This window comes from Protopterus annectens, chromosome 3.part0 (assembly GCF_019279795.1).
Source record: "Protopterus annectens isolate FY-2018-M chromosome 3.part0, PAN1.0, whole genome shotgun sequence".
NCBI classification, from domain to species: Eukaryota; Metazoa; Chordata; order Ceratodontiformes; family Protopteridae; genus Protopterus; species Protopterus annectens.
Window position 1 is genome coordinate 603,689,972 of NC_056731.1, and position 72,089 is coordinate 603,762,060.

Below are 72,089 nucleotides of genomic sequence, written 5' to 3' on the forward strand. Positions count from 1 at the left end.
GCATCATGCCACAACATGACAATGAGATGATCAAGTGCAATAATTGACTGAAGTATCGTAGTTAGTCAAAGGGGATCCAATGTGTGCCAGCCTGGGATGACATGCTGAGCATGACATGATGCTCCACCTGCTAGGACTGGCGTGCACCTATCAGTGCAGGCCATATGGATACTGGCAAAGGCTGTTGTTACCCACAGTGTGCCCTGAATAGGTAAGGCTCAAAACACAAACCTACCTCCATAGGTATCAGAAGGGATAAGAATAAGATAAGGGATAAGTCGAAACAGCAAGATGCATGCAGTCTAAACTCACCCAGTATGGATAATGTTGATATCTGTGCTGTGACAGAAAACTGGGTCAAGGCTCACAACAGCACCCTAATACTACCAGGTTGCACCTCATACTGTGCTGTACAGCCTCAAAACATGGAACAAGCTACAAAAGGAGGATGACTAGCAATAATTGTCAAGGATAACCACACCCCCATGTTGGTACCACAACAAGAAGCAACATGGACTAGCCATGGTCAAGTAACAGTGGCTAAAACTGCCCCCCAGTTGATAGCCTGCTACAGACTACTGTCCCAACACCAGGAACTGCACCTGGCCTATGCTGGAATACATGAATATATCAAGTCCTCCAAACCACATTATATTGGGTGACTGAAAATACCCAGACATAGACTGGGAGCATTATACTAGCTCCAACACTGTAGGACAAAAGTTCATAGAATCCATAAACCAAAATGCCCAGGAACAACGTACCACTCCCACAAGAGGGGTAAGCATACTGGATGTGATAATCAGCAACATGGGTACTGGATGGCAAGACGAGATGTGTATTGCTCACTGGTAAAACCAGACCATAGAGTAATCACACTGGATATACATATCCTGACCACAGTCCCTGGCCAGAAAACCACAGTGGAAAACATGTGTAAAGCAATATTTGCACTCCTCCAAACTGATGTGGAATCCATTAAAGGTCCTGTGCAGGTGCAAAATATGGGCCACACCTCAGAACCTGTAATACAGCCATTCCATGAACACTGCCAGGAATGCTTGGATTATGCAATCCTAAATTAAAACAAGACACAATGCCATACACGCAGGCATCTGGCATGGTGGACACCAGCCATAACCAAACCATGCAAGAGAATGAGGAAGCTACTACATGATAGAGCAAACATAAAAAATGAAGTAATCACTGATCAGTAGTATGGCAATAAAATATGTCCACACATACAATCCACTAAAGCCAGCCACAACAAGTTGAATCTGTGAATCTTGAGGCAATGTTACACCTCCCCCAAGTACACAGACAACCCCAACTCCCCCCAAGAAATACAAATATATGTGAGAGATGCAACCATCTATCCAAACTGGAGGCTGAGCTCCCTCAACTCAGTACTCCCAAAACTAGTCAGGAGGAGAAGGTAACCACACACACCACAAACCCAGTCCCACATAGACCTATCACAACTGCAAACCAAAGACATAAACACAGAAAAACATTCCCGGAGGCCCAAATTACAAATACACCACACCAACAGAGGCCTCCAAAGCAGACACCCAATCAAACAACCTCCAAGCATAGCACATGCAACACATAGTACACAAAGCTGGTGTGCCAAACAGTCACAGGCCAGAAGGAGAAACAACATGCCTGATACAGTTGTAATAGGTGACTCCATAGCGAGACACACTGCTGTCCCAAGACACCAGTCTGAACAAGGGAAAGGGTACAGTAAGCTGCCTGTAGGCTGCCACAATACGCCACATAACACAAGTATGCAGGTCACCCCAAAGCAAGTAGAAATATGATGCAGTCATAGTCCATGCTGGTGTGAATGACCTGAGATGTACCTCCCCAGACTACATGAAAAGAGACATAGATGAGCTCTCTGATTATGTAGTCCAGGCCGGTATGACACTCACCGTTTGCAGCATCCTACCCTCACCAAGAATGATGCCTCAGTACAAACACGGAATGATCAGTTATAACAAGTGGCACACTTACTGGTGTCATTCCAAGGGGATCCAATGTCTGTCTGCTTGGGATGTCATGCTTGACAAGCCACGCAGCTGTTCCAGGGATGGCCTGCACCTGTTACCCCTGGGCATTTGGATATTGGATAAGGCTTTTGCCACCACCATAGAGCCTTTCGTAGGCAAGGCTGAAAAGACTAATCCACCACCCTAGAAAACATAAGTGGAAAGAAACATAAGGGTAATGCTGACCAATGCCAGATGTGTAAACCCCAATATGCATGCTCCCGAGGCCATCCCCAGTATGGAGAACATCGATGTCTGTGCAGTGACAGAAACCTGCTGCAAGCCTCCTGACAGCACACCAGCACTACCAGGTTATACCACATATCATGTGTCATGGCCCCAAAACCTGGAACAAAACATAAAAGGAGGGTGAGTATCCATATTCAGCACAGACACCCATACGTCCAGGTAACTGACAACGCACAAGGCATTGGAGTCCACCCATGTGCAACTAACCATAGGCAAGACTGCTGTACAGTCTGTAGCATGCTACAGACCACACTCTCACACACAGGAACCCCACCCAGCTGTCCTGAAGACACTGGACAGTATGAATGTCCCACCAAATACCAAACAAGGTACTCACAAATTACCACATAGGTGGTAAACCATTATGTATGGAAGGAGTAATCAGGGACCTAGGGACACAAGTGGACAGTAACCTGTTATGTGACACTCACATTGCCAATGTGGCTAGGAAGACTGTCTACATTGGACACCGTATCATGAAAGGATTCACATCTACGTCAGCAGAGGTCATTGTGCCCCTATACTGTTCTCTTATCACACCCATAATCTAGTACAATGCCTCATATGGGATGTACCTTACCTGACACCTGCAGCAGTTAGAAAGACCTCAAAGGTACCTCACCAAGAGGATAAAGGGTCTCAAATATATGTCATATGCTGCCTGGCTGTAGACACCCCAGCTGAATGCAGTCACATACTGCCTACACAGAGGCATTGCATGCCTGTTGTACAAGGCCATGTCCAACACAGGAGTAATGGACATGCTCCACCCCAGAAAACTCAAAGCCATCAGAGCTGTGAGAGTGAGAGATGTCAACCTCAACACATAATGAAATAGGATGTGCTGTAGGGACAGATACATAATCCAGAAGCTCCCCACACCCTGGAACAGAATCCCACTCCATGTGAGGCAGAGCCCCTCACTGACACTCTTCAACAGGAATCTTGCCAAGTGGATGGATGATCGTAGAGTTACACTGGGGGTCTTCACTGTGTCACGTCCAGACAGAGGCACAGCAAAGCAAATCATAAATGGCCATAATATTCACATAACAAGGGGTGGCGAAAGCCACACACACTCTTGCTAGGCTAACAAATGCCCCTAGGGTGGATAGCCTAGTATGAACCTATGAACCTATGAAGATACAAATTGTACAGGACATTAAGGATAATCCCAAGGTTTCCACAACTGATGGTAGGAACTGTGTTGGGAATTCACAGATATGCTCTGAATCACACAAATATCACAAACAACATACCAAACACACGCACATATTGCCAACATACATCCTGACAGGTGCAGTGCAACCCCCCCCCCCACCAGAATGCAAAATATCTATCCCAGCAGACTGCTGGCCCCCTGACATTGCAGATGCTGAGGTAACAGCCAGCATCTACAAAGCAAAACACACAGCAGCAATGGTATGAGATGGTGTCCTGGGCTGAGTCCAACATGGACTCCAAGACGAATGGAATGCCAAATCACACTACTGCTCAATGTCAGCCTTACCAAAGGATATGTACCCAAAGAGCAGTGTACAACAGCAGTGGTCCTTCTCAACAAAGGTGTTGCCTGAATGGATACTGAAAACTACCACCCCAGAATCCTGAGAAGCTCGGTCTGCACAGCTATGGAAAGGATCAGCATGTACCGCAGACATAAAGATATTGGGGACCTACTGACACCGGACCCTACCCAGTGTGGCTTTCTTAAGTGCAGATCCTGTCCCTAAACATGTTTGACTCATTTGAAACAGTCATTAAGGTCATTGATGAGGGCAATGTGGTCCACACAGCATAGCTGGACCTTGCAAAGGCTTCTATACAATACCCTATGTGTTCATTATAGATATGCTCACCAGCTTAAATATAAACTCCTATGTCAGTAGAGGGGTTGTAAACCAGACCAAGGACAGAACAGACATGGTCAGACATGCTGCAGCCATGTCAGACTAAAAAACAGATATAACTGGCATCCCACAAGACTTGGTCCTGGGATCTCCCTTGTCTGGTATATATGTCCCATAGGTACAGGCCAACATGGAAGGACTGTGTCTGAACATGTTTGCAGAGGACTACAAACTACTCACCATATATGATCTTCAAGCTGACACAAGCATCCCACAAAAGGGCCACATAGAAACAGACAACTGGTGCCATAGCCATGTCAGCAAGCTAATTGCAGAAAAGTGTATAGTCAACCCCCATGGATATACAGTAAGTGCCCACCAATTACCACATAGATGTTAACCCATTACGTACTTAACATGTAATGAGAGACCTGGGGACACAATGTGATAGATATCCTGCATTGGAAAACATGTGCTGTAGTGTTTACAGAAACATACCATATACCCACCTAATCATGAAGGTTGTCAGATCTAGATAAGGGGAGGTCATTGTGGCTCTGCAGTCATCCTTCATCAGCGTTACAATTGACTACAATAGCCCCTGTGGGATGTACCTCAGCAGACACCTCCATCAACTGTAAAGTCCCCAACAGTACCTCACCAGGAGTATCAAAGAGCTTGCACAGATGCCATGTGTTGCCTGATTAAACAAACTTCAGCTACACACACTGCCATACTACCCACCCAGAGGCTAGCTGTGCCTGATGTATAAAGCCATGTCCAAGCTGGTATCAATAAACATGCCGCACCTTGTACAATCTGAATGGCAGTGAGCTATGCACATGAGAGACCTGAACCCCAGCACTGACTTACATAGGACAAGCTGTACTGCATGATCCATAACACAGAAGCCACCCCCACCCATGAGTAAACTCCCAGTACAGGCTATCCATAGAGTCACTCATCGATTCTCCTCAAGAGGAATCTTGATGAGTGGATGGGAGATGGTAGATTTACCCTGGGTATCACTGTCATGTCACAGGTAGACAGAGGCACAGTATACTAGCCATGACATATGTCATGGCAAACTCCACTTACAATGTGTGTCGAAGGACAAACACACTCTCTGACTAGCATTAGAAATGGCCTAGGGCACGTCACTAGTGTTTGCAAATGTACACCTATGTTGTGGAATACACTACCAATGTTGGACAAGCCTGGTTTAAGTAGTTCATATCTGAACATAATGCAACATGGTCAGATGTGCACAACTGGCCCCTAACCAGGCTGTTGTGCTCACTATGGAAATATAAAGCAGTGATAGGACTAAAGCCCAGGATACTGTCCACCACAGTCAAAGTACTGAACCAGTACACTATACAGTACTACAGTGTTAGGTCAGTGTGAAAAGATGTTGACAACTGTATGCAAAGTATCCCATGCAAACCCTGCAGGCACAGTATAATCCTGTTGTGTTCACACACAAAGCAGTTGGACAGTAACTACACAACATGACACACAACACACAACCATAAATGGGAGATATTTGTTGAAGTTCACACTCATCTACAAATGTGGTGGGCTGCAGAGTTCAACATATGGAAAGCTCACACTGGGCATGCTCACACACTTTGATAAATGAGACATATGTCAGACAACATGCCATAGGAAGGCTGAACTGGGCATGCTCACACACTTAGGCCAAATCTCAGTTTAGCAGTTGGCCACACATGTCTGGTATTTTTACGTGTTATTCCAGGAACCAACCACATTACAGCAATCTGCCCAGTGCACACAGTTAAATGAATACAGAGACATATGTGATATAGTGGATCCCTCCCATATGCAAACATCTTCCACAGATACACAAGTTCTTCATACAAACAGGGAATGCTATGGCAATAAAGACGTGCAAACAGTCTATCAGCAACAAATAATGTGCATTTGACAATTAAACATATGGGTGTAGAGGTCAATACTAGGCTGTTTGCCCTAGGGAATGACAGCTTAGCCAGAGTGTGCTTGGCATCTGCCTCCCCACAGGATGCACATTCCCCTTTCTAAACACTGATGATGTCAGCACCCTATAAGTACAGCAGGAAAAAGGAAACCTATCAGTAATGCAAATAGCGTGCTCCGCTAATGCGTCTGTCTCGAGTGTCATAACATAGTCAGGTAGGGGTTTGAATCCTGCAAGTGTGTGTGTTTGGATGAGGGGGGTTAGTGTGTGTGAGGGAATTGTCCCTTTTGGCAACTAGGAGAACAGACTACTAGATGCACATTCCTCTTTCTAAACACTGATGGTGTCAGCACCCTATAAGTACAGCAGGAGAAAGGAAACCTCCCAGTAATGCGAGCAGTGCGCTACGCTAATGCGTCCATCTCAAGTGTCATAACATAGTTAGGTAGGGGTTTGAATCCTGCAAATGGCAAGTATGTGTGTTTGAATGAGGGGTGTTAGTGTGTGTGCTATTGTGTGTGAGAGAAATGTCCCTTTTGGCAACTAGGAGAACAGACTACAGGATGCACATTCCCCTTTCTAAACACTGATGATGTCAGCACCCTATAAGTATAGCAGGAGAAGGGAACCTCCCAGTAAAGCGAATAGCGTGCTCTGCTAATGCGTCCATCTCAAGTGTCATAACATAGTTAGGTAGGGGTGTGAATCCTGCAAATGGCAAGTGTGTATGTTTGAATGAGGGGTGTTAGTGTGTGTGCAATTGTGTGTGATGGAAATGTCCCTTTTGGCAACTAGGAGAACAGACTACAGAATGCACATTCCCCTTTCTAAACACTGATGATGTCAGCACCCTATAAGTACAGCAGGAGAAGGGAAACCTCCCAGTAATGCGAATAGCATGCCCTGCTAATGCGTCCGTCTCAAGTGTCATAGCATAGTAAGGTAGGGGTGTGAATCCTGCAAATAGCAAAGTGTGTGTGTTTGAATGAGAGGGGTTAGTGTCTGTGCAATTGTGTGTGAGGGAAATATCTTTTTTGGCAACTAGGAGAACAGACTACAGGATGCACATTCCCCTTTCTAAACACTGATGCTGTCAGCACCCTATAAGTACAGCAGGAGAAGGGAAACCTCCCAGTAATGCAAATAGCGCGCTCTGCTAATGTGTCCATCTCGAGTGTCATAACATAGTTAGGTAGGGGTTTGAATCCTGCAAATGCTCAGTGTGTGTGTGAGTGGGGTTGGTGTGTGTGCAAATCTGTGTGAGAGAAATGTCCCTTTTGGCAACTGGGAAAACACAATACAGGATGCGCTTTCCTCTTTCTAAACACTGATGATGTCAGCACCCTACAAGTACAGCAGGAGAAGGTATGTGGCATGGACAATGACTGAGTCATATGTGTCCATGCCTCTGACTGACCTGTATGCTTGTGTTATGTGGTGGACCATAGTGCCCCACAGGCATATCACTGTGACCTTCACCTTGTCCAGCCTGGTGAGCGTGACCACACTGTACCGGACAATAAAGGTAGCTAACACAACTGTGGCAGGTGTGTTGTCTAGCTGTACAGGCTGTGACTGGCACACAGGATTTGTGTGCTATGTGTTATGTGTGATGTGTTCAGGCATAACGTATGCCTGTGTGCCAGCTGCAGAGGTGTGTGCCGCTCAGGCAGGATGCTATTCTAAGGCTCCACGAATGGCCCAGTGTGTTCATGTGCTTGTATTGCTGTCAGTGTAGGTCTACATCAGACTGGTATTGTAGTCACTGTAGTATTGCATGCCACATGACAGGTTATGCCAGTACTGGGTTCAGAGTGCTTAGTTCCCAGTTTGACTATGTGGTTCCATCTCATACATGTGTTGTACGTCCATGTGTAGGGGAGAGGGTTGACTGTGTACATGTGGCAGCTGTGACATTGCCACATGACCCACATATTCCACAACTGTATTATAGAGGTGACTGACAACTGACCTTTGCACATGCTACCATAGTATTGTGATTGCCATGATGATTAACAGCACATAGGGCCAATGGGGAACAAGGTACATAGGTTAATAGGTTCATAGCGTCATACTAGGCTATCTGCTCTAGGGCATTTAAGAACCTAGCCAGAATGTGTTTGGCTGTCGCCATCCATTGTAAATATATCTTGCCATGCCCTTTTCCAAGGTTAGTATACTGTGCCTCTGTCTATCAGTGATACAGAAGTGATACCCAGGGTAAACCTACAATGTCCCATCCACTCATCAAGATTCCTCTTGAAGAGAGTCAATGAGGGACTCTGCCTAACCTGGACTGGGATTTTATTCCAGAGTGAAGTGAGCCTCTGGGTTATGAATCTGTCCCTCCAGCATGTCTTATTTATTTCAGTGCTGAGGTTCAGGTCTCTCAAGCGTGTAGCCCAATGGGATTTGGATATTCTCAGGTGCAGCATGCCCATTAATTCTGGGTTTGACATGGTGTTATACATTAGGCACAGATCGCCTCTGAACAGGCGGTATGCCACTGAGTAGAGCTGGGGTTTCTTTAACCGGTCAGCATATGGCATCTGTTTGAGCCCTTTGATCCTCTTGGTGAGGTACTTGTGGGGTCTTTCCAGTTGCTGCAGGTGTCTGGTAAGGTACATCCCAACAGGGGGATTGTACTCAATTATGGGCCTGATGAGGGATGAGTAAAGAGGCACGATGACCTCCCCTGATGTAGATGTGAATCCCTTCATGATGGGGTGTCTTTCTAACCACTTTGGCCACGTGGTTGTCAAATGAGAGATTGCTATCAACTTGGGTCCACAGGTCCCTAATTACTTCTTCTGTACATAATGGTGTACCACCTATGTGGTACTTTGTGGGCACTTTGTTTTTGCCAAAGGGATGACTATACACACTTTTGCATTCAGCTGGAGGCCATGGCTCTGGCACAAGTTGTCTGTTTCTATGAGGCCCCTTTGGAAGATGCTTGTGTCGGCTGGAGAGTCGATTATGGTGGCCAGTTTGCAGTCATCTGCATATTTGCTCAGCCACAGTCCTTCCATGTTGGCCTGTACCTCCGATAAATATATACCAAACAAGAGAGGTCCCAGGACTGAGCCTTGTGGGACACCACTTGTAACTGGTTTGGAGTCTGGCATGGCTCCAACAATTCTAACTATTTGGGTTCTGTCCTTGAGCCAGTGTGCAATCCATCTAGTGACATAGGGGCTTATATTTAAGCTGGTGAGCTTCTCTAGAATGCCCGAGTGGGGTATTGTTTTGAAGGCTTTTGCAAAGTCCAGGTAGGCTGTGTGAACCACCTTCCCCTCGTCAATGGCCTTGGTGACTGTTTCAAAGAAATCAACCAGGTTTGAGAGGCAGGATCTGCCCTTAACAAAGCCAAACTGGGTATGAACCAGTGTCTGTAGGTCCCCAATATCTATATTTATGTGGTCCATGATGATCCTTTCCATAGCTCTGCAGACCAAGCTAGTGTGGCTTATGGGGCAATAGTGTCCAGGATCCGTTGAGGCACCACCTTTCTGTAGAGGGACCACTGTTGCTGTACGCCAAACTTTGGACACATATCCTGTAGTAAGGCTGGGATTGAACAGTAGGTTTATGTTTGGTTGTAGCACGTCTTGGTGGTCATGTAGGACACAGCCCGGGACACTGTCTGGTCCCATTGATGCAGTGTGTATTGCTTTGGAGAGGGCGGCTCTTACCTGAGCATCTGAGATGTCAGGGGGCAGCACTCTGCTGGGATACATATTTGCCCTTTCAGTGTGGAGGGGGGTAAGAAGTTTGCACTGAACCTGTCAGCTAGAATGTTGGCAATGTCTGTGGGTTTGGTGTTTCTATTGACATTTTGGACTACCTCTGAGCATATCTGGGAATTACCACCCAGGTTCCTAACATAACTAAAGAAAGCCTTGTGATTATCCTTAGTGTCCTGTGCAATTTCTCTCGAAGCTGGCCTTAGACAATCTTATGAGTGCCTGTAGTTATTTGCTAATACTGATCAGTGATGCCTTCCCTATTTGGGAATTTGCTGTATCATTTAGTAGCTTCCTCCTTCTATTGTGTAGTTTGTTTATGGCTGGGGTCCACCAGACAGGACGTCTGCCTTTGGAGTATTGGGTCTTGGTTTTATTCGGGATCACATGATCCATGCATTCCTGAAGGTGTCCATAGAATGCGTTTATAGAGGAATCTGCGGTCTGGTCTGTAGTTTCCACAGGCACGGGGGCTTTGAAGGTTTTCACCTCAGTTTTGAGGAGTGTGAATTTGCTTTAGAGAAGTTGTTCACTGTGGTGTTCTGGGCAGGGGGTGGGGTCGGGATGTGAATATCCAGTGAGATTAGTTTATGGTCCAATCTTACCAGTGAGGGATACACTTCTGGTCTGGAGCATAGAGTCCCCATGTTGGTGATGATCAGGTCCAGTATGTGTCCCCTTCTTGTGGGAGTGGTAACAAGTTGTTCCATAGCATTTGAGCTCATATATTCTAGAATCTTTGGCCTAGGGTGTTGGAGCTAGAGTCATGCTCCCAGTCCATGTTTGGGTAGTTGACGTCACCCAATATAATGGTGTTTGGAGAGACCTTCATATTTCCACTGTTCACAGGACGGCTGAGTGCAGTTCTTAGGTTTGGGAGGGTGGTCTGTAGCAGGCTATAACCTGGAAGGCAGTTTCACCCATTGTTAGTTGCACATGGATAGTCTCTGATGCTTGGTGCTTTGCCACCAACCTGGAGGTGTGGGTATCTTTGATTAATATCAATACTCCCCCTCCATTTGTGGTTCGTTCCAAGTTTTGGGGCTGAAAAGCATGGTATGAGGTATAACCTGGTAGTGCTGGGGTGCTCTCAGTAGCCCTGAAACAGGCATCTGTTACTGCACAGATATCAATGTTCTCCATGCCAAGGAGAGTTTCGGGTGCATGCATCTTGAGGTATAGACTTCTGGCGTTGGGTAGCATTACTCTTAGTTTCTTATCCCTTGTGATACCTATGAAGGTGGGTTTGTCATTTGAGCCTTGCCTAACATAGGCACTATGGGGGTAGCAAGAGCCTTTGCCAATATCTGAAAGCCCAGGGGTGACAGGTGCAAGCCGTCCCTAGTGAAGCAGGTGGTTCAAAAGAAGATGAATATGTGAGGGTGTAGTGCCTGTGATTAGTTAGCAGTAGCATATATGACTGCTCACGTAGACAAATGCCAGGTAAGTCATATGCAATGTGTCACAGGCAACGTACACGTGAACAGGGCAAACAGTGACATTCTGTCGTGAGACATGGACATACATATACTATGCAGATGTCACTAGGAGTCCACAGAAGCTCTGTAACTATGCATTGCAGGTGGGATCAGTATTCCAGGGTAATTGCAAGCAAACATGCATGCAAACAAAGCTACAGTAAGCAGGGCTGCATGTAGTTCATTGTACAACAAACAAGCTGTACCACTTCCAGTAGGTAACACTGCAAATATGCAGGCACTATGCACACATACATGGAAATACACAGGTCAGATGGCTAGGGTCCAGTCTCAGCACACACAAGTGTACAGACCATGTACTGTCAGGATGTACAATAACTAGATGGAAACCCAGGTGCTCATACCTGCAGTAATACACATGTCAAATAACAGACACTGAGCCTTCACTCAGTGGTTCCATACTTAGTAGGATGTATGCTACCTGGCCTGCCACCACAGTGTCCCTGACATGTATGGGGACTCTCCCTCCTGTGACAGTTAGTTTTGTGTGTTGGGGCTGTCTAGCATGGTATGAGATGTGAGCTTACAGTGCTAGGGTGCTCCTGTGTGTCCTGTACCAGTCGTGTAGTACTGCACACATATCAACATCCTCAAACATCTACTTTGCAGAGCCCAGTGTGGGCAACATGCCACTTGCAGTTTACATGTCCATCATTGCATATTACTACATTCATTACCTTATCCCCTGTGCTACCTATGTATGTAGCCTTCTGTTGACATCCTTACCACCAGTATGCCAACATGTGCAGATGATACACTATGGTACTTACCATGGGTGTAGACAACAGTACATGACAATCACACCCTTGCTGCATCAGGCATGCTGGGATATACCCACAATTATTTCAGCACACAGTACTGTTAACAACATGATACTATTACTACACGTCTATGTAGTCACCCTGTGCATCAGCAACATGTTAACCTGTACCTGCACAGATGTTACAGATTGCAGGAGGTGGCACAGTTTCATCATATGCACAGGGTGTGAACTTGGTATGCCTGAGTCAGCCATCGATACCACTGATTGACATGTATGTGTATGTGTGTTGGTAAGGGACAGCAGTACAAGGTGGGGCAATGTTGATGCAGTGTGTGCGTGTATGCAGTAGCCCTAGGTGTTGTCAGTTCGCATGTGTGTATGGATGCACACAGTTCCACCTCATGGCTGCCATATACTGGTGTTTGTGGACAGCCATGGACTGTACCTGCCAGGTCATACAGATCAGTGTCTCTGGCCACGGACACTGTACCTGTGCCTTGCAGGGGTGCTACGGACCGTATCCGGTACAAACCCAGACTGGGTACTGTCATCAGAAGCAGGTGTTCGTTGACTGGACACAGATCCCTGTCGGGCCTGGCCAGAGCCACGTGCACATGGTCTCCTGGGGTGGTCTGATGACAGCACAGACCCAGCATTGCTGGGGCTGCTGCTGGCACTATGGGGGCGGCTGCAGCCCTGTTGTCATCCAAGACGACTGCCAGCTGCTGCTGTTGCTGGCATACATTCACGTCGATGCCTCAATCGTCCACCATCGCCCTGGCTCATGGACATGTATTTGTGGAAACGGTCTAATATGTCCCCACAACATCTGTCTATGACATCGGTGAAATTACGGATGGCAGCTGCAATGTCACGCATACTATTAGTCATGGCTGTGTGACATGCTGTCAGCTCCCTCAGACCCTGTCTGGTGTACCGTTCCATACGTGACTGTTCCTGCATGACAGCCCGAAACATAGCTGAGGTTCTAAGACCTCTGTGGGCACGTCTGGCAGGGGCAGTATGCCCACGGATGCTCCCATGAGAACCCCTGGACATCTGTCTGTGTGGTACCATCTCTGGTCCATGCCCATGGCTGCTGTGTGGGGAGGCATGTGCCACAGATACCACATTACCCTGGTCAATGCCCACTGTATGCTGTCCATCACCTAGGGACATTGGTGACAAAGGGTGTATTGGCAGGATAACTGTGCGCATTGATGGGGTTGACAGCTGTGTACTGTCAATTGGCTGACCAATGACGGACCCTGGCATACCTTCCTGTGCCATTACACAGATGTCATCATTATCAGTACCCATAGCACCTGATTCAGGTTCCCTGCTGCATGACACCAGAGCAGCACCAGAACCTGTGGGAGGGAAACAGGAAACACAGTTTACAATGTCTACACATTACCAGTGATGCACACATCCACACATGCACAGGTCCAGACATGCACACATGCACAGATGCACACATACACAGGTGCACACATGCACACATGCACAGGTGCACACATGCACACATGCGCACATGCACACATACACACATGCACACATGCACACATGCGCATGTGCATACATGCACAGGTGCACACATGCACACATGCACACATGCACAGGTGCACACATGCACACATGCACAGGTGCACACATGCACACATACACATGCACACAGTTGCACACAATTGTACACTACTCAGTATGCATGATATCAACACACAGAGACACCTACATGCATACAAAGAGCACTACTAATTGAGCCTAATATTACTATTACTATCAAGACTATTACAGGTATTGTAAATACACACTCACCAGCATGGATAGGCTGCATTGCTGTTACACCAGAGGGACCTGCAGACATAAAGAAACTAATGTCAGTGGGCACAACTGTGCCATTGTTACTGAGTATGATACAGGTCAGTAGTACAACAGTCACCTTTCACAGGTCAGCTGCTAATATTGAGGATATCACACTTGCACATTAAATACTATGGTGACAGCTACAAACCAAGGACACACCTCACACATGCATTCACTACCAGTGTACACAACAGTCAACTATACATATGGCATATTACCTACACGCTCACTGTCTTGCTGCTGCGTGGCTCCAGCCTCCATCATAATGCATGTCTGCTGCTGTTGTTGTTGCTGGCGGACTGGAGCCACTACACTCCTGAGCAGTTCCTCCAGTCTGGTGAGTGGGGGATGTGTAGCCACCCCACCACCTGTGGCGACCTGTTGCCTGTGGATATCCGATGCATGCTGATGGATATTTCTGATTAAATCACTGCAGTGATGTCGTACCTGCTCATATGTCCTATTATGCGTGCCTATGTCGTTTACCCAATGGACCAGGTCTTGCCACAGTGCAGCCCTCTCCTGCTGATTCTGGCTGGTGCGGGAAAAGAGTATTGCATAATCCCGCACCAGGCTCTGGTGTATCTCCTCATCCTCAGCTGTGGAGTAAGTGGGATTTCGCGGGTGAGCTATGTACCTGAAAAAGAAAATAACCTGATATCAGCAATATATGTCAGCAGAATTTGGCACACATACTACACATGCTACTCGACTGTTATGATACAACATATCTCACATATATAGCATCTGTCTGTCTATTGGTGGATACACATGTAAATGGCCAGGTATCAGTGCTCAGCCAGCAACTGTGCAACAGTACCTGGCACACTCCATACGACATACTACCAAACCCCAGCAGTCAGAACACTGATTCAGGTCCAGAGCACCTCCTCACTCTGGGGGTTTGTATCTAGGTACTGTATGGCCTACATCATCAACTACTGTGAGCTGACCACACACTAATTGCCCTGGATATATATATCCCACCTCCACCACCTGCACAAACGACTATAGTGAATAACATTGCAGATGCAAACTTTACACTTTGTAACAGTGACATAGTATCCTTTCAGCCCACTGGGTCAGTGGCAGATACAACCCACAATGCTGACCCCTACACAAATGCTTTCTACAGACATCTCCGAGAATGCATGGATCATGCAATCCCATATATGAGCAAGACACTCTCCACAAAGGGACAGCATCCTGTCTGGTGGACCCCAGCCATAGACAGATTGTATTACAAAAGATGGAAGCTACTGCAAGACAGAGCATAATTCCATAAAGGGAAGGCATGTCTGAGCAGCACTAGTAAGGATCTATTCCATCATACAAACATCCACGGGCAATTTTGAGAGGGAAATCAAGAGGGACACTACAGATAACCAGAAGGCCTTCTTCAGTTATGTTAGCAACCTGGTCAGAATCCATCCCCTATGCCCATAGTTAGTACTCAACAACAAATATTTCACTGAAACCACAGATATTGACAACATTGTGGCAGACAGGTTCAGTGCAGGTGTCACCCCGCCCTCTCCCCCAGACTAAGACATAGTTATCTCAGCTGACTGTAACCTCCCTGTCATCACAGACGTCCAGGTGAGAGCCGCCCTCATGAAAGCAGAATACACAACATGACTGGGACCTGATGGCATCCCCAGTTGCATGCTACATAAACTCTGACAGGAGCTAAACACACATATAGAAGTGCTATGTAACACTAGCCTGACTACAGGATATGTACCTGTACACTGGCGCACAGCAGCAGTGATTCCACTCCACGAAGGAGGCACCTCAACATACCAATACAATACAACACAATACATTACATTACAATAAATACTATACAATATGCTATTGTCCCTGGGAGTACAGCAGCATACTGTTCTGCTACCCTGACCATTGTGACACATGTGGTGTGATGGTACCTGCTGCTGTCACACAGTTACACAGTGTGACTCATATGGCATATTACCTATCTGACTAACATTCAGCAGGGGTATGTGTGACATGTACTCATGGGGAGTCTTGCTTCTTAACACTGTGTGATTTATTGCAGGGTATGTCTTATCTGTGGGTAGGAACCTTTACCTACACATGTGCTCTCTATTGCAGTGGCATGGACGACACACAGCAGTCATTTAGGTTGTGGATGGTGTGAGGTGTTACTATGATTGTTGGACATCTGTCATGGGTGTGACTTACTTATGTAAATCCGGGAGTGGTAACCTCTATGTGGGTAGTATGTATGTACTCTGTGGTGTTGTCAGTCACTGTGCATTGGTAATGTGTTTGAGTGCATTGTCACAGTGTTGTACATGTCACTGTGTCCTTCTCCATATCTGTAGCTGTCATGTGAGGTCCATACCATGGCATCCATTATGTGGTGTGGAGAGGCACACCGACCTACATGTCCATAGCTGACACACCATGTCTGCTGACACATACCATGTACAGGTATTCCAGGAATAGCGTGCCACTGTGACTATCATTGGGGGCACTATTATACACATTTATGACCCTGTTCACCCCTGACACATGCAGTGGTGGGCAGCCAATAACATATCTGGTGGTTACTGGTGTAGGTGATTTGAAATGGGGTATGGTACTCTGGTTTTGACACTGGTGTTCACTCCATGCCTTTGTCACCAGGCACCTGTTGCAATACATCTGTACACATGTGCCTCACTCAGAATATATATACATCTCTCTCTCTCTCTCTCTCTATATATATATATATATATATATATATATGTATATAGATATATCTATATGTGTGTATATATATATATATATATATATATATATATATATATATATATATATATGTCTGTATACATATACACATATATATATTCATGTACATATATTGCTATAGATATGGAGAGGCGGGGACACAGAGGGGGTGAGAGTGACAAAGGGGGTGGGACAGGGGGTGCTGAGGTCATCATATACAGTCATACCTGTAGATAGTCAGATCAGTCTGTCTATGTATATGTATCTACATATATCTATATCTGTATGTGTGCATTACATATATATGTTTGTACATATTCTATCTATCTACATCTGTCTATGTATTCCTACATCTCTCTCTATGTATGTATACATATATGCATATCATATATGTATATATATATATATATATATATATATATATATATACATACATACATACATACATACATATTTTGACATACATACGTATCCATATGATAGACAGGTATATCAACATGTTTGTCTACACTAACATACTGCTAAACATACATAACTGTGAAACCTACTTTGTACATTGCACTACAACCTACAGTCAACCTACATCGATATGTGCACATAGATGCTCTCACATATAAATGTATGTACAGCCTTGACTGATAGTTGCTGTATGTCCCCTGCCCTTTACACATCTTCATATACATATGGATACAGACCAATGACACATATGGAGGGTTCACAGTATGTAGACCTTTATAGTATTACTTCACATTACCTGTGTTTGTCACAGCTGCTTGTGTTGCCGTCTGGTTTTCTGTCCTGCTGCTCCACTTGCCAGTTGTCAGCTTTCAGATGGCTGTTGCTGAACAGTTTTGTTTGTGTCTGCTTAATGTCAATTTTCTCTGTCTCTGTCTCTGTCTCTCTCTCTCTCTCTCTCTCTCTCTCTCTCTCTGTCTGTCTGTCTCTCACGTCCTCCTCAGGGTGCAATGAAAGTATTGCATGTGTGGACTGGGAGTGCAGCATACTTTTGTAGGTATCTGCATATGTCCATGTGATGGCCTCTGCACCAATTGTTAGCCAGCATTTGCTAATTGCATGCAGCCAGTTGTGTATTGATTGCAGTTCTCACTGTGATTTCAAAACAGTGCTATAAAAAGGTATGGGAGGTAGGCGTAGCCCTTTCAGATTTTAAGGGCAGGGACCATGCTGGTATGCTGTGGACAATGTTCTGTGAGTGTAAAGGTTGGTATCTCTCTCATATTTCCAGCTGTGTTGTAGATTAACATTCCTCCATTCATTTCTCCAGTTTCCTGTACTAACTGTGTATGTACACTGACACCTACAACTACTACTACTGTTAATGTGTGTGTGTGTGTGTGTGTGTGTGTGTGTGTGTGTGTGTGTGTGTGTGTGTGTGTGTGTGTGTGTGTGTGTGCGCTTTCCTTTCACTTTTGCTTGCACTTTGTTGCTAAGGCTTCAATATTTGCCCTTTACAGTCACTACTTGTATGCCTGCTAGGTGTCCTGACTGTAGTGGCTTTCCTATTTTTCATGTACATTCACACCTTGGAATGCTTGCTATATCTGCTAGGGTGTTACAGCATACAGTGTGGTCTGGCCATGGTGTGGGCCTTGACATCTATTAGGGTATTTGAGTATGCTGCTGAGCAGGCCCCAGAGACTCTCAGGTTCATCTGTTATCTGCCTCATGGAATGGTACATATCAGTGGGGTACACCCATTCAATTGTCTGGTATGCTGCAGTTGTGACTGTGGGTTAGCATGAGCATATGTATTACAACACGTATTCTGCCATGCAAGTGGTGAATACTTTCAGGACTCCAAAGTTACCATTGCATGTGTTGTTACACCTTTCTGCCTACTGTTTGTACATTTCACATGGAGTCTGTAGGGCATCCCTGTAACTCATTCACTGTTGCTATGTCTAGGCTCTTAACTATTCAAATATGGTGGTGTCAGACCTCTCATGTGTTCAAATATTTGCTACAGTGACATTATTACCTACTAGCTACCAACTAGAATGGCTGTTTCTGTTCAAACACTACTATTATGGAAATCCACTAGTTTTGACAGTAATTCTAAATGACATGCTACACACATCCTATATTCCCTTTACATTAATTCCTACTATTACATGATATATTTATTTTAGCACAATGCTCTTGTATAAGAGTCATGGCTTAGTGGTAAGTCATGTAGCCTACTGTTTCCAAGGTCCTGGGTTCGGGACTGACAGTGGGATTTTATTTTGCTTTTGAACTGACTGCAGGACCTGTCAATCAGAGTGACTAAGGCACTTTTAAGAAGTTGTAACCGGGTTAGTGCTGGTTTGCGTGGAGCTCACACATGCTCACTGGCGCTTAGCTCTGCGCACACCTGCTTACAACCGCTTAAACGTGTTTACTCTTGCGCACACCTGCACTATTTTCTTTGAAAGAAATGAAAATGGGGAGACAAGAAAGTGGTGAAAAAGGGGTCACAAAGAGGGTACGACAGTAGGGAAACAAGCTTGGGTTTTGCAGGAGGGATGTAGGTAAGGCCCATAGCTGCCCATTTCTTCATCAGCAACAGCTGTGCATATGTTTGTAATTTGGTGTGACATTTGATACCTTCCACCCTGAGAGAGGTGTAAGGACAACAATAATACTTGTTGTACAGCCAATTGTAATTGATAGTTTCCATGTCTGGTAGACATATGTGTGGAATGGGCAGCTATGTATGGGGCGTAATTTTTTTGTGGGTACAGAGTTCCCTTTTTTTTTTTTTCAGGTGAGAGTGGTATGTCAAGTGAAGGAAGTCGGTATAGCTGGGGAGGTAGGTTGGGTAGGTCAACAGACAAGACAAACAAGACGCATACAGGGGCAGTGTATGACATGTGTGGGGGGGTTACACAATTGACGGGGACGGAAGTTTGGATATCCAGAGCCCATGAGCCCACAGATGGCAACAGTGGAACTGATATCCCCACCCATGGGCAGTTGCCACTGTTCCTTCACTGCCCAGGACGGGGCTGTGCTGGGGGCTGTGTAGGCCGGGCAACAGGCATGTCTGTAAGTTGTGCCACCTGTGCCTCAAGCTGGCGTAGGGGCTCAAGAACAGAGTCCCGGATCTCCCTACGCACCACAGTCCAGACGCTACGGAGGGTGAGTAGTGGTTCTCCTCCGGCCATGCTTGCAGAGGGGAGACGGGCCCCATCCCCTGCAGCGCTTCCACCCACAGGTGGCACAGGGCCACCGGAGGAGGGTCCAGACTGGGCACTAGTGCCAGGTGCACTCACCAGCTGAGGTGGGAGAGGTGGGTCCGCTGGAACCCACCTTCTCTGTCGTTCTATGTTTTGCATTATGTCATGGCAGTTTGGGTTAGTAGCATATAATACCATTTGCAATTAGTTGTAACAGCATGCATTAGTATTCCCATTAACCAAACACCCAGATAGTCACACCATTGAACAGCAAGCATAACACATGCATAATTTGAACAGCAATACACAGTCCAACAACATGTAGGGTTGATTGATGGCAACAGGCCATCAGGTTTGGATGTATGAACAGGGCAGATGCATCAACGGACATGCAAATATTTAGGACCCATCAGGACAAATGTCCAGGGGTGTTAATTGTGATTGCACATACCATTTTCACGTGGAATGCATTATATGTGGTTATAGGGTGGGGTGAAGAAAATATTATTAACACCTTCGAATACCAATACATATGCTGTACATTTCTAATAGCTACAGATATATACACACTACTGTTCTAACTACAGTTTCCTATATGATAACTACTTCACTTTGGTGATAGGACTGTTACTGCTACATCAATATACATTTTATTGTTATTCATACACATTCATATCTGGCTTTGTTCAGCTACATCATCCTGCTACATTTGCTTTATATAGCTATAGACAACTGTTGATGTTTGATATTTCAGACAATCATACTATCTGCATATTGCAGCCTTCTACCAGTACCTGCAGGACTGCATGGATAAGGCAATCCCAAGCAAAACAAAGACTCTTTGTACCAAAGGCAAGCGTCCAGTCTGGTGGACCCCAGCCATAAACAAACTCTACAACAAAAGGAGGAAGCTACTACAAGATAGAGCAAAATCCTTAAAAGGTAAGACACCCTTGATCACTATAAGTAAAAAACTAAGAGCTCTCATAAAATCATCCAAAGCAAATTTCGAGAGAAAAATAGCTAAAGACTCAAAAGACAATCATAAGGCCTTCTTTAGCTATGTTAGAAACCTGGGAGGAAACTCCCAGATATGCTCAGAGCTAGTTCAAAATGATGTGAACATTACTGATCCTACAGACATTGCCAACATACTGGCTGACAGGTTCAGTGCAAACTTCCCCCCCCCCCCCCCCAAAAGGAGAGATATCTATACCAAACGATTGCAGCCCCCAAACATCTCCAGCGCCCAAGTGAGAACTGCTCTCTCCAAAGCAAAAACACAGCATCTATGGGACCTGATGGTGTCCCCGGCTGTGTGCTCCATGAACTCAATGAGAATTAAACCCACAGCTAGGACAGCTGTTTAATCAAAGTCTTACCTCTGGATACATCCAGGAGTGCCGCACTGCAGGTGTGGTACCACTTCACGACGACGGTGGCGCCAGCGACCCTGGAAATTACCGCCCATTAGCTTGACAAGCCTTATCTGCAAAGCCATGGAGAGGATCATAATGGACCTCATAAATAAAGACATAGGGAATTTGCAGACTTTGGATCCAACCCAGTTTGGCTTTGTCAAAGGCAGATCATGCCTTTTAAACTTGGTTGACTTTTTTCGAAATAGTCACCAAAGCCATTGATGAGGGGGAAAGGCAGTCCATACAGCCTACCTCGATCTGGCTAAGGCCATCGATACAATACCCCACTCGGGTATCATTGAAAAACTCATCAGCTTAAATGTCAACCCATACATCACAAGATGGGTTGCAAACTGGCTGAGTGACAGAACCCACAGGGTCAGAGTTGCTGGCGCCATGTCAGACTCAAAGCCTGTCACAAGTGGTGTCCCACAGGGCTCAGTCCTGGGCCCACTCTTGTTTGGCATCTACTTTTCCGAAGTACAAGCAAACACAGGAGGGTTATGGCTGACAAAGTTTGCAGATGACTGCAAACTGGGCGCCATAGTAGAAAACACATCTGACACAGATATCCTTCAGAAGGGTCTCACAGAAACGGATAACTGGTGCCAGAGCCACGGCCTAAAGTTAAATGCCAAAAATGCATAGTCATACCCTTCGGGAAAAACAAGGTTACCCTAGCTACCAAATAGGTGGCAATCCACTGAGCACAGAAGAAGTTATCAGGGACCTGGGGACCCAGGTTGATAGTAGTCTGTCATTCGACACCCATGTAGCTAAAGTAGTTAGGAAGACCTTCTACATTGCCCACCTTATCATGAAGGATTCTCATCTAGATCAAGGGAGGTCATAGTCTCCTTTACTCATCACTCATCAGACCAATCATTGAGTACAATGCCCCATTCGGAATGTATCTGACCCGACACTTGCAGCAGCTGGAGAGGCCACAAAAGTTCCTCACCAAAAGGATAAAGGGTCTCAAATTTCTGTCCTACGCTGCCCGACAAAGAACTCCAGCTCTATTCAGTCGCCACTTGCTCAGAGGTGACCTTTGCCTAACATACAAGGCCATGTCAAACCCAGATTTGATGAATATGCTTCACCTGAAAAAATCTAGATCCATCAGAGCCACAAGGGCGGGAGACTTAAACCTTGACACGGCTATTAATAGGACGTGCTGGAGGGATAGATTCATCACCCAAAGACTCCCTATGCTGTGGAACAAAATCCCGGTACATGTGAGGCAGAGCACCTCGCTGGCCTTGTTCAAGAGAAATCTTGACCAATGGATGGGAGATCGCAGATATACCCCAGGGATTACCTCAGTGTCACTGCTCGACAGAGGCACAGCAAAATAATGGGTATAGTTCCCCATACTAAAGGGGTGGCGTAAGCCACAAAACGATGGGCTAGGCTTGTAAATGCCCTCGGGCAGATAGACTAGTATGAACCTATGAACCTATGAACCTATGAGAGTAACATATCCAGATTTTGGGATACACATTCCAGCTGCAGCAACACTTTGACACATTTCGCAGTTTGGTTCTACTTGTCACATTCATTTCATTCTGTACTGACTGCAGTATACTTTATACAGGGGTTATTACTACTTTATTGGTGGATTCATAACTCTTTCTCACACCCTCTCACTTGTTTTCATTTTACTATCCAGGATGGTACTTACTTCTAGGCTTTATTGACATGTTTTACCTGTAGTTATTACAATCCTTTCCAGCAGTCTCACTTCTGTCATGTTTCAGTATTTCAACAGGGATATATTTCACACATGTGAGTTGCTCATCTTCTGCAGCTGTACTTTTCAGCCTGCTGCAGGTTGTGCACTATGATATTATAGGTGGGGCATCTTTATTTCAGAATTTATTTCAGACATTTTCATTTTTCTGTTTGGATTTCAGACTGCAACACACTTTTGTAATCAAGCAATACTTGCAAACACTTTTGCACTGTTACTTGCACATTTTATTACTTAGTGACTACACTGCACTCTTTTGCTAGCTGTCATACTTTTATATTTCTTTACAGTTACTGGGAGTGGATTACTGACCTGCCTGGTGGCGCAACCACACCAGCCTATCGCCATAGGCTCTGTGGTTCGCAGAACAGACACCTGCAGCTGTAATATAAATGAAGTAATATTGGAATACACATCTCCATAATATCAGCTAATTTCATTTCTTACATACATAATTAAATGCAACTTACTCAGTAGTGGGGCGTTGGGCATTTGCCGGGCCTCCTGGATCCAAAGGTTCAATTGGTCCTGCTTGCATAACTTCAGGTCCGCATGGTGGTGACAGACCTGCTCACCAGTCCTTGGAATCCCTGCGGCACTGGTAAGATCATGAGCCAACCGGTCCCACGCCTCAGCCCTATATGCTCCCCACAGGACCTGGCCCTGCATGAGTTGGGCCTCATGATTGTGGACTAGGAGCCAGACCATGTATCTGGACTCCTCAATGCCCCACCTCTGTGCTCGAAAGCAACTACCCTCACCTACACCTGACATTCTGGCTGCAAGTCAGTTCTACAATCGTTTATGCTGCGTATTCCCGCCTATGGGGCTTATATATGCCATTTTTCCCGCACTTATCTGTGATTGGCCATTTTGGAATTGTATCCACTTCACAAAACCTGCTTTGTCATGCTCCACTTTCTATTCATTCCTATATATTTGCTATTACTGCATTTCTGAGTACAGCTGTCATAGCTTAGTGGTTCAGTACCTTGACTATGGTGTATGGTGTTCTGGGTTCGAACCTGGCCACTGCTTTTTATATTTTATGACTGTCTAGACAGGCTAGTAAAGGTCTGTGTAAAGGCAGTTTTGTTACAGCTTGCTCAACGTTGCCCGTCGGTTAGCTTGTTGGCGCGGTGCGTAGCTCCGCGCAAATGGGGTGTGCTGGTTTAAGCCTCATTTGGCTATCAGCACACATATTACGGTCAGCTCAGCTAGGGTCACACAGTCTCAGCGTGTGAAACCACTGCTCAGCTACGGGCACTCATTTTGCACCTGTTAAACCACTGCTCACCTACGGGCAGATACACTCTCCTTGTTAAACTGTAGCTCAGCTATAGGCACATCTGGCATTTTTTTATTGTTTTGTTACCTCACATTTCTTCAAAATAAATGGACTATTTCATTACATTTTACATAAAATGTGATTTTATATGTGTACATGTTTGTCAGGGACTTGTTTCGTGCTTATTTTGCTAAAAATAAAAATTGGTGTTGTGGAGGCTCGAACCATGAATGCCTGCTCTTCAGCTGACGTCTCTATTGCTGCGCTATTGCTTCTTGGCTTACTTTGCATATTTAGTTCTTATATGCTTTCCCACTGACTGCTAACTGTAGCTGTGTTACAGGCATGCCTGCGCAAACAAGCGCACTCACGGGCAAACATCTTTACAATTTAAAAAAAATATATAACATGTTCATTTATATATTTTCTGTTCATAGTCTGTGGGGGCATGTGTTGTGTTGTGTTTATTCACATATCTGTGGACTCTGTTGTGGGTGTTTACTTTGGGTACTTTTACTCTTCTGGGGGCGTGTCCGCTTGCAGGGCTCGGCCTACGGACATGCCCCCTACTGTCTTACACGGACCGTGTTAGACTTAGGTGTGATTCAGCATGCTCTCATGAATATGCAGAGCATGCTGACATCACTCTGTTTAACTGCAGCCTCCGTGTAAGAGTTATAACTCTTACATGGAGGCTTCGTGAATCCTGCCCAATAATATTGCACAAAAGTGGAGAGTGTTTGAGCAAGAGTGAGATATTTTCATACAAGCTGCTTTTTCTGGCAAAAAATACACATACAAAGGTATTTATTCTGCTTAATTTAGCTCCCTCAGAAGCCATAGAAAGAGAGCATTCATCTGTGTATGTACCTGTTGTGTATGAAGGGGAGGGGAAAACTGCCATATAGTGGTATTGGCTAAATCACAGGAAGACCCTGCATGCTTAAAACATAAATTGAGAAATGTGTAACCCCCAGACGAGTATTACAATGAAGAGGCACTTATTTTACATAAGGGATCAAAAGCCTGGCAAAATGTTTGCAGCATACATAACTGATTTGAGAAATAATGCTAAAACATGCAGATCTGGTGATTTTAAGGGATGAGTTGATAAAAGATAGACTTGTGTGTGGTATTAAGCATGATGCTGAAAGAAAGATTTTGCTTTGAGACAATGATTTAACTTTCAATAAGGCCATAGAGATTTATCAAATGCATAAGCTGTCAGAAAAGCACACAAATAGGCTTATGAATGAGAAATGTATGCTTCCAGTGTCTTCTAAAGCTAATGTTAATAGTATGCTTCATGTGGTTAAAAGAAACAGTCCCAAGCACATGGCAGCAGCTGTGACTTCTGTGATACTCCCTGTAAAACCCCATAGCTTTTTAACAAATTTCAGAGCATGCACAGCCTCAGTGAATCACAAAGGTGAGTCAGCAAACTCAAAACTTGTGCCCTCATGTAGCCTCATAGTCAACTGTCATAACTGTGGTGGTAAAAATATATAGATTTTGGTCAGCAGTGCCACAGATGTAAAAAGCAGAATAATTTCCAAAGATTTTGTAAATCAAAGGAGGCTCATTCTTTTATTAAAAGGAAACATTCAAGTAGATAAGTTGATCAATTATAAAAATGTGACCCTACTTTTTCTGTTGATGGTGTGTCTGTGCTTAATGAAACAGTCAATGCAGTAGATTTATGGGCAAAGAATGAAATATTTTGTATTGTTCAGCTCAATGGGAGACTCAAAGTTGATACAGGTTCAAGTTGTAATGTTATAGCAGCAGAAACATTTGCTAGCGTTTGTGCTGGTGAGAAGCTTGATTTGGCAAAGTGTATGAAGCTTTTTGCTTATGGCGGTGACGAAATTCAAATGGAAGGCTCAGTAGTGCTTTCATATTAGTCTGCTGTGAACAGCTATGACTTGCAATTGTACATAGTCAAAAGGCATGTAAAGTCATTATTTGGCCTCAGAGACAGTTTCAAAATGGGCCTACTTTCATTTAATAAGGAAGTCCACCATGTAAGCTTAAAAGACAACTGTTATAATTTTGCAGGTCTAATTTTTCTACATATGCTGATCTTCTTGAAGATAATCTAGGCAGATTCCTAGTTGTGCTTTCCATGAAGTTACACCCTGAAGTCAGCCCATTTGTCAAACTAGCCTGGAAAGTTCCAGTTGCTATGCAGAACAGCATCTAAGCTGAGCTAGACAAAATGGTGCAGCAAGGTGTGATTTGTCCAGTTGATGAACTGACTGAATGGGTATCTTGCATGGTAGTAGGTCATAAGAAAGGCTCAGATGATATCAGAATATGTATTAATCCATGAGATTTGAACAAAGCACTATAAAGACCTCATCATCTAATGTGCAAAATCAAAGATGTTGCAGCTGTTATGCCAAATGCCACTGTTTTTCTGTCTTAGATGCAAATAGTTTATTTTGGCAACTTTTGCTTGACAGAAAATTTTCATTGCTAACCACTTTCAGTAGTGCTTTTGGCAGGTACAGATTTTTGAGAATGCGATTTGTGATAAATTCTGTCAGTGAAGTCTTTCATCGTGCAATGGAGCAAATTTTCTCTGGGTGTCCATGTCCTATTATAGTAGATGATATTTTTGTAGGAGGTAATGGTGAAACTGAACATGACAAACCTCAATAAAGTTCTGGAAAGAGCATATGAAGTGAATCTTAAGCTGAATCCTCGGAAGTGCAAATTCAGGCTACGAGAAGTTACTTATGTTGGTCAATTGTTTTCCAGTTCAGGCTTATGACCAGATCCTTCCAAGCAAACTGCAATTCTTGAGATGCCAGCTCTAGATAATGCTCAAGCCCTACAACATTTTCTTGGCATGGTTAACTATCTAGGCAACTTCATTCCAGACTTAAACCAACTTTCAGAACCACTCATTTGACATGCAAAGATGTATCTTGGTCCTGGTCAAAACAACACCAAAGTGTCCAAATGATGTGGACATCCTACCGAAGGGCCTCACTGAGACAGATGCCTGGTGTCAGAGCCATGGCCTCAAGCTCAATGTCAAAAAGTGCAGTGTCATCCCCTTTGGTAAAAACTCTGTACCCATGAAATACAACATAGGCAGCAATCTACTTAACACTGAATGCGTGATAAGAGACCTTGGAACCTAAGTGGACAGTAGTCTCTCCTTTGATAGTCACATCACCACAGTAGTCAGGAAGTCCTTCTACGTGGCACACCTCATCATAAAAGGGTTCTAATCCAGGAAAAAAGAGGTCATTGTTCCCCTCTACTCATCACTCATTAGACCCTTTATAGAGTACAACGCCCTTTTTGGATTGTACCTCACAAGACATCTGCAGCAGCCGGAAAGGCCACAGAAGTACCTCACAAAGAGGATTATTGGCCTCAAACAAATGCCCTACACTGACCGCCTCAAAACACTCCAGCTTTACTCCGTAGCATATCGCCTACTCTGAGGTGATCTCTGCCTAACATATAAAGCTATGTCAAACCCAGAGCTGTTGGACATGCTACACCTAAAGAAATCCCAATCGCTCCGAGCTACACACTCTAGGGATCTAAACCTTGTCACCACAATAAGCAGGACACGCTGGAGGGATAGAGTCCTGTCCCAGAGACTTCTTATACTCTGGAACAAGCTACCCATCTATGTCAAGCAAAGTTCTTCATTAGGACTCTTCAAGAAAAATCTTGATGAGTGGATGGGAAATAGGAAATACACCCTGGGGATCACTTCTGTGTCACTGCTCGACAGTGGCACAGGAAAATAACTTTCTTGGGTGGCATAAGCCATGGAACCTTGCTGGCTAGGCTTACGTAGGCCCTTGGACTGACTAGGCTATGAACCTATGAAGTGCATTTGATGTCCTGAAGCAGAGGATTGCCAATCCTCCTATTTTAAGATATTATGATTTTCATAAACCAGTAACTCTTTATTGTGATGCTTCGAAATTTGTTCTTAGTGAAGTCATTCTTGAAAAGAGTAGACCAGTAGCCTATGCATCCAGAACTCTAACCCAAACTGAAATGCAGTATGTGCAGATAGAGAAGGAAGTCTTGACAATTGTGTTTGTATGTTTGAAGTTTCATGATTATACTTATGACTGACCTATTCAAATTGAAAACGATCACCAACATCTAGTCACTATTTTGAGAAACCTATGCATACAGCTCTTGACAGATTACAACACATGATGCTGAAATTGCAAAAGTATAATTTCAATCTTGCCTACATAAAAGGCAAACTTCTTTATCTTGCTGATATTCTAACCAGATCACCCAGAAATACCACTGAACAGATGAAAATGAGAAACTTGATTTGGAAGTCATGGAAGTGAGACATTTTTCTTCCACATATCTTGATGTGCTTAGAAATCACACAGCTTCAGATCCAATTCAGATCCAGTTCTTCAGAAGCTCAACCACTTTATCAGTCAAGGATGGCCGTCAAAGCAATCTTGTTTACCTCAAGAAGTGCAGCCATATTTTCCTTACAGAGATAAGCTTTTGTTTGACAATAGTATCATTATGAAAGGTCCAAAAGTAATTGTTCTAAAATCTATATACTACTATCTTGCATCATGGCCACCAGGAACTGATTCTACCAAAAGAAGGGCAAGAGGACTAGTATTTTGGCCTGCTATATCAAAGGCTATTAAGAGACTACTTTCATCTTCTTCTGTATGTAATAGTACTAAGCCGCATCAACAGAAAGAACCACTTCAGCTGAACCGGATTCCTGACCTACCTTGGTCAACATTAGCTACAGACATTTTTGTGTAGAAAGGTCAACATTACTTGGTGTTAGTAGACTCTTATTCAAAGTGGTTCAAGATTGCCCTACTTCCTAATCTAGTGTTCAGTACTGTCATTACTAAGTGGAAGCATAATTTTGCAGTCCATGGTAGTCTACACAAATTTATTTCTGACAATGGTGCACAATTTATAAGCCAGCAGTTCAAATGATTAATGGGGTGAGTAGTCCTGAGTACCCACAGTCAAATACTTTGGCAGAATGTGCATTTCAAAGTGCAAAACAGTTATTAAAGAAGTTGAAACAAGACAATAGCAATGTTTTTCTGAATCTCTTGATTCTCAGAACTATTCCTTGTAATAAACATATTGGTTCACATAAACAAAGGCTTTTGTCGAGACAAACCAGAACTAGACAACCAATCAGTAGCAATCTGTTAGTTCCCTGTGCTAAGAACAACAAAGCAGTGAAAGCTCAACTCATGAAAAGGCATTTGTGACAAAAGTCCAGTTATGGTAAGTCCAGCAAACTGCTCAGTCCATTACAAAAAGGGGAGATAGTGAGGATGCAGGCAACAAAAGGTTTTGATAAGACTGGAGTCATAAAATGCGTATGTCCAGAGCCAAGGTCATACATTGTGGAATCACAAGGAGTAGAATTTAGGCAGAACTGGAAACATTTGGTACTGGTGTCTGAGCCTGTATTGCAGCATCTTGCCTGTGACAAAGACTCTAGATCTTAGAGTGAGTCATCTAGTATTCCTGTTCCAGGGGACATTCCAGCAAATATACCTGTTCCTGAGAAGATTCCTGAAACTCCTTAAGCAGATAGTTCACCACTGACTGTTCCTGTTTATAAACCCAGTCCTAATTGTTATATTACTAGATCAGGTCACATTTCCATATCATGTTCCAGATACTTGGCAATTTGGACATAAATGTTGTTTTTATTTTTTAGTGTCTGTATAACTGCATGTCTTTTCAAGTGTCATTTTATTGTGGGCAATTCACTAAAGAAAGAGGATGTAGCTCAATATGTGTATATACCTTTAAGAAGCTTTCTATGGGCTTGCACATGTATATAACTACTGAGCACATGTAAGCCAGACTGCCATTTTGTAGAAAACTGTTGAGATATACGCATGTAATTCTGTGTAGTCTGTCAGTTAATCAGTTTGTTTATATTTTATGTCACTGCTATCCATCCTGATGTGTTTCTGTGTAATAAAGCATATAAACAAACTACCCTGCTTGTTCGTCTCGAATTATAATATAGGATGAGCGACAGGTAGGACTTCTTTGAGAAGGTCATTGTTTAATGGATCAGGGCAAAACAGTTCATACTGCCTGCCCTGACCTGGCCAAACATTTGACATAATACTCTACTCAGAAATTGTTGACAAACTCAGGAGGGTAGGTATAAACCCCACAAGTAGCTATACCTCAAGCTACATGCATACAATATGCAGACGATTCTACACTCATATGTTCTGCTAAAACCATTTCAGAATTACAAACACTAACACAAAATGTATTTAACGCAGTTGAGGCGTGGTTCTTAAAACGCTGCCTCCTTTTGAATGCTAAAAAAACCAAACTCTTGCTCTTTAAGCCTGCTATTAGGTCCTCCCCAATAGAATTCTCTATCTTATCCAAGAATGGCACCCTTATATCCCCTGACTCTACCACCAAGCTGCTAGGTGTCACTATAGACAATAACCTTACCTTTGATAACCACATTAATAATACTGTCAAAACTGTAAATAGAAAACTGGGCTCCTTCTACAGAATTAAAATGTTCTTAACTCCTATAGCCAAAGCTACACTTGCCCACTCTCATCTTATTTCCCCTCTTCTCTATGCTTCACCTATATACACTAACCTAAAGAAAAATAATCTCTCTAAACTGGCTAATACTTACAATAGTATTGCTAGGTTTGTTACTGGGAACCAATTTAGAACTCACCACTGTCTGAACCTACAGTAACTCCACTGGCTTGAACTAAAAAACATGTTGATACTCTCCCAACTCACCTTTGTCCATATATTTTACCAACCTAACAACACACCTATACGTTCTAATCTATTTACACCTTACACTAACCTAAATTCATTACGCTCTTCAAACAAACTTCTAGTAACCTTAACTAAGTCTAATAACATTGCTGGTGACTCCCTATTCTCCAATACCATTGGTAAATATTGGAATCTTCTACCTACTGCTCTAACTTCCATTCCCTCCCCTGCTCTCTTTAAACAAAAGCTGAAAAAACACCTTAAAATACACTGGTTATGCCCATGCTTCAATCCTGACTAAAAATTGTGATTCCCACAATTTTTTTTTCTCTCTTTCTTTAACACCTTCTTTCTGTTCGCTCTCTACTACCTACACTTTGAGACATTTCCCTGACAATCTACTTCTTATACAAGTAGCATCTATTACAATCCATTAAAGAATTTTGAATGTAAAAGAAATTTCCTGAATGTGCTCCACACTTCAGAAACAATACACTACTGGAAGACAAGCATCAAATACTTCAAAACTGCAGAAACACCACCAAATTCAAAGGAAGACACAGAAGTAGTTGATATCCATCTTTATTCTTTCCGTCCTGGTACCTCAGCTGTTCGCCTTCAATGGGACATACTTTTACATTTTCAGTGTTCTTTTATATATGCTTTAATTAATTAATTAAGCATCAATTAATCAATTAAACATCATTATACCAAACATTTTAACTCTTTCACCACTGAAATATATTTCAAGGAAAGAAACATTTCTATTATTAAACTATTTACAACACATTTTTTCTGTTTTTCTTTTTTTCTTTTTTTCTTAATTTACAAAAATTTATAAATATTAGTTGCAAAATATAAACTAAACTAAACACTCCGAATATAATTAATTAATAAATTTCATTAATACAATAAATTCTTTTCATTTAAATATGTGTATAAATATAACAACTTATTAGTCACCTTAACTTATCAATATTACAAAACTTCATTTTTAATGCATATTAAATCAATTGATAAAAGTTAAATTTCATTTATGCTCATTAAATTTCCAGATTCATTCCCTTAGGGAATAAGGTATGATACTCAATGATCATCCTCTTTTCTAACTTACTTAGGGCTGCTTTGTAATTTCCTTTACTGAAATGAGGCCTGGCTAATACACTAAACTTAAAGCTGTCATTCTCACCATTATGTGTACTACAAAAATGTGCATCTACAGGGCTCTCTAAATTGCCCCTCCTTATGTCGCCCAAATGTTCCAAGATACGAATCTTAATTTGTCTAGTGGTTTGCCCAATATACCACTTAGCTGGAACACAATCACAACCTAAAATGTAAATAACACCTGTTGACCTACAATCAAACCTTTCAAAAGCAGTGTACATCTTTCCATTGATCTTCACCCCGTGCATGTTTTTAGTTTTATTACAGACGGAACATTTCCCACATCTATACATCCCGAACATATCATCTCTTCTAACTTCAACTTTTCTATTTAAGATCTCTTTCAAGTTCGGATACCTTTTATAAGAAAAGGTAATATGTTTGGGAAAAAGGTGACCTATTACAGGATCTTCACACATGGCTGGCCACAGATCCCTAATAACTTTTTCCATAATACATGAAAAATTAGAGTACTTGGATACAAAAAACAGCTTATTTAGGTCTAATGCATTTTCAGACTCAAATGCATATTTATACCCTCATGTCCCAAATATTCTATTTTTACACAATCTTGGTTTTAGGGATTCAAGCCTGTCATGCTCATATCCACGGGAATGTAATCTATCCAAAATTTCATCACACACCTCTTCCCAAAGATTTTTATCCGAGGTATTTCTTAAATTCCTTTTAAATTCCCCTTCCGGTATAGCCTTAATCAAATGTGCTGGGTGCATGCTGCTAGCATGTAGAAAATTATTCACTGAAGTGGGTTTCCTATAGGTTTTATGCTCAACCAAACCATTTACCCCCACATAAAATTCTACATCAAGAAAAGGAATTTGAAATTCAGAAATATGTGCCACAAACTTTAAACCATGGTGATTGTTGTTTAAACTCACCATGAATTCATCAAAAAGAGTCATATCCCCTTTACACACAAAAATCAAATCATCAATATAACGTTTAAAGAAAACAACATTATTAACAAAAAATGTGTTTTGAAACATAAATTCCTTTTCGAACTCTCCCATATAGATCACAGCATAACTAGGAGCAAAAGCTGCACCCATGGCTGTTCCTTTTGTCTGCAAAAAATATTCTTTTTTCCACAAAAAATACTTATGTGTTAAACTAAACTCAAGCAAACTTAACATAAATCTAGTATATGGTCCTTCTCCCATCATTTTGTACACTGCTTCCAAGCCCCATCTGGTTTTAATGTTGGTGTAAAGTGATACAACGTCAACACTAGCCCAATAATAATTCTCTTCCCATTTAAGTCCTTTTAGAGCCACACAGACATCCTGTGTATTCTTGACATGAGATTGAACCTTTGGCAAAAATTTCTTTAAATGATGGTCCAGGAAAATATTAACTCTCTCAACAAAAGACCCAATCCCCGTAATAATAGGTCTACCTGGAGGATTGGTAACATTTTTATGAATCTTGGGAATTATATACATGTAAGGGTGTCGGGGTTCCCTCATGGTTAAACTTTTTACATCTTTACTAGTGAAAAATCCCAATCTTTCACCTCGCTCCAATAACTCATTAAGTTCACAAGAATAAGAGTCAAGGGGGTTACTTTCTAACTTTTGATATGTATCATCCACTAGTAGATTATTAACTATGTTCTCATATTTGTCATTATTCATAATCACCCAGTTGCCCCCCTTATCCGCCGGTTTAACAGTTACTTTATCCAATTCCATCCTAAATGTTTTAAGGGCCAACCACTCATTTTTACTTAAATTAAATATCTTTTTTCGTATACAAAAAGCTTTATGTGCCGATTCCAACTTGGCCATAATAACATGTTCAAAGTCATTTATTGCCAAAGATTTCTTAGGAGGCATAAAATTACTGTCACCTGAAAAATGGGGAACTTCTAAGTGACCATATCCACCTCCAAAAACCCCTTCCATGTTTGATTCCATAGAAAGCTCATAAATGTTTTCATTTTCATTTTCATCCCCATTTGCATCCAATTCCATACCTTCATAATCATATATGCTTAAGTTTAAGAGAGTTTCATCCAAGACATCAACATTTCCCTTATTTTTGCTTTTTTCTTTTTCATGAAAATAGACCCTTAGATTTAATTTTCGAATAAAGGCTTTCACATCAAAAATAATATCTGAAATGGATGGTATCCTAGTAGGTACAAATTTTGTTCCTTTTGAAAAAACACTCCACATTTCTTCAGGCAGGGAAAGATCAGAAAGATTAATCACATTTAAACCATTATTGGCAGTAGTGCCAACACTGAATTCCATTTGATTCTCATCTTCACAAATTTCAATAATGTCAGTGGGCTCACAAGATGTATTAAAATCGTCTTGACAACCATCCTGGGATGTAACTAATTCACTATTATCCTGATAGATATCACTGATAACTTTTTCATTCATACTGCTGCCCCCATAACACTCACAAAAAGGTTGAGACTGAATATGTGTGATGTTACTGTAAACATTTTCAAAATTACCAGTGTGATCACATACTGTTACATCCCTATTCTTTACATCATGCTGCACATTTTTATTAAAATCATCATTCTCCAAACTAACTGTCTGTCCTAAGTCATTCCTAAAGTCATCACTGGCAATGTAATTTACACCTTCCACATTCGGCATCTGTTCCGCAGAAACACCAACTAAGCCAGACAATACGCTTTCATGACATGATTTTAACACTAAACCCAAGAAATCAGAACTGTCAGCAGTTTGATTGACAGAGGGAACATTAGTATGTCGTGAACTAACCCGACTGTTAGAACATTCAATATCTGCAACAGCTAACTGCTGAATACTCACATGCGCGGGGACAAAAGAAGCTAAAGAAGCATTAACATGTTGTGAACTAGCATCATTATCTAAACAGTTAATTGCCAGAACAACTTGTTGCTCTGAACTCCCATTCCTATGAACGCTTTCAAATTCGTCAGCATTGGTTGTGCTCTACACTTGCCACAAATATTTTACTGTTACAGAACCTTTCTATTTTGTATTTCTATAACTACAACTTAATTGTTTTCTCTACAGGGTATGTATGTAGAATTCTGTAATGTAGTCTTGAATCATGTTTAACCTGCTACTTATATTTTTTTATGTATAATGTATATACATACATATATATATATATATATATATATATATATATATATATATATATATAGATAGATAGATATTTATATATCTGTTAAATGTTAAATGGAGAAATGACATGCTCATCTCCTACCATATGGGTGAACCCTCCACTGAGACAGGTAACAATAGGTGAATCAGTCTTACGGTCTGTAAAGAGATGGAGCAAATTAACTGAGAACTCTCAGTAATGACATTAAAGACCTGCAAACTCTAGGTCCTTCACAGTTTGGCTTTGTCAAGGATAAGTCATGCTTTCTTAACATTTTTTTATTTTACTCCCAAATCAGCTTGACCAGCTCAGTGGCTACTCTGCTTGCAACCAGTGACCGGATTCTTGCAAAATAGGATGAGAAATATACAACTTGTATTCAGCTAAGGAGATGTCCTGGCAGCTGACCCCTCATTAGGCATGGCAGGAGTACTCTGACTCATTAATTCCCTGCCTGGTGAGTCAGCCATTCCCAGTGCCCAGACGGAGCAGAACTTAGAGGCAAGAGTTGGGAAAAAAATGAGGATAGCCCACTAGATAGCTGGTAATGTAGACCCTGCCCCACTCCTGCAGCTTCTAATTTATGTAACAACTTGCATGAGTTCTACTATCAGTACATACCATGAGAAGCATGGATGACTTTAAATACTTGCTTAATCCATGGCAGGTGCCACAACAGCATGTGATCTATAGGCTCAAAATTATTGTCAGAAACACCATCTACTTCACTCATATTGTCTATCCCAAGTCCTTTCCAGATTCCAACCATCCTGATTCCCCTTTATTTTTCCCTCATTTGTCATATCATAAAATTCAGTGTTCCATCAGTAGCATTTTATAACCAAATGAATCCGGGTTTAAAGCCCCTGTATTTTAAGTAAGCTTATAAACTCCTATAAATTGCCTTATGAGATACGTGAATCTGTGTCTCTGCAAGCATTTTTTTTCTTAAAAATAAATCTCCTCAGTTAATTCTCATTCCAAAAACCTAGTTCAATGTCAAAATATTAACAAGTCCCAATTCACGAATACATTTGTCACTCAGCTTCTCCCTTGCCTATGAAACAAGCTTCCCCTGCATGCTTAACAGTGTAAAACCCTAAGAACAATTACATTTCAGCTAGATGAAATTGATGGGATCCCATAAATTCATCCCAGGAGTAACTGCCTAGAAACTTCTAACTACACCAAAGTAAACATTATCTTACCTATTCCCCTTCTCTTCTCTTCTCTTCTCTTCTCTTCTCTTCTCTTCTCTTCTCTTCTCTTCTCTTCTCTTCTCTTCTCTTCTCTTCTCTTTTCTCTTCTCTTCTCTTCTCTTCACCATAACTCAAGTTGCACATATTATGTCTCTAGCTCACAAATTAATTCCGTCTCTTACTATCAACTTCTGAACTATTATTTCAGCTTCCGGGGTTCTTCTCCTATGGTATTGTTAGTTTGGACTACAGGGAAGGGAAAGCCCACCTACTTTTTTTTTAAACTCAACTTTTCACATACTTTGCAGAGAATTTAGTCTCCACCTGCATGACATACCGTAGACACAGTTAAATCTGTAGTTTACCCTGTCAGATACTGCTGTCAATCTTAGATGGGAAGTTAATCCTGCTGTCAGGAAAACAGCAGCTGATATAAAAAAAGACAGAAAGCTGTGGAATTGTTTCCACTGTTTTTATTGCAGAGGGGAGGAGAACTTAACACTTCCCTTTCATATAGCACAAGCTCTGTGAGAGAGATAAATGAGGCTCAGTCAGGTAAACAGAGAAGCAGCTCTTTTACAGAAGGTGTGTTTAGATGACAGTGCTTCACAGTCCTGCCATTATATTTTAATGGCATGAGAAAACAGCACCACTTCTTTATGTCTGGCATGAGTCATATAAAGAGGACTTGAAATGTATTCTGGGAAAAAAGGAAGGAAAGCAAGAAAATAAGATCACGTTACCAGGGCAGGCCCCATCATCCGCCATTTTGAGAGAAACACATTAAAATTGTAAAAGAAGCACTTGGAGTGATTTTGAGTCATTAAAATAATGCAAAAACAAAGATACGATGAAAAAAATATGTTTTTCGAGTTCTAAGGTGGAGTTTTCCTTTAACACCTGTTTTCAGTAAAACTGTATTACATCCACTAGTTTCTCTGCTGAAAGTTTTCTTTTTCTCATGTTGGTTACCACTCAATTTGTTATTCTTTATGACAGTCACAGGCTTCACCACTAAGTCACCTTCTAATCTTTCTATCATACACTTTCTTACAAAAATATATTGCACTTTTATTCTCCTATGATAGCGGACTTGGATCAAGCATTCAGTGCACTATGCTTGTAGCCCAGAGCAGGTTAAAAACACCCACAGCCATGGAACATTTTAGGACAGATTAAAGGGTTCTCTGAAGCTGTTCACAGTTGCTAAAGCTAAATGCAGTGCTTCATCCCTCAGCAAATAGTTTGACTATGGCAAAACTGAAGACTTGAGTTAAATCAGTAAACCCCACTATTATTATTCTTTTATTTTATAAATTCCTTAACATTTCCAATGCTCTATACTACAGATTTGCTAAATGTACTGCCATATCTATACCAAAAATCATGTCCAACATTTCAAATCTGTTTTTGTCTACTTCTTTACAGTTTTTCCAAATATAAAACAGTTTTACTCTGCCCTTTCCTAGCTTTTCAATCCAGCCTGTATTCTGAAAAAGTAACACCATGGCATTTAAATGCTTAAGGGGTTTACCTCATAGACATAAGGCATATGGTTTAATTCTTAACTGGGATGGGAAATTTGGCTAGGCTTAAAATGGCCCACAAAGGGAGATAGCCTGGTGGAAACCTATGAACCTATGTATCTGTTAGTGCCACTTCAAGCATTACAATCTTCTCTAAGAATCTCCTTCAAATATTGCATTGTATTTCCAGATTGCTAGCATTACTGAAAATTATATTCAGGTCTTTCTCAACAGATGCATTATTTAACTTTTCTTCACCTATCCGGTCTTATTGTTACCCCTGCAAGTAGTTTTAAATGAAGCATTCACTTCTCATGGTTGTACCAAAATCTCCAGGGAGCCTGAACATCTATTCCTTATATCACATTTCCAGACAGTTGTTTAATTCCAGTAGATTCTGTGTTATAACTCAATTCAGCCACTGAACAAACTGCTCTTCAGAAAAGTTATTGTGTTCCAAGTTTCCTCAAACTTACCCCATGATATATTTTTAGTTCCCATTACTAAATCCTATTCACTCAGTTCTGTATACCTATATGAATAATAGTTTGTATAACAATAGTCTAATGTCATGCACAATCAGCCCCTTAAAAACTTCCACTCTAATACCCTTAACAAGAAAATTCCATAACTCTCTCATCTTAAACTTTGTTTCACCCACTTTCTTCTTAATTTCCTTATTACAAGACACTTGTCACTCTCTACAACTTTGTCATATATCACAAAAGGGTTCTCATCCAGGAAAAAAGAGGTCATTGTTCCCCTCTACTCAACACTCATTAGACCCATTATAGAGTACAATGCCCCTTTTGGAATGTACCTCACAAGAAGACATCTGCAGCAGCTGGAAAGGCCACAGAAGTATCTCACAAAGAGGATTACTGGCCTCAAACAGATGCCCTACACTGACCATCTCAAAAAACTCCAGCTTTACTTTGTAGCATATCGCCTACTCTGAGGTGATCTCTGCCTAATATATAAGGCTATGTCAAAACCCAGATCGTTGGACATGCTACACCTAAAGAAATCCCAATCCCTCCAAGCTACATGCTCTAGGGATCTAAACCTTGTCACCACAATAAACAGGACATGCTGGAGGGATAGGTTCCTGTCCCAGAAACTTCTCATACTCTGGAACAAGCTGCCCATCTATGTCAAGCAATGTTCCTCATTAGCACTCTTCAAGAAAAATCTTGATGAGTGGATGGGAAATAGGAAATAAACCCTGGGGATCACTTCTGCAGCTCTGCTCAACAGGGGCACAGGAAAATATATTTCTTGGGTGGCGTAAGCCAGGGAACCTTGTTGGCTAAGCTTACTTAGGCCCTTGGGCCAATAACCTAGTATCTACCTATGAACATATTAACCTATATTGCTTGTGTTCTCCTACTGTGCCATCCCACACCCATTCATCTTCTCTTCAAAGTATAATAGGGACAGAAATGTTGATTAATGAAATTAAACAAAACATCTTATTACTCAAGGTTGTAACCCAGCTTTAATATTTCCATTTTATCTTTTTTTATGAAGCTTGTTGTAAATAAACAAGTCTGAGTCCACAAGAAATGTATCCCTTTCCTTACTGATAAAGGATATGCAGAAAGATTAAAATAGAAATTAGAGGAAAGAAAAATACTTGCTCAAGAAAAACTGCTAAATGCTTCAAAGAAAAATTTGTATTCATTAAGAAAAAAATAGCATTCTTACTTCAATAAGCTACCAGTACATGTAACACTATATAAATTATAGAAGATTGCAATTCTTGGCACATTATGCACTCCTGGCTAACATCAGTGACTTGATCAATACTAATTTTTTGAACTCTAATCGTGCCCTGACTTAGGAATGAGGTCCATTCCCGTCATGGTATGAGAAACCTGAAAGACTTGGAGAAATGAAACCAGTACCAAAGCCATATGTCAGTAAATGCTAGCAATAAATGTAACCTCGTATAAATTACAGAAAGAGGCAATCCTAGGCATATTGCTTGCGCTGAGAAGAGCACTCTTGGCTAACAACAAACAATGAAGCAATACTGATTTTGTGATCTCTAACTGTACAGTGACTTAGGAAGAAAGTATGTTCCCATAATTTTATTTATTTGTTTATTTAATATTTGTTTACCGGGAAAGTCCAACTGGGACAGATCACATTTTCAGCGGAGGCCTGGGAAGAAATGCTCCAGATGCATGGTATTAGAAACACAAAATACTTGGAGGAATTAAACTATGAGAATCCATAAGGTTCTATTTCATACCATTAAACTAAAATTTGAAGAAAGGTTATATAAGGATATTGAGCATAATAGGAAACCTTTTTATAGATACATAAGATGTGGAAGGAATAAAGATACACATGTTGATAAACTGTGTGCAGATTCTAAAATTTATTCTCAGACTCAACAGATTATAGATATATTTACAAAATTTTATGCAAAACAGTTTGGCTCCACAAAAGAGGTAATTAAGTTGCCCTAGTGACATCCAGTTAACCCAAAATACTGGAATCAAATCAGATTGTATTGAAAAAGAACTGCACAAACTGGATACAAACAAAGCACAGGGTGGAGACAGAATTAATAACAATGACCGGAAAACTCTTAAGCAAGAACTTACAGTACCATTATATCTATTATTCAATGGATCATATAAATATGGGGAGATTACACAAGATTGCAGACATGCACTTACTAAATCTGTCTTCAAGGGAAAGGCGATTAGGACAAACCCAGAGTCATATAGACCCTTAAGTCTACTTTTATGTTGTGGAAAAATAATGGAGAAGGTAATATTGAAGAAGTTATTGTCAGAGCTGGATTGGGACTTGAAACCATATATCAGCATGCATATGTTGAAAACAGATCTATTACCTACTCTCTACTCTTTTATATGCCCCCCCATACTCTCAAACCTCAATAAATCCGAACTAGGTAATCTGTCCTATAGCCACAATCATATTGCCAGATTCACCACTGGCTCTACCTATAGAACCCACTACTGCCAGAACCTTAAACAACTAAAGTGGCTAGAACTGCCCAGCTTAATTCAATTCAATTAACTCTTAATAGTGCACAAAATTTTGTACCACCCTGATGATACCCCCCTCACTTAAAAATATTATTAAGTCATATAGCAACCTAAGATCCCTATGGTCAGCCGATAAACTACTGGTCCAAACCCACAAAGCTAATAACTCTGCTGGTGAATCCCTGTTTGCCAACTTCATTGACAAAACCTGGAATTCGTTGCCAAACTATATAACCTTGCAATCCTCCAAAAGTCTCTTAAAAAAAAAACCTCAAACAGTATCTCAAAGTGAATTGGCCATGCCCATGTACCAATCCTGATTAAGTTATAAACTAAAAGCATATTCTGCAATTATCATAACTTGTAACTACATCACCAAGCTCTGCTTCCAATCTGATGTCTCTTACTTTTAATTGTCTGTCCATGAGAATTGTGAGTCCCTACTAGGAAACACTACTAACCCATTGTATATAATCACTTTGTTTTTATAATTGTTTGCTAACTTTTGTGTAATCTATGTAAGTTTGTCTATGTGGAGCTTTTTTTCCCAGGCCTCCACTACAAATGGACTTGTATCCAGTCGGACTATCCCAGTAAACAAATGTAAAATAAATAAACAATAAAATTACCACCTGTAATGTGATGTTCTATAACAATATAACAGCTATGAATGAAAATTTGTGCTGTGATGTAATTTATATAGTTTTAACTTCAGCATTTGACAGGGTCATAAACAAAACACTTATCAGTAAATTAGTGCAATTAGGTATTGATGTACTCTTGATAAGGAGGATAGCTGCATGGCTTAAAAATAGGACATGGCAAGTATCATACAGTAAACAATGTTCCAGTCCAGAATTCTAAGGAGAAACCATCACAGTCCAAAATAGCACAATAAAAACTTTTAATATTCTACTCAGACTAGCACAATGAAATCTTTAAATGTTCCACTCGGATTAAGCACTTTCATCTGTCTATATCCAAAGACTTCATCAGAAATTCTGATGAAGTCTTTGGCTATACACAGATGAAAGCGCTTAATCCGAGCGGAACATTTAAAGTTTTCATTGTGCTAATCTGAGTGCATTATTAAAAGTTTTTATTTTGCTATTTTGGACTCTGGTTGTTTCTCCTAGGAATTCTGGACTGGAACATTGTTTGCTGTTTGGTTGTTGGTTCCTAGTTTATGGTGTGTGGTTCTTGTAAGTATCATACAGTAACTGGACAGGTGAAATCCTTGGTTACGGTCAAGGTGTCCCACAGGGCTCTATCCTAGGTCCTTACTTGTTTAGATTGTATCTTTCAAACCTTTTTCATCTTAGGTGTTTTACTGACTATATGCAGATAACCTGAAAATGGGTAAACTGATTACATGTATTACAGATAAGGTGTGTCTGCAAAATAACTTGACTAAATTTACCATTTGGACACAGGAGAATAATATGCTGATAAATATATCAAAAACTAAGCATATAAGATCAGACATAAACTGAAAGATGAATATTTAATACAGCACAAATAATGGAAACTGTTGACTCATTTAAGGACCTGGGTATATGGGTAGATTGAGCTACGAGTTTTTTTAATCATATCAACCAATTGGTTAATGGTAGTTGCAGAACTATAGGTTCTATAAAAAGATTTATAAAGGCTAGGAAATCAAAAATGATGCAGTCAATTTGTTAGTTATATTAGACCTAAACTTCAGTATGGAATAACAATATGGAAACCCAATAAGAAAACAAGCATGAGTAAAATGGAAACAGTACAGCGGAAATATACTAAGGGCATCTATGGATGTGAAAATTAAGTTATTATGAAAGACTAAAATATCTGAACTTGTACAGTTTCTTTTACAGATATCTAAGAGAAGATCTTATTCAAGGATATAGGGAATTTAGAGACAACTACCTCTGGGAATGTTTGGTGTTATCAAAAAGTACTACAGAATTATCAGACAACCTATGTAGAAGATTCTATAGGAATGAGAAGTGTACTAATTGGTTCTCTGACAGAGTAGCTGATGCATGGAACAGACTATCAAATTACATTAAAGCAAGTACTAGTTTAGGTATTTTTAAGAACAGCCTGAACGCTTATGGGAATAAGTGTTTTGGTATATTAGCAAAATAGAAGGGCTTTTAATGCTCGTGCTTGAAATATTTGTACATATGTATGTATGTATGTATTATACTAACTAGTCATTTACTTTAACTGTTCTAATTAACTTTAGTCCCTATACCCTTGAACTACAGGCAGTGTGTGAGAAAAGTTCATACTACAAAATATCCCCTTAAAAAATTACAAGAATATCGATACTTAAGTGTACTTCCAAAACTTGCTTACTTCCTGTTTATTATGCTATCCACCCCTTGATGCAGGAACAAATCTCTACGTATATCCATACCTGCTCCTGTTACTGCATTATCACCTTTTTTTTATCATGTCAATTATACAGAAAATCTCATTATACTCGGCATTCTACCTACCTCTCCCCATCTGATCAATCAAATGACAGACTCACCAAATAGAAGCAGTGTGGTCTCCTCTGGTGAGATAAGAGACTTCCACATGCCAGCTACCTAAGGTTGGGTTCTACTGAAGGATTGGAATGTCTGATTTTGATTATCTGGCTACTACAGGAGAATAGGCTTCATTGTGATTTACAGGCTTCTGTGGGAGTGGAGCCTTATAGACTTTAAATATTGACACCAGAGACAGATCCAGCACTAGGTGACCTGGGTTACTACACAGGACCTGATGGCTGGTGGAGGTGGTCCAGCCACAACATTAATTTCATTAAAAAAAAAAAGTTTACGTTCCTACATTAACTTCTTTCCACCTGAGCATCTGCTTTAAGATGCAACACAAGCAACATATCTTTCTGTCAATGCATCCACTTTAAGATGCAAAACAAGCAACACATCTTTCTGTCAGTGCATCTGATTTAAGATGCAATACAAAGAAAGTGTCTTTCTGTCTGTGAATCTGCTTTAAGACACAGCACAAGCAGTGTTTTTCTGTCCATGCGTCTGTTTTAAGACAGGCATGAGATTTTGATTATCAAAATATTAATTAACTTGCTTAGGTTCAAACCTTGTACCTTGGCTACAGGAGACAAGAGCATTAATCCTCTACACCAACTAGCAGAAAGAAAGTCATTGGAGTTGGTGGAAATGTCCTGAAATGGGTACTTTTGTCATTTACTGGTTCATACATTTTCTTTCACTTTTAATGGATAAAAATGTTCAAAACTACAAATTTAAAATGCACTCTAATAAATGTTACTGTAGCAAGAAATACATTGTCTGGTCTTAAAAAGTTTTTGTAGGGTTCTCGTGGTTTGAAAATAGCCCTGGGACCAAGATATACTTAATCCACCACTAGACAGGTTCATTTTCAATGAATATGAGATTAAGTTTCAATGCACTTTCAATGAATGTGAGCATCAATGCATTTTTAATTAATGTGAGCTTCAAGAGAGAAGTTTACTTGTTGATTATGCTGTCTTTTTTCAATGTGCAACTGTTTTGTTTAGCAAATGACCATTAGTATTTTAGTGCAACAGACAGCTTGCACACCTTTGGTTCAGAATGATTTGGGTTCTACTCCTACATCATGCAGATAGATTGCTGACACTGCAGAGCAATATATTGGGGGGGGGGGTGATGGACTCTTGAGTGTGTCATCCTTTGCATGAGATGTTAAACCAAGGCCCGATCTACCAGCGCTGATAGTAGGTGATATGAAATCTTTAACATCCACTTAAGCTATCAAAAAGAGTGAGGGGAAGTTTTCTGATGCCCTGGCCAGTTTTCCCCTAGTAGAAATACCATCAAGGGTCTCCCCTTAAAAGAGGCTACTAGCCTAGTGGAACTATCCTGTTCAGCGACATATAACTACATTGAAAGTTTTAAATTAAATCCATGTCTCTCTCTTCATTTCAAAAGTAAAGAAGAAAATAATATGCCCACTAACAGTTTTGAACAGTGTTTATGGTACTTGGGGAAGAGAGACAAGTAATCTGAGACCAGAAAGACTGCAGGAGGGAACCTGGTCCATTACCTTGTCCGAGGCCCCATTTGACCATAATCTGGCTCTGACTGACAGTTTGCTGAACCCTGCACAGCACCTCTGAGCAGTGTAAATCTTATTTGAGTGAGAAATGAGAGAATTTAATCAGTAGCATGTAAGGTAGCCTCTGTATCCTTGTTGTGAAGTATATAAATTTATCAACTTTTTTGTATCATTATCTATAGCTTAATTGTACTGCTGTGATTGATTTCATTGTTAATCTTAATTCAATACATTTCTGACAAGTACTCACTAGCCTTTTGACTATTGTCTTCGTAATCAATGCATATCTGTGCCCTTATTGTTTACTGTTGCAATAACTGCTTTATTAAATGAATCTCATTTTAGTTCTTCACGGGTGCATGTTCAATAGCTGAGCTGTTGTCATTTCGACTTCATACTGTTTCATAGTTGGTGTATGTGTTTATTGATTAATCATTATTTACTGAATCTCCACTTTAGAACCTCCTGTTGCCTATTTATTAGCTGTCACAATAATTAGCTGTTGCTCATACACTGACTGTCTTTCATTTACTTTCTAATTATTATATTGTTCACATCCTCAATGAAAGAAATGTGTATGCATATTTAATAGCTTACTTGCTTGGTACTGCATGATCACTGTTTTTATGGCCATATCAAATATATAGATGATCTCATTATATTTAATCCATCAAATGATAGAATCACAAACTAAGGACTACATCTACTGCTTTCTCAAATGTGTTTCTTGCAAATGTTCACTTGTTAATAGTGTGAGTAATATAGTGCTGGTGCCTAAACATTGGTTACATTACTGTCACTGCATAACTTAGTGTCACATTTTGCTTCCTGTAGTATAGTTATACTGGTTGTTAGTAGTTATTGTTCAGCTGCAACTATGATTGCTAGGCTGTAATTCTGTTCCTTCCCCCTTTTTTATATCTCTAAATCCTAATGTTGTCTCATTATATCTTTAGGCTTGTTATCACTCTGTCTCTCCCTGCTATCTAATTTTTACTTAGCCACTCCATTATCTTTATTTTACCTACTTACTAGACTAAGTCTACCACTACAAAAGCCCTCAATCAACCTATAGACCTGTGCTGCGCTAAGAGGTTAACTTTGCAAAACTAAGAGGCTAACTTTTGTTATCATTAGTGATCATCCCCTGTATCTATCCTCCAAATCTAGAACCAAAGGTTATTAATTCTGTTTCTTTGCCAGACTAATCCTCTTTGGCATTCTGAGTTAATGAAGCCACTGTTTTATGTTTCCTCATGATCCACTACTATAACCTAACATAAAATCCATCTGTAAGAGATAATTTTATGTACACAACTGGAAGCAGATCTCTGACAGCAACTACATATGCTAAGGTAGTCGAAAATATACCAAATTCCTCCAAGGAATATAATAGAGCACCTCAGCTATACGTAGCCTCAAGCTCACATAAATCCAGTACTTACATAACATCCATACCAATTACCATTTTATTGGAAAATGCATTTACAATGGATCAACAGTCTAAAACAACAGTGCCATTATGGAAGACAGAGCCTACAGTTAAGATAGACAGTAATACCTGAAATGTTGTGGTTATTGGTGACTCTACTGTGAGGCACACAGACTTTACACTCACCAGACTGTCAAAGAACAGGATGACCATCTACAGTTGTTAAGATTAGGGGTGTGACCAGGGTTTTCAAGTCCCAGAATCATCCAAAATATGAACATGGCCTTGTTGCTGCTTATGTTGAAGTGATCTACCTTGGAGTAAATGCAGAGAGAAGTAGTGGAACTCTCACTGCATGTTCTTAAAGGGAAATATCTTATATTGAGTAATACTCTGATATTACCTGAATTATACTTAATTACAAATGAGACATCGTTGGATTCAATGACTGCTACATAAAAGGTATAATTCATTGGGGATTTAGTTTGGGAGAACATGGTAGATATATCAGGCTGTTTTGCAACAGCTGTCCTTGCTGGGTTTTCCCATGCTGGCAAATACCTTTTCCACATTCCAACCCCACAAATTCAAGTCTGCCAAGCACAAAAGCAAGAAGCCTCAGAGGTAAAATGTCTGACTTAGAAACTTTCCTTTATCTTCTGGGGTTCATTGCCTATCACTTGTTCAGGACCACTACTAGCAGTGAGGGCATGGCCATATTTATTAGAGATCTCATATCTATGTATCTCATCCTAAATTATGTAAAGATTGATTTATTTCCATTTGTTGATCCGGGTCATCTGGCTGGGCTGGACATGTACAAGTCACTCTAAACAAAGCACATTTTTACTTAATCAGTAACTACTTGCCCCCTCTCTGCACCTGGAAGAACTTTTAGATGGCCTAAACATGCTCACCCAAATGGAAGTCAAAACAAACAACTTTTTATTATGAGACTTTTGTCACCTAATCATTATGCCCCTGTCTTTATCAATGACACCAAACAATCTACTCTATCTACTAGAGAAGCAAACTTCTTAGAACATCTCTTAACTAACTCCGGGTCTTCTATTCATTCTCACATGTATTCCCTTCTCAATTTGAATTAGACAGTTTAGCCACCCCCTTCTACCTCAAGATCACCCTCTGCAGACCCAGTTGTCCATTTACATTCTAGGACATCTGCAAAATCAGCCTATTAAATTGTATCATCCTTTTTGAAAGCTATAAATGGCCCAGCCACCAAGAAACCATGAATATTGACACATCAGTCCTAACAAAGATATTGTATGAGCTATTAAATCATTATAGAGAAAACTGTCTCTTTCATCATAAACAAAATGGTAAATTAATCATATGCCCATATTGGTGAGGTAATAGAATCAATAAATAGTTGAACAGGAAATGTAAGCTCCTATAAATCTTGCAATTGCTAACTCATAAAACAAAACAAAACTTAATTCAAGAATACTATGAAAAGCACCATGACTGTGTACGAGCTCAAAATGTGTTAGCAGCCTAACAAGTAGCATACTTACTTTTGGTGCAGAAAGTTCTGCGTTTTTCTCCCACACCATGTAGATGGATTGCTGATACTGGAGTACTCTTTGGGGTCACAGTGTTGCACACCTGAATGTGCTGTCTTTTGGTTGGGGATTGCATAAACATTAAGGTGTTTACCTTGCAGACACAAGTTACAGGGTTTTCTCACCTTGAAACAAACACTGGCTAGACTTACAATGGTCTGCAAAGGCAGCTAGCCTAATATTTATCTATTGGCTCTACTACAAAACCTCATTCAGACTCTACCATCGATTGCTGTGAGGGAAAAGTTAGTTTGTTGTTGCTTTCTTGTAATTTGTATTGCTTCATTGCTTTCTTCTGTTTTGTATATTGTGATGTATTTTCTTTACACTGTTTTTTTATTTGTATTCTGATTTCAATTGCATATTTAAACTAGGAAAGATACCACAGCTGTGTCTCTTGTGAGTCACAGAAAAATTAGAACAGGTCACTTCAGGTTAATTACCTATGAACAGAGGGTGGAACTAAGAACTAAACCTTCTGTTTAAGCAGTAAAACATAGCATTTCAAGGCTTCACTGGAATGTTCACTCAGACTCTGCCATAGATTGTTGTGAAGGAAAGGTTAGTTTGTTTTTGCTTTCTTGTAATTTGTATTGGTTCATTTCCTTCTTCCATTTTGGATATTGTGGTGTATTTTCTTTATGCTGTGTCTTACTTGTTTTCTGCTAGGAAAGAGACCACAGCTATGTCTCTTGTGAGTCACAGAGAAATTAGAACAGGTCAATTAAGGTTAATTACCTGTGAACTGAGGGTGAAGCTAGGAACTTAGCCTTCTATTTAAGGGGTAAAGTAAAACTTTTAAAAACTTAGCTGGAAAAGCTCACTAAGACTCTGCCATAAATTGCTGTGAGGAAAAAGATAGTTTAGTTTTTCTTTCCTATAATTTTATTGCTTAATTTCTCTTTTCAATTGTGCATATTATGCTGTATTTTCTTTACACTGTGTTTTAATTGTATTCTGCTTTCAAATGCATATTTAAACTAGGAAACAAACCACATTTCAATCTCTTGTGAGTTACAAATAAATTAAAATTTCCCCCACCCTGGTGCTGTTGTGTTTTTAAACATAACTGTCTCACTAGTTGACCACATATTTCCTTCTCTGTCTTCTTTCATTGGCTATTGTCAGTAAGCACAAAATAATCATTTTGTGAAATCATTTCACTTTGGCTATTTAAATTTATTGGCCATTCCACTGTATTCCATATAGCCATAACGCTAAGTGCCCATCCACTTCCAATCACTCTTGCTATTTTCAAATTAGTGGTTCTCCCTTTAGATTTGTAAAGCTTAAGTTACCCCCTCTATCATATGTAAATGCTTAGTGTACACTGCAACACTTAGGGTGTTAACACATTATTCATCTTACCCATAATATCTGCACCATCTAATCCAAGACCAGCGATTATTAGAAATCCTGCATTCTGTCTCTCAGTGGCCATCTTGAGATTAGTGTCTCTGTTTTACTCATGGTGACAGAAGCAGCCTAGGGACATTATTTCATGGAGACTGTTGATCATCAGGGAGCCGGATAACTTCTTCTAGATGCCAGCTTGGAATTTGTGCTTATATTTTGCTCCTAGTGAGAGAAGGAGCAGAGGGCATCGATTCCTGACTGTCTATAACAGGGCAGTGAGTGTTTGTGTGGAACCTTCCTGACTGGTCTGGTTGCTATGCAAGGCATCTACAAGCTAAAACAAGCCTACAGACACCTTCATCATCTGGGTCAAGACTGCTGATCACAAAAGAGCCTGTGGCCTGCTAATCATCTTGGGATTGGTGCTACTGTTTTGCTTCTGGTGAGAGAAGAAGCAAATGGTTATTGTATCCAAACAGAGTGAAGCTGTGCTGAGACTAGCACTAGTAGTAGTCAGGCATTAGCCAATCAGGAAAATACCCTATTTTCATGATTCTTGACAAATAATTCTTTCTTTTCAGTAAGTACTGCTTCATTAGTTGCTGTATAATCTAATGTCAGAATATCTCCCTAAAAACTTAATCCATTAATCATTAAGATCTACTTATTAGTTTCTCCTGAAGTGTTTGGCAGTGCCCTCCATAGATGCAGAAACCTTGAGTTGACATTTTTCCTGTAAAAGTACCCTTGACCTTACATCCATACTTAGTTGCTCAGAGGGCAACTAATTTGCATTGCCAAGAACTGCCTCAAGAGTTGCAAGCAAGATATTCGTGATATTATTTTATATTCTCACCACAACCATCTAATCAATAAAAAAGTGCATATTGCCATGGATATGAACTTTCCCACTATGTCCATTACCAGCTTGTTGGATATGGGCATCCTGAGGTAATGTAGAATTTGTCTCATGTTTACTGAAAACCAGCTAATTATAAAACAAACTGATGAGGTATATGAGAGATGTATTTACACAATGTCACGGGAGGCAAAGCTCTCTCATAAAAGCACTCCAGATATCCATTGATTTGACAGTAATATACACACTGCACCCATCACACACAGTACAAAGCAGACACATAGACCACATTCTGAGGCACTTAAATGTAACATTCCTAAAGCCCAAAGACATCCTAGATGAAGTACACATAACAAATATCTCCAGGAGCCCTTGATAGACTCTTTCAAAATAACACCCATATTAACACATACACCCCATAAGGCAAGCCACCACACAATCAAACATTCTGCTCATTGGACACTCCAAATTGATGTCCTTCTCACCAGGCTGAATAAGGAGAAAATCACAGTCAGTTATTCATCAGGGGCCAGGATCTGCCACATACACATGCATTCAGGTCATTGAACCACAATTATCAGTATGACTCAGTCATAGTCCACATGAGTGTAAAAGACCTGAGACATACCTCTCTAGATAATATGAAGAGAGACACTGTGGAGCTCTAGGAATATGTGTCCTGGGCTGGTATGAGACCAGGACTGAGTTGCATTTTACCTTCTTGAGGGATGAAGCCACAATGAAAATAGAAGATGACTGACTTTAATAATTGGCTTAGTTTCTGATATCATTCTAAGGGTGAGCAGTATTTGTCAACATGGAAGAACATCAACAGACCATGCTGCTTTGCCAAGGATGGTCTGCAACTCTCCCATCTAGGTTTTAGAATATTAACTAAAACATTCTCCTCTCCCATAGTGCCTTTTTCAGGCAATGCCATACTGAAAGTACTAACATAGCAAATGAAAACCAAGGCAATCAAAAAGTGTTACCACTCAATGCTAAGACTGAACAAGAAACTCCACTCCCTACAAATTCTCCTCAACCTGGAGAATTCTGAAATCTGTGCAGTTATTGAGACAAGGTTTAAAACCACAGACAGCACACCATCAGTGCCTTCCACATATTTAGACCAGCATGTACACAGAGACTAAATGTGGAGGTGTCTCAGTTTACATCAACAATAAATATACTTCAATCTGCTCAAACAGGACATGGCAATTTAGCTTCTCCATACCATAGGCAGAAAAACTACTTCCAAACTATAGGACCCCCTGTATGGCGCAGGAAGCCTATAATATGTATTCCAGCTTATTGGTAACACTAACCATCCAACCCAATACCAAATTCATGAGTGATTTTTACTTAACCCACTATTAACTGGAAATCACATATGACACCAAAGTTGCAGGCACAGAGGTTCCTGGATTTTGTAAACACAAACTCCCCGGACCAGACTATCAATATGTTGATCAGTGGTGCAAACATACTGGATCTGGTCCTTACTAATATGGAAGAGTACTGCACACCCCCTAGTATAATGTCTTCTCTGGTAAGGTTAGACCACAGAATGATCTCTTTTGAAGTAAATATAAAAGCTGGAAACCCAGCTAACTCTGGAATATTCAGGAACTGCTCTAAGGGTAACTCCCTACTATTAAGTGATAATCTGGCAAAATTTCAAGCCCCCATAAACCCTGAGAACACTGCTGCCTAAATGGAACTGTTCAGAGAAACTCTAAACAAGCATCCTTATAGCTGCATAGAGGCAGCTGTACCCACCAGGAAGAAGTACAGAACTAACTAAAAAAAAAAAACATGCCACCCTGGTGGAATCAAAACATCAATAGATTGTATAACAGAAGGAAGAAACTCATGGCAAAAAGTAGGAGGCATAGCACCCAGCAGGATAAAAGCACCCTCATCAAACTAAACAAACAACTCAGTACGGATAAAGTCTAACAAAGCCAAATTTGGGTTAACTTTTGCCTCTCAGTCCAAGAACAACCACAAGGCATTCTTTAGCTATATCCACAACCTCAAAGGCAATATACAGTTGTGTGAAGAGCTCATTGCATATGGACCCACCTATACTGTGCCAGAATATATAGCAAACCTACTGGCAGACAAATTCAGCTCTAACTTTAGCCCTCTCTCCCCTCAACCTCTCCTTAGGAAATACTATCAAATATAACTTCCACTACTATCACTAGGGACAAGGTCCTCAATGCTCTCTCTCAATCCAAGAATACTACTTTGATGGGCCAAGACAATATCCTGGGATATCTTCTAAATAGCATGAAACATGACCTATCAGACCCTCTGAAATTGTTATATTACTGTAGCCTCCAAACAGGCTTTGTGCCACACAAATGGAGAACAGCAACAGTCATCCCTCTGCACAAAGGAAGGCCAGCTACAGACCCTGGAAACTACAGACCCATAAGTCTCATTAGCCTCATAAGCAAAGCCATAAAAAGAATTATCATATAAATGATCAGTAATGACAGGAAACCTCCAAACACTGGATGCAACTCGATTCAGTTTCATCAATAGCAGTGTAGATCCGTATGTGTATATACCTTTAAGAAGCTTTCCATGGGCTTGCACGTGTATATAAATACTGAGTACATGTGAGCGAAACTGTCATTTTGTCGAGAGCTATTTGACATGTAAGCATACATGTTTGTGCAATCTGTCAATCAGTTTGTTTATATTTTATGTTGCTGCTATCCATCCTGATGTGTTTCTATGTAATGAAGCATATAAACGAACTACCCCAACTATTCACCTTGAATTATAACATAGGAAGAGTAACATGGTGTCAGAATGGGATCCAGAATAAGACCAGGAGGCACTCAGTTAAAGTTGGCAGAATATACAGCAATGGATCATCCCTACTGCATGAACTACTCATAAAACAGGTCAGAAACAAAGTCCAGGTACTAAAACTTGCTTAAATAATTTCTTGCTCAAAGAATATAAAACAAAGCTCTTAGAACCCTCAAAATGAATTTCTAGTTAAACAAAATGTCTGAAATTGCAACATATTGATAAAAATATTCAAAATAGTTATGAAAATGTTTGAAGCAATGACTGAATCGCATAAAATGTATAAAACAAGGGAAACTGCATTTTTTCACTATGTGCTAATTTTTCATATTAATTAAAACTATTTGAGATCTCTGAAGTCTAAAAAGTATTCACAAGTTTGTGTAGTATTACAGTACAGTTATTTCACAAAATGCAGCCATTTCAAAGAATATTTTGAAAAGTATGGTATTTCAAAGAGTCTATTGTGCATGTGAATCTTATTTCAAGTACCTGGTATGTGTACAAGCTCATACATAATCACAATGGCCATATTTGCAGTGTGTTTAAGCATAATTTGTTGGACTGGCAGAAGGATTTCATAGACCTGCTCCAATTGTATTTGACAATAATATTACACAGAATTGGAGAGTGTTTGAGCAAGTGAGATATTTTCATACAAGCTGCTTCTTTCTGGCAAAAAATGCACATACAAAGGCATTTATTCTGCTTAATTTAGCTGGATCAGAAGCCATAGAAAGAGTGAATGAAGGGGAGGGGAAAACTGCCATATAGTGGTACTGGCTAAATCAAGGGAAGACCCTGCGTGTTTAAAACATAAATTGAGAAATGTGTAACCCCCAAATGAGTATTACAATGAAGAGGCACTTATTTTACATAAGGGATCGAAAGCCTGGTGAAACTTTTGCAGCATATATAAATGATTTGAGAAATAATACTAAAACATTTGGTGACTTAAGGGATGAGTTGATAAAAGACAGACTTGTTTGTGGTATTAAGGATGATGCTGTGAGAAAGATTTTGCTTTGAGATAATGATTTAACTTTCAATAAAGCCATAGAGATTTATCAAATGCATAAGCTCTCAGAAAGCACACAGGCTCATAAATGAGAAATTCATGCTTCCCGTGTCTTCTAAAGCTAATGTTGACAGTATGCTTCACGTGGTTAAAAAAACAGGCCCAAGCACATGATAGCAACTGTGACTTCTGTGACACTCCTTGTGAAACCCTGACCCTGTAGCTTTCTAGCAAGTTCCAGAGCATGCACAGCCTCAGTGAATCACAAAGGAAGTCAGCAAACACAAAGCTTGTGCCCTCATGTAGCCTCATAGTCAACTGTCATAATTGCGGTGGTAAAAATATGCAGATTTTGTTCAGCAGTGTCACAGATGTAAAAAGCAGAATAATTTCCAAAGATTTTGTAAATCAAAGGAGGCTCGTTCTTTTATTAAAAGGGAACATTCAAGTCAATAAGTTGATCAATTATAAAACTGTGACCCTACTTTTACTGTTGATGGTGTGACTGTGCTTAATGAAACAGTCAATGCAGTAGATTTATGGGCAAAGAATGAAATATTTTGTATTGTTCAGCTCAATGGGAGACTCAAAGTTGATACAGGTTCAAAGTGCAATGTAATAGCAGAAACATTTGCTGTTGTGTGTGCTGGTGAGAAGCTTGATTTGGCAAAGTGTATGAAGCTTTTTGCTTATGGTGGTGATGAAATTCAAATGGAAGGCTCAGTAGTGCTTTCATATTAGTCTGCTGGGAACAGCTATGACTTGCAATTTTACGTAGTCAAAAGGCATGTAAAGTCATTATTTGGCCTCAGAGACAGTTTGAAAATGGGCCTACTTTCATTTAATAAGGAAGTCTACCGTGTAAGCTTAAAAGACAACTGTTATAATTTTGCAGGTCTATTTTTTCTACCTATGCTGATCTTCTTGAAGATACTCTAGGCAGATTCCTAGTTGTGCTCTCCATGAAGTTACACCCTGAAGTCAGCCCATTTCTCAGACCAGCCTGGAAATTTCCAGTTGCTATGCAGAACAGCGTCAAAGCTGAGCTAGACAAAATGATGCAGCAAGGTGTGATTTGTCCAGTTGATGAACCGACTGAATGGGTATCTTCCATGGTATTAGCTCATAAGAAAAGTTCAGATGATATCAGAATATGTATTAATCCACAAGATTTGAACATAGCACTATAAAGACCTCATCTACTAATGTGCACAGTCAAAGAAGTTGAAGCTGTTATGCCAAATGCCACTGTTTTTCTGTCTTAGATGCAAATAGTTCATTTTTGCAACTTTTGATTAACAGAAAATCTTCATTGCTAACCACTTTCAGTACTGCTTTTGGCAGGTACCGATTTTTGAGAATGCCATTTGTGATAAATTCTGCTAGTGAAGTCTTTCAGCGTGCAATGGAGCAAATTTTTTCTGGGTATCCGTGCCCTATTATAGTAGATTATATTCTTGTAGGAGGTGAAACTGAACATGATAAAAACCTCAACAAAGTTCTGGAAACAGCATGTGAAGTGAATCTTAAGCTGAATCCTCAGAAGTGCAAATTCAGGCTAAGAGAAGTTAATTATGTTGGTCAGCAGGAAAACACTGGAACCTACTACCCACTGAACTAACTCTAACTACATCCTTACCACTCTTTAAACAAAACCTTAGAAAATACCTTCAAATGCACTGGCTATGCCCTTGTAGTAACCATGACTAACCATCTTCTTCACCCCTCTTTCTTCCTCTTCTTGCCATACTTCCAAACCTTTACATGCTTTTGACTTGTAAATTAGACTGACCCTATTTAAACTCTAATAATCTTAGCTTTTAAATACTACTACCTCATATGATCTACTGTATATAACTCTTACTATTCTGTTTTGAGCTGTCTTTAGCTATATTCTGCTCACTGTACTGTTTCACAAGTGTTTTTATCTATGGTACATAACTCTTACTGTATTATATTCTGATCTAGCTCTCTTAAACTTTACTCTATATATTGGAACTTTTCTCAAGTGTTTTTATCTCAAGAATGTAAATCTACCTGTTTTTATTTTTATTTTGTTTTGTATTCCTTTTTTACCATGTAACAATATTTTATACTTTGTATATCTGTGTGGAGCTTTTCTCCCCGGGCCTCTACTGAAAATGGAAATATATCCAGCTAGACTAGCCCGGTCAACAAATGTAAAATAAATAAAAATAATATAAAAATTTGTTTTCCATTTCAAGCTTATGACTATATCCTTCCAAGCAAACTGCAATTCTTGAGATGCCAGCTCTAGATAATGCTGAAGCCCTACAACATTTTCTTGGCATGGTGAAGTATCTAGGAAACTTAATTCCAGTCATGAACCAACTTTCAGCACCACTCAGTTGACATGCAAAGATTTATCTTGGTCCTGGTCAGAACAACACCAAAGTGCATTTGATGTCCTGAAACAGAGAATTGCCAGTCCTATTTTAAGATATTATGATGTTCACAAACCAGTAACTCTTTCTTGCGATGCTTTGAAATTTGGTCTTGGTGCAGTAATTCTTGAAGAGAGTAGACCAGTAGCATATGCATCCAAAACTCTAACCCAAACTGAAATGCAGTATGTACAGATAGAGAAAGAACTCTTGACAATTGTGTTTGTATGTTCGAAGTTCCATGATTATACTTATGACTGACCTATTCAAATTGAAACTGCTCACCAACATCTAGTCATTATTTTGAGAAACCTATGCATACAGCTCCTGCCAGATTACAACACATGATGCTGAAATTGCAAAAGTATAATTTCAATCTTGTCTACATAAAAGGCAAACTTCTTTATCTTGCTGATACTCTAACCAGATCACCCAGAAATACCACTGAACAGATGAAAATGAAAAACTTGATTTTGAAGTCAAGTGAGAAATTTTTCTTCCACACATTTTGATGTGCTTAGAAATCACACAACTTCAGATCCATTTCAGATCCAATTCTTCAGAAGCTCAACCACTTTACCAGTCGAGAATGGCCGTCAAAACAGTCTTGTTTACCTCAAGAAGTGCAACCATATTTTACTTACAGAGATAAGCTTTTGTTTGACAATAGTATCATTATGAAAGGTCCAAAAGTAATTGTTCCAAAATCTTTGCAACAAGAGTATACTACTATCTTGCATCGTGGCCACCAGGAACTGATTCTACCAAAAGAAGGGCAAGAGGACTAGTATTTTGGCCTTCTATATCAAAGGATATTAAGAGACTACTTTCATCTTCTTCTGTATGTAATAGTACTAAGCCGCATCAACAGAAAGAACCACTTAAGCTGACCCAGATTCCTGACCTACCTTGGTCAACAGTAGCTGCAGACATTTTTGAATAGAATGGTCAACATTACTTGGTGTTAGAAGACTCTTATTCAAAGTGGTTCAAGATTGCCCTACTTCCTAATCTAGCGCCCAGTACTGTCATTAGTAAGTGGAAGCATAATTTTGCAGTCCATGGTAGTCCACACAAAGTTATTTCTGACAATGGTGCACAGTTTATAAGCCAGCAGTTCAAAAGATTTGCTGAAGAGTGGAACTTTGTTCATGTTACGAGTAGTCCTGAGTACCCACAGTCAAATGCTTTGGCAGAATGTGCATTTCAAAGTGCAAAACAGTTATTATTTCTCGAGACAAACCAGAAGCTACCAATCAGTAGCAATCTGTTAGTTCCCTGTGCTAAGAACAACAAACCAGTGAAAGCTCAACTCATGAAAAGGCATTTGTTGCAGAATTCCAGTTATTATAAGCCCAGAAAACTGCTCAGTCCATTACAAAAAGGGGAGGTAGTGAGAATGCAGACAACAAAAGGTTTTGATAAGATTGGAGTCATAAAATGTGTATGTCCAGAGGCAAGGTCATACATTGTGGAATCACAAGGAGTAGAATTTAGGCAGAAGTGGAAACATTTGATACTGGTGTCTGAGCCTGTACTGCAGCATCGTGCCTTTGATAAAGACTCTAGATCTCAAAGTGAGTCATCTGATGGTCAACATTACTTGTACAGGCTGCAACATGCACTTTAATATAAGTAACCTCAAGTTGAGCGTACGTAATGCCTGTGTATGCAGTTATAGATTTGGGGAAATTGTTCCTATCTGGAGGGTTAAACTTCATTTTTTGAAGCTATAAATAGTTTTGTGTGTTTGTTCTAAGTTATTAGGTCATGGGGTGTTCCGAAAATGTATTTTTGAGGGTTTTCTTTCAAACAAAAATTCTTGAAAAGCATGACATAGGTTCAAATGGAGTTGAAAAGAAACAACTGTATAAAAGATCAGCCTGCAAAACAGTAGTGTCTACATATAAAATAAATCTGGAAATACACATTAAAACTATGTATAATAGGTGGGAACAATAACTTCTTATAATGGCTACACTATCCATATTATCTTGGAATGTAAATTATCTTACAAGTATAGACAGAAGAAGAGAGTACTGAATTATAATAAGAAATACAGAGTGCAAATAATGCTGCAGGAGTCAGTTGGAAAGAAATGAGTAGTTGAATTTGATAAAGAAAGGATTTCAGGACAGATACTCAACAGAATATCAGAGAGAAATTAAAAGGGGATTATTATACTAATTGCTAGAAGAGCTCCTATCATGATAGAAGAGGGAAAATATAATACTGGTAGATTCATAGTAGTAAGAGGCTATTGGTAAGGGAGGCGGATTACATACTGACATGCATTTATACTTTACCAAAAACTGCTACTGTGGAGCTTAAGAAAATTTGAGAGAAATAATTAGTTTTCAGCAGGGAATATTACTATACTTGGGGACTGGAATTTGATTTGCAATGGTGAGGATGTGTCTGGGAGACACAGAAGGAAAATATAAAAAAAAGAGGATAGATTTCTGAAGAAAGTTATGAAAGTATTTGGTATGAAAGACATGAATTCAGTAGTAGGAACTTGGATTTGCATATTATTCCCCAAGGTGCAATAACAGGGCTAGACTAGCTAGAGATATCACAAACACATCTGCATTTTATTGAAAACTTCAACACATATCCAATAATTATTTCAGATCAGATCTACTTCAAAATCTCAAAATCTCAAGACAAATAGCAAAATCTGAAATACTTGAAAGGTGAATGTATTTATTTATTACATTTGTTATCTGGGTATGTTTGACTGGGCCTGGAGCCATTTACAGTGGAGACTCAGGGAGAAAAGCTCCACAGTAGTACATTGCAACAATACAAGCAATAATACAATACAAACAATAGTACAATGCAATCATAGTACAATAACGAGCAATAATACAATAAAAGCAATTACAATACAAGTACTGGGGTATTTTATATGCTAAAACAAATTAAGATAAAGAGGATAGAAGTCATGGTGAGAAAAGTAATAGAAGTGGTTAAATAATTAACCTGGAGAGTGGCAGGTGCACAGCCAATGACTAGTAAGGTGTTCCTTTAGGAGTGATTTCAACTGATTGTAGATAGGGTTTTTTGCTATGGTCTCTGGAAGAGTGTTCCAGTGTTTGGCTAATCTGTGTGAATAGAAGGAGTCACCATAATAATTGTAGGAGTTGGACACCTTTAATAAATGTTTGTTGGATGATCTGAGAGCACTAAGATTAGTACTAGGTTAAACTAAATAGGGGATAGCAGGGCAGTCGCTGGGATGGTAGATTATTTTGTCGTCTAAGATTAGTTGATTTAGTGATAAAAGGTTGGGGAGATCTAGCCACTTTAACTGTGAAAGAGCTGAACAGTGATGAGATCTGTGTGGATGATTAGTGACAAATTTAGAGATCTTATTGTAACATGATTCTAGGTTGTTGATGTCCGATTTTTGAAGGTTTCTGAATATGAGAGAGCCATAGAGGAGGGTGGATAGAAGGTGTGCGAGCAGTGGCTAGCCTGGCATTGGGAGTTAAGCATGGTTTGGCCCTATATAGGGTGCCTAGTTTGATGTGGACTTTTTTGATAGTTTGGGCAATATATATATATATATATATATATATATATATATATATATATATATAAAATGTAAGGTTATCATCTATAGTAACACCTAAAAGTTTAGTGTAGTTTGTGGAAATTAACTTGGTTCCTTTTTCAGAGAAGATTGAGAGAGGGAGCTGGAAAGGTTTGGGTTTTTTATTACTGAAAACTATAATTTTGGTTTTGTTGGGATTTAAAATGAGTTAGTGTTGAAAGAGGTATGTTTCAATGTCCTGAAGAGAAGATTGCATTTTTAGTTGGAGTTCTTGGGGTGAGGAGGCAGAGCAGGTAAGTGTAGCAACATCAGCATACTATACTATGGAGGCTAGTTGAGTTGCTGAACTAAGGTTGATTGTGACTATGATAAAGAGAAGAGGACCGAGACTAGAACCTTGGGGTACCCCAGAGAGATGGAGAGTAGGGGGGAAAAGAGTTTCCCATTTTGTAGCCTGTTGTCGATTGGAAAGATAGCTATGGAACTAAGTTAGTGATGATGGACTGAGGCCATAGGAAGACAGTTTATTAAGTAGTAGCTGGTAGGATACAGTGTCAAAGGCTTTGGACATATCTAGAAAGATGGAAAAGACAAGCTGGCCTTTGTTCATGAGATGATGGACAGACAGTGTTAGTGAAGGTTAGGATGGGCAGTGCTGGTACTATGCTTAGGTCTGAAGCCATGCTGAGAACTAGAAATTAGGTTATTGTTAAGGAAGTGGCTAATGACTTGGTTGTGGATGCATTTTTCTAAGATTTTTGCAAGGGGGAAAGGATGGCTATGGGATGATAGTTAGTTCTTTGGAGGATCCTCCTTTGTAGAGGGGTATAATGTGAGATATTTTTCATAGAAGTGATTTTTTTGAGGTCTTGCATCCACTTATATCCATCTAACTGGCCTGCCTAAAATACATAAGAGTGTTGAAGATCTACCGATGTGCCCAATCATATCAGGAAGAGGGTGGGTCACTGAACCCACCTCAATCTTTTTGGAAACTGAACTGAAGAAACTCCTCTCTGCAATGGATACTGTCCTTAGAGCTACAGCCCAATTTTTAGAATGCCTTTATGAAAGAATAGGAACATGATAAGATTGTGATTGTTTTATATTGGCCACTTTAGACGTGAGAAGTCTATTTACAATTATACCCACCACCTATGGGATTGAAGCCATAAGGAAATATATGGATGTTGGACTTATAAACATTAGTTTGGTCTACAGGTTATTAGAATTGACCTTAGAAAACAATGTCTTCCTATATGGTGAGAAACCCTATTGGCAGAAATGGGGTGTAGCGATGAGTACCCCCTGTGTGAATAGTTACTCAAATCTTTTTCTCGCACAGTGGGAGAAGGAATGGATGGCCACCTTCAATATTGATTGGGTGCTAAGTGTAATATTCTACAGCAGGTTTGTGGATGACATTCTTCTTGTGTGGGCAAGAGATGAATCTGGTTTGAATGACTTTGTTGATTATTTAGGATTAGCTACTTTGTTCATGAAGTTTGATCTACATATGTCTAGGAATGAAATAGAGTGTTTAGATGTGAAAATTCGTCTTGATTCTATTAAAGGGATTAATACAACTGTATATAGAAAACCCACATAGCAGAATCACATGCTTCATCCTACCAGCATGCATCCAAAGCACATTTTCACCAACATAGTTGATAATCAGATTATGCGTATTTCCAGGCTTTGTACAGAGGATGATACGTTTCTGATAGAGCATCAAAAAGTGATTAGTGATTTTAAGGCTAGGTGTTAGGAAGTGAATTTCACCTAGAAAGATGCCAAGGATTTGAGAACATGGAAAAGTCATCCTTTCTATGCAGTTAGATGAAATCATCCAACAGTGAGACGTAGAGCTGAGAAGATGATATTGAGATGCAATCTGACCTATAGCTCTGATTTAGCAATGGTCTATGAAACCATTAGAAAATATTGGACTGTTTTAATCTCAAACACCACAATTAGAGAAATAGTAGGTGACACACCAAGTTTTGCATTTAAAAATAGGAAGAATTTGAAGAGACTGTTGTGCCATAAAAATGGCTATCAAATTTCAAGAAGAAATGCTGAAAATTTTCCATCGCAAAGGAAAGGCACATGGAAATGTAGCTCTTGCAAGGCTTGTTCATCTATTTATACCACTGATGAATTCTTTCATCCAGTCACAGAACATAGATACTCCTTTCATGGCTATGTTACCTGCAGTAGCAAACACATTATCTATATAACAGTATATAATGACTGCAATGCCTACTACATTGGCAAGACTAACAGAGCTTTCAAGAAAAGGATCTTACCTCATCTCTCTGACATTAGGAATTTGGTGCCAACCAATGCTTTAGGGAATCATGTAAAGGCAAATCAAAAACATCAGTTTAAGTTTATGGCCATAGCTACATTGAAAGAGAATAAAAGAGGATGAGACTTAATGAATCAAACTGAGGTAGAAAAACATCAAGTGGATTATAGAACTACATGCAGACCATCCTCCTGATTTAAATGGAATGGTCCCCCTCAAACCAATTTTGAAGGAACAACCCCTTGTAAAATATAGTTAATAACTAGTCGGCTTGATTTTAAATTTTTGAATTATGTATAAAAGGATGGAATAGGTCTACATAATGACTTGCAAATAAGGGGAGTCTTGTAATCAGATCATATCATACTACCCTAGAAATTGTTCTGGTAGGATTACTACCCTGGTGACTATTTTGGCTATTTTAAGTATGAAGGGCTTTAAGTTTCTCTTAGCTGGTATATACTTGTTGGAAATAATCATTTTGGTTGTTCTATTACTGGATTTCATCTCTATTGCACATAGTTTAATTTTGACTCAGGATTTTTTTTGATGGTATAGCATGTTATGATTATTATTATTTTTAGTTTGGTGATTTATTACATGATGGCATTCTTTGAGATTCATATTTTGAAGTGCTTTACTCAGTCCTAGGTTTTAGGGAGTTTTAGTATGTCTGGCTAAATGTGCGGTGGTTGTGATAGTCTTAGCTTGTTTTATTTGCTTTCATGGAGAAGTTGCTCTGTTTCTATACCCCTGTGCAAGTTTATTGAAAGTTAAGAAGTTAAGTAATACTGGTTGTGTATTTGTGGTTTGCAAATCTTTTTACAGTTATTGCTCCATTCACTTAAACATAGAAGTATACGGCTGTAATAGTTTTTACATGACTGGATAATCTGTGACTTACAGTGGAACGATTGGATGATGGCTGATTGGTTCAGCTTGTCATTTTTTGCCATATGATTAGTAGTTTGAAGTATATAATATGTTGATAAATACATCAAAAACTAAGCATATGAGATTTGGGAGACATAAACTGAAAGGTGAATATTTAATACAGCACACAGTGATTGAAACTGTCAACTCACTTAAGGACCTGGGTATATGAGTTTTTCTAATCATATCAACCAATTGGCTAATGATAGTTATAGAACTATAGGTTGTATAAAAAGATTTATAAAGTCTAGGAAATCAAACATAATGAAGTCATTAAGTATAACAACAAAATGTGGAGTCGCTCTGAGTTAATGCTCTAGTGCAACAAGCCAAACGAGAATAATAAAGTATAAAATAGTAGCACAAGAGCAAAGCAATGAAGAGGTAAATCACATTGGTGCAAAGTCCCATAAACAAAGTATCTCCAAACTCTTTGAAATCGAAAAAACGAATCCAAATTGAGTAAAAAGTATATAAAAGCGTTTATTGCAATAACAGGTTAGCGCTTTCGCAGGGTAGCTTCTTCAGACCTAAAACAATAAACTTTCAAGGAGTTTAAATACTCTCTTTGGTGGGAAAATGTGATCCCTTCTTAAAAAGACAAACAAAAAATAACATTTGCTTCATAAAACAAAATATATATTATATAGGCAGTATAAATACAGCAATATAAACCAAGAGCTATAAAAACAAATTTATAACAATCATTCGTATAAGTATATATGAGAATACATCGCCCTCTCATCCTGAAAGCACATATAAGGAATGAAAATAAAAAATTAAAAACAAATCAGTGTCTTAACTTCCTCAGTCTAAGGAAGGGTTGTATTGAGACCTTCCCATTAAGCCCAGGTGGCGTGTCGGATCTAAACTTAGTGATCCAACTTGTTTCCCTGGCTTCAGTGTAGGTTCTAATGTCCCCACCTCTAATGGTTTTATACATTGTCTCAACTATTTTGAAAATAAAGGAATGCCCATCACCTCTGTCAAGGGCATGCTTCGCTAAAGCATTATGGGCACTACCTATCCTAATATGATATAGGTGTTCACGCATTCTATCTCTGAGACATCTATTAGTTTTTCCTATGTAGAATGTGGAACAACCTATACAAGAGGCCATATAGACCACATCTGTGGTCATACAATTTCCATGTGCTCTAAAAATAAAATCACCAAAACCTGCTGGATGTGAGAACGTGGGGTCTATATCAATATAGGGGCAAAAATTACAATTATAAAATGGTACAGTACATGCTGGACCAGCATATTCATTGAGATGTATAGGCTTAGGATAGCATAACATCCTTTTGAGGTTCATCTTATTATTGTATGTGAACCTGGGTCTATCACCTACCACTTCTCTTATTTTCGGGTCAACTGACAGAATGTGCCAATGCGTATTTATAACATCCTTAATATATCCAACATCTTTAGTATAATAAATAGGAAAATTAAGCATGTCTCTACTTCTGTTAGTCCTATCATTGATACTAATTATGCCAGTAGAACCATCACTATTAGTAGAGAAATTAGCAGATGCTGCTGAGGAAAAATATGGTGCAGCTACATTGGTTCTCAACTCAATAATACCAGCCATTCCTGTACTGAAGTCAGATGTACTATAACAACGTGCCCTCAATCTGTTTTCTAATTCCTCTAAACCGAAATTACATTCACGTTCCAAAGGTGTATATCTGGAAACACGTAATGCTTGTCCCCGAACTATGTTCCGATAGACATAGCCAGGGTGCATACTATGGCGATGTAACAAGGTATTTTTATGACAGGGTTTCCGATAGACCCCTGTGTTAATCATCCCATTAGCTAATCTTTCCACAAAAATATCTTGGAACTGAATCCTTACTTTAGAATAGTCAACAGTGAAACGAAGGAAATCTGTGGCAGTATTAACTTCATTCATAAAGATGGCCAGTTCATCTAGTGTACCTGTCCATAAAAGGAACAGGTCATCAACAAAACGTTTATAAAATGGGACATACCTAATATAAAACTCGTTATTAAACAAAAAATTAATTTCCCATTCAGCCATGACCAGGTTGGCGTAGCTATTGGCACAAGATGTGCCCATAGCTACGCCATTCCATTGAAGGAATACCTGGTCTGTAAAACAAAAGACATTGGACTCTAGAATGACTTCCAAAAATGTCAAAAGGAGGTCTATCTCAATGTTGGAATAACTGGATGTCCTTCTTAGATAATTCCCCACCATATCAATGCCTTCTGAATTTGGAATCATGGTAAAAAGGGATTGAACATCCATAGTTATGAATGTATAGGTTGTTGCATATGTGTCTGTAGTTGTAAAATGATGTAAATCCAACAAAAATTGTTTAGTGTCCCTCAGAATATGAATGTTGGCATCTACAACTGGTCTCAACTTGCTTTCTACATAAATGGATAATGGTTCCGTGGACCAACCCCTCCCCGCAACTATTGGTCTCAATGGTGGGCGGGTCCTGTTCTTATGAATCTTGGGGAGGCCTTGTATAATGGGTAACAATGGATGTTGAACTTGCAAAAAATTGAATAAATTAAGATCTATGATCTCATTCAAATGTATCTCATATCTAGATGTATCTTGGATACATCTAGATATGAACATGATATGTTTGAATTGTTGGGTGAAAGGGAATTCTATGAACCCATTTCGTTGCAAGCAGTGGAATTTATGGTTAGTAGGATCGACTGTATGCTAGATGATCTGCATAAGAATGAGATCATAGATCTTAATTTATTCAATTTTTTGCAAGTTCAACATCCATTGTTACCCATTATACAGGGCCTCCCCAAGATTCATAAGAACAGGACCCACCCACCACTGAGACCAATAGTTGCGGGGAGGGGTTGGTCCACGGAACCATTGTCCATTTATGTAGAAAGCAAGTTGAGACCAGTTGTAGATGCCAACATTCATATTCTGAGGGACACTAAACAATTTTTGTTGGATTTACATCATTTTACAACTACAGACACATCTGCAACAACCTATGCATTCATAACTATGGATGTTCAATCCCTTTTTACCATGATTCCAAATTCAGAAGGCATTGATATGGTGGGGAATTATCTAAGAAGGACATCCAGTTATTCCAACATTGAGATAGACCTCCTTTTGACATTTTTGGAAGTCATTCTAGAGTCCAATGTCTTTTGTTTTACAGACCAGGTATTCCTTCAACGGAATGGCGTAGCTATGGGCACATCTTGTGCCAATAGCTACGCCAACCTGGTCATGGCTGAATGGGAAATTATTTTTTTTTGTTTAATAACGAGTTTTATATTAGGTATGTCCCATTTTATAAATGTTTTGTTGATGACCTGTTCCTTTTATGGACAGGTACACTAGATGAACTGGCCATCTTTATGAATGAGGTTAATACCTCCACAGATTTCCTTCGTTTCACTGTTGATTATTTTGAAGTAAGGATTCCGTTCCTAGATATTTTTGTGGAAAGATTACCTAATGGGATGATTAACACAGGGGTCTATCGGAAACCCTGTCATAAAAATACCTTGTTACATCGCCATAGTATGCACCCTGGCTATGTCTATCGGAACATAGTTCGGGGACAAGCATTACGTGTTTCCAGATATACACCTTTGGAACGTGAATGTAATTTAGGTTTAGAGGAATTAGAAAACAGATTGAGGGCACGTTGTTGTAGTACATCTGACTTCAGTACAGGAATGGCTGGTATTATTGAGTTGAGAACCAATGTAGCTGCACCATATTTTTCCTCAGCAGCATCTGCTAATTTCTCTACTAATAGTGATGGTTCTACTTGCATAATTAGTATCAATGATAGGACTAACAGAAGTAGAGACATGCTTCATTTTCCTATTTATTATACTAAAGATGTTGGATATATTAAGGATGTTATAAATACGCATTGGCACATTCTGTCAGTTGACCCGAAAATAAGAGAAGTGGTAGGTGATAGACCCAGGTTCACATACAAGAATAAGATGAACCTCAAAAGGATGTTATGCTATCCTAAGCCTATACATCTCAATGAATATGCTGGTCCAGCATGTACTGTACCATGTTATAATTGTAAATTTTGCCCCTATATTGATATAGATCCCACGTTCTCACATCCAGCAGGTTTTGGTGATTTTATTTTTAGAGCACATGGAAATTGTATGACCACAGATGTGGTCTATATGGCCTCTTGTATAGGTTGTTCCGCATTCTACATAGGAAAAGCTAATAGATGTCTCAGAGATAGAATGCGTGAACACCTATATCATATTAGGATCGGTAGTGCCCATAATGCTTTAGCATAGCATGTCCTTGACAGAGGTGATGGGCATTCCTTTATTTTCAAAATAGTTGAGACAATGTATAAAACCATTAGAGGTGGGGACATTAGAACCTACACTGAAGCCAGGGAAACAAGTTGGATCATTAAGTTTAGATCCGACACGCCACCTGGGCTTAATGGGAAGGTCTCAATACAACCCTTCCTTAGATTGAGGAAGTTAAGACACTGATTTGATTTTAATTTTTTATTTTCATTCCTTATATGTGCTTTCAGGATGAGAGGGCGATGTATTCTCATATATACTTATACGAATGATTGTTATAAATTTGTTTTTATAGCTCTTGGTTTATATTACTGTATTTATACTGTCTATATAATATATATTTTGTTTTATGAAGCAAATGTTATTTTTTGTTTGTCTTTTTAAGAAGGGATCACATTTTCCCGCCAAAGAGAGTATTTAAACTCCTTGAAAGTTTATTGTTTTAGGTCTGAAGAAGCTACCCTGCGAAAGCGCTAACCTGTTATTGCAATAAACGCTTTTATATACTTTTTACTCGATTTGGATTCGTTTTTTCGATTTCAAAGAGTTTGGAGATACTTTGTTTATGGGACTTAGTACCGATGTGATTTACCTCTTCATTGCTTTGCTCTTGTGCTACTATTTTATACTTTATTATAATGAAGTCATTGTTTGTTATTTACATTAGACCCAGACTTGAGTATGGAATAACAATATAGAAACCCTATAGGAAAACAAGCATGAATAAACTGGAAAGAGTACAGTGGAAATATACTAAGGGCATCCACGAATGTGACAATCTAAGTTATTATGAAAGACTAAAATATCTGAACTTGTACAGTGTCTCTTACAGATATTTAAGAGGAGATCGTATTCGGGTATATAGGGCATTTAGGGACAACCACCTCTGGGAATGTTTGGGGTTATCAAAAAGTACTAGAGAATCATCAGATTACATATGTAGAAGATTCTATAGGAATGAGAAGTGTAATTGGTTCTCTGACAGAGTAGCTGATGCTTGGAACAGACAACCTAATTACATTAAAGCAAGTACTAGTTTACATATTTTTAAGAACAGCCTGGACATTTATTAAGGGAACAAGTGTTTTGGCATATTGGCAAGTTAGAAGGGCTTTAATGCCCATGCTTGAAACATTTGTATGTATGTATGTATGTATGCGTGTATATACTCTATTGGCTTACACATCTGAGGAAGCTCCTATGATTGGTTTATGGTGGTATCATAAAGGAATGATAAGTGAAGGTCTACATATATGCATATATGTAGACCCCTGTGTAAGCTTATCGAATCTCAAGAAATCAAACAATGCTGGTTGATTATTAGTGGTTCACAATACTTTCACAGTTATTGCTTTATTCACTCAAATGTAGAAGTACATAGCTATAACAGCCATCACATGACTGGATCCATTGCAGTTTCCAGTGGAGAGATTGGATGATGATCGGTTGAGTTTGTCCCCTTTTTGTCATCTGATTGATAGTTTGAAGTATATTCTCCATTGGTTTATACATTTGAGGAAGTTTCCATGATTTGTCAAGTGAAGGTTTACTGAAAGTGAAGGGATTTTTGTTTCCCAAATGATTATTTGTGTCAACTTTTATATACTATCATAGAACTCAGTATATTGATAAGTGTTATTGAGCATTTGTTTTGTAAACTTAATTGTTAGAGATAATAGAAACATATCTCGTCAGCCTAATTATTTTGGTGTTTGATTGCATTACTTGCGCTATCTACACTATCGTAATTTTATCTCTGTTATAAAATAATTAAGATATTCTCTTTGATTGAGAGTCTTTAGGCTCAACTTCTGCTACAAGGAGGTTTTGATCTTTGTTAGCTCTTGAAATGCTAGAGGCTAGAGGAAAGGTTGCCCTGTGTGGTATACGCTCGTTTAAGCTTCTGTTTTTTGGAAATCTTAATATTTGCCTGAGATGATCTTCATAAGGCTTATACTCTCAAGCATTGTGGTTCAAGTGTAGTTTTTTATTTATTTCAGTTTTTATTTGACTAAGATTTTTGTTATAATTTATTGATGTATCATTTAGTAATTACAACACTTAAGGTAGTTTTATATTTAGTTAATAGGATTTCACTTTACAGTGCTCTGCTACATGGTGTGCATTACTTCTGAAAGTGCTATACACTTTGTTATTATATCAATTTAATTTTAATTCATTAAGTTACAAGAGTGTGCCTTACAGCTTACTTTTTAGACTGATTCAGCATTGCACAGGGTTGTTAACTGATTGGCTTCTTTGTTGATTTTCTGATCTGAGCGGCTATCGATTGGGGAATATGAATTCTTTTTAGCATTTGATTAGATGATAAAATAAGTGTTTTTATTGGCTTATATCATGAGGAAGTGTTTTACTTGTTTATGATTGGTCCAAATCTGTATTTAATACAACTGATTAGTGATTTTGATTAAGGATCTGATGAAGGCAGAAGCCGAAAGCGCAAATCCATTTTAGAACTTGTAGCTGCCTTTTTTGTTTTGCTTTTGTTTTTGCTTCTGTTTCGAGTATATTAAGAAAGTTGTCCATGGTGGTGTGTCCATTCTACCATTCTGATACATTTTTTTGCTGCTGTTTAGACCACCTTCAGTAATGCTGAGAGTTTTTCTTCTATTTTAATATTTCAGAGGTGGGTAAATCAGGAGGGGTGCAGGTTAGTTGTACTACTTTGAGGGTGTCTTTAAACATAACACCACCTACACGTTTGTTGACAAGTTTCAGTTATTACAGCTATATCTGGTGAGCAGGGCAATGTGGAATTCCAGGTTTTATTTATGATGCTATGGAGGTTGAAATTTAAAAGGAGCAGATCAGAGTTAGAGGATTTATGGAAGGGGGTAGGGATGTGAATCAGTAATAAATACAGGTGGTAGGAGTGGGACACGAGGAAGATAGTAGGTGTTGAGAATTGATGTCATTGGGACCTGGTTTGGGATGGATGTCAGCTTGGAGTTTAATTTGTGTAATAGAGTGTAGTAGAAGAGATCTAAGTTTGTTTGTTAGTTTGTGGTATTTGGAGGCTGGGGAAATAGGATGGTGGGTATGTAAGTGTATAAGAGGTGAGAGGAGATAGGTTGTGTGATTGAGGAGTTGTGGGTTAATGTTACTATAAGTGTGGGATTGGGAGTGGAGTGTGGATAGTGGTAGTGTTGGCGAGTGGAAATGTCTGACATGGTATGAGTGGAGGGAAGTGGAGTTGTAGGTGAGGAAAAGAAAGTGGAGAAGCAGAGTATTAGTAAGAATGGAGAAGAAGAAGTGCATGGTATGTGGGTGGGTGGAGGAGTGGAGTGAAAAGAGATGAGGGGGTGGAGTTGGTAGGTAGGGATAGTGAGAATTCTAGGAAGGTGGGTGAGGATTGGTTGGGGAGTTGTGTGGTCTGACTAGGTATAAATGTAATGAAAGAGGGAGTGTGTGGGAATGGGGGTTGGGTAGGAGAGCGGAGTGAACCCAAGCATAGCAAGGGTGAACGGAGCGGGTTGAACCAGAGACCAGACTCAGAGCCCTTCAGAAACAATCAGCAAAGGCAAGCATGTAAGACCAAAGGTAAGCATGTAAAACTAGAGGGGAAACTATGTAGTGCTAGGGAGAGATGAGAATACAGATACAGAGAAAACAGTTGTCTCACTTTTGTTATTGTTGTTAGTTTTGTTAAGGGGAACAGAGTGAGGAGGGAGAGAAGATAGAAAGTAGGGTAGGGGAGGAGAGCAAAAGCTGGGTAAGAATGGGGGCTATGAGGACAAGGAGAAATACTGAGCAAGGTACAAGTGGAAGGGGGTGTGCTTAGTACTGCATAATACCGTAGGTTCCTGCAGAAAATGAATGGAGGAACCTGAAAATAGAAGACAGTGTTTTTGAGAAAGGCATGGATGTTGTCAGAGGTCGAGTAAGGAGTAGGAAAGGGACAGCTGGTACAGATATGGTCTAGGATAAATTGGGGGGGGGGTTGTGAGAAAAGTGGTTGAGTTATTCACTGTGTTATTCAGTGTGTAGCAGCCTGGCGATATGGAACAGAGAGCAAGGGAAGGATACACCAGTATAATTACACTATTACAAACTTTACTTAGAAAACATAATATACTGCTTGCAGATATTGATAAATTTGGGACTGGCCTTTTGTCTTGAAGTTGGGTTTATATAGGAGAGGGAGGTTGGCAGATAGAATTTAGCCGTGGACACAAAT